Raw genomic sequence first — 71,724 nt, forward strand, 5'->3', positions numbered from 1 at the left:
TGAAGACCATCTGCTACATTAGTCTATTGTTTTGAGATTCCAGGTGTGGAAAATCTGTAGAGACCAAAAGGCCACGAGCAGTAGACTGGGGTGCAAGTATCTCGCTAGTAAAATACGGAGTCCTTTGAGTATGTGCCCAAGGGTGGTAGAGCTGGATCATGTGGTCCATCTATTTCTAGATTTTTGAGGAACCTCCACACTGATTTCCATAGTGGCTGCAGCAGTTTGCACTCCCACCAGCAGTGAGTAAGTGTTCCTCTTTCCCCACATCTGTGCCAGCATTGTCGTCATCTGCTTTCTTGGATCTCAGCCGTTTTGACTTGGGTAAGATGAAATCTCAGAGTAGTCTTAATTTGCACTTCCCTGATTGTAGAGATGTTGAGCATTAAAAACAAAACAAAGCAAAACAACTATTTCTCAGCCATTTGTATTTTGTCCCTTGAAAACTCTGGTTCCATTTTTTAAATTGGTTCTTTTCTTGATATTTAGTTCTTAGTGTATTTTAAGTGGTAACACTCTGTTAGATGTATAGCCAGTGAAGTTTTTTTTTCCCATTCTGTAGGCGGCCTCTACATTCAAATTATTGTATCCTTTGATATACAGAAACTTTTTGCTTCATGGAATTCCATTTATTAATTGTTGGTCTTAATGCCTGAACTGTTGGGGTCCTGTTCAGAAAGTTCTTTTCTGCACCAGTGAGTTCAAGCGTATTCCCCGTTGAGTTCATTGATCAACAAATCCAGTTTTCGTGTCAATAACATGCTGTTTTATTACTGTATCTCTGGAGTGTAACTTGAAATCTGAAATGGTTGTAACTGCTTTTTTATGGTTTAGGATTATTTTGGATATTCCAAATCTTCTGTGTTTCCATATGAAATTTAAGGCTACTTTTCAATTTCTGTGAAAAATTGTGTTGGAATTTTTGGTGGGATGAATATGTAGATCGCTTTTGATTGGATAGCCATTTTCACAATATTTATCCTTCCAGTCTATGAGTAAGGGAGCTATTTTCATATTCTTTAATTTCCTTTTTTGGTGCCTAAAAGTTTTCATTTCTCAAGTCTTTTAGTTCCTTTGTTAGATTTATTCCAAGATATTTTTGAAGCTATTGTGAATGGAATTATTCCTCTGATTTTCTTCTCAGTCTATTTCGTTTATGTATCATCTGCAAATCATGATATTTTGATTTCTTCCTTTCCAATTTGTATCTCCTTCAATTGTCTTATTGTTCTAGCTAAGACTTCGAGTACTACACTGAATAGATATGAAAAGAGTGGACAACCTTGTATTGTTCCTGATTTTAGAGAATTAGTTTGTTTCCATTTAATTTGATGTTAGCTACGGGCTTTCTGTAAATCACCTTTGTTATGTTGAGGTGATTATATCCCTAATCTCTCCAAGACTTTTATCATGAAGAGGTGTTGGATTTTGTTTAAGGTTTTTTCTGCATCTAATGATGGTTTCTGTCCTTAAGTCTTTTCACATGGTGAATTATATTTATTGACTTACACATGTTGAACCATCCTTGCATCTCTGGGATGAAGCTACTTGGATCACAGTGTAAAATACATTTTTAATCAATATAATTGAAGCATTCTCTCCTACTATTTTCTTCCTCCGGTCCCTTCTATGTACTCCTTCACCCGCTCTCAAATTCATGGCCTGTTTTTCTCCAATTATTATTATGACATATGTGTATAGATGTATAAATATATAAATACAATAGAATGAATCTGTTTTATGTTGACTGTATGTATATGACTTCAGGCTTGACCACTTGGTACCGGACAGCCACTTGGTGTGCTCTTCCCTGGGGAAGACTCCTTTTCTCCACTCTCAGCTTTTCTTAGTTGCCCGGAGAGCATTGCCTAGTGGTGAAGTCCTGTGAGAGTTGCCCTTTCCATGATAGCACATTTATTGGTGTTTTCATTGTTTGGTTCCTATTTAAGAGAGCTAATTTTTTAGTCAAACTTTTTTAAAATCTGTTTTTATCATGAAAAGTTTTTATTGATTTTAATAAATAGTTTTGCTGGGATTAATAGCCTGGTTTGACAGTTGTAGTTTTTGGGGGCTTGGAGTATATTTTTTTTTTTTACCCTTCTGGCTTCAAAGATTTCAGTTGAGTAATCAGGTATTATTCTAAGAGGCCCTTTTTCATGCCTGACTTGACCTTTCTACCATGCAGCTTTCAATACCCTTCCTTATTCTGTCTTTTTAACGCTTTAACTATGATAGTTGTGGAGACTTTCTTCTTTCAACTGTTTGAACACAGTCACAATCATTCTTTCGAATTCTTTGCAAGTTCTTTCAGATCATTTTCCTTACAGGTCATTACTATGAGCCTTGTGATTTTTGTAGGCGGCGTTAGTTCGGTTTTTCCCTTCTCTCTCCTTGTGCTGGGTTTCGCCATCTTGAGTTAGTTTGTTACTTGAGCTTTGCTTCCTTTATCAGAGATGTTTACAGTGTTCAGGATGGGGCTAATTCATAAAATCACAGCAGGGTTGTGACCTCAATTTCCTCTGTTTGTCTAGTATGTGGGAATATAGCCTCTTATTCAGGTCTTCTGTTTCTCTGCCACAGTTGAGTGCCTTCAGCAGTTTGATTAAGGAGCCTGGAGCCAGCTTCCCCAGGTGGTGTGTACTCAGGGCCCTGTAGGATAGGGCAACTGGAGTGTCTCAGTCAGGAAGATGCATGGTTCTGAGTCTCGATAATATGTGATGGCCATTGATGGCCGAAAGGTCCCTGGTGAACACTGGGAGTGGGATATGGGGAGTCCTAGAGGTGGGTAGACAGGCTGAGAAGAGGAGAGTTATGCCTGGCAAGCTGATAAGGAACTTGGGTGACACAAATGGTGGGGAACCAAGAGGAAATGTGTGGGTAACCTACTTAGGTTCACATTATGAGTGGTGACTACAAGGCCCCCAGTAACAAGATGAGTCCCAAAGAAAGGGAGATGGGTGGGGAAGATGTGAGTATATTCCTGGCAAGCATCAAAGGACTTGGGAAACCTGAAAGGAGGAGAGTGAGGACAGGGTTCAGGTAATCTACTTGAGTCCACAACGCATACGGTAGCTATAGTTGAAAATAGTTGATTATTTTGTATCTATTTATTTTTTTACTTACTTTGAGACATGTCGTCATATACCTCAGGCCAGACTGAGAGTCACAATCCTGCTTCACTCGTGTCTGGAGAATTCTTGATTTGTATCATTCTTTTTTACTTTACCTGATTGTTTTCATGTAGGAAGGTAGACCAAACCCCTTTTACTCTCTCTTGGCAAGAAGTAGGAGTTTCCCTTAATTTTTAAATTGAAGAAGTTGAGATCAAAGGCAGTCAACTGCTTATAGAAAACTTACACAAGTTGCTGGCAAACTCAGGAAAGTAGTGGAAAATTGCCCCTTTGTAGTTTGAAATTGAAACAAGGGCCTTCTTTTTAAGGGGATGTAAGTTATTACGTTTGTTTGCAAGTGAGCTTGTGCAAGCACACATATGTATGTGCGGGTACTTACATGTCACTGCACAGATGCAGAAGACAGCTGACAGCTGACTGAAGTCAGTTCTTTCCTCTCACTGTGTGGGGTTCTAGGGATTGAAGCTCAGGTCATCAGGCTTGGTGGCAAGTACCTTCACTGGCTAAGCCATCTCTCTGACCCACAAGTTATTTCTTGCCTGTCTAGCATCTTCTACGGGAAATGGACTTCAGAAAGGTAAGTAGTCTGGATTCCACTAAGTAAATATTCGACTTGAGAGTCTCTGAATGGTTCTGATCTGTTCTCTTGTCATCTCAATCTGCTCACTGATGTGGCAGGGCCTTATTCCTGAGGGTAAAGAAGCAAGTGGCACCATCTGACAACCAAACAGGCCTCAGAGTCTGTTTGGGAGAAAACTGCACATGAGACCGTCCCTGACTGGAATGACTCAAGCATATTTGTCTGCAAGATCATGAGTCACTCGGCGGTGCAGCTAAGGGAATCAGAAGGGATCATGGCATGTAGTCTTCTCTCAGGAAGGGCTTCTCAGTGGGGGAAAGCATGTGGGACTTTGAAAGAAAAGCAGTGTTCCATGAGGGAGGAAGTAAGGCAGGCCACCATCTCCGCATGCCCACAGGAAGACCCGCACAGGTCCTCGAAGGGTCTTTGGTTGTAGGAGAAGGATGAAGGTGTTGTCCTGGATAAAAGGCAGAGAATTTTGTGGGAGTTGTGTAGTGATAAATAAAAAAGAGTGAAGAATGGGGAACCTTCTTAACCTGCCACCCAACTGAAGCCTCCTGGGGACCTTGCTTTTTCTAAGAAAACAAACTTCTTTCCAGGTCAGCGAAAGCTTGATTGTCCACTTGAAGCTGTGGGGCAGACATTTCAGACACTAGCAATCCAGTCATGCAGTGAGCATGTGTTGAGCACTTACTGTATGCCTGGAGTTTTGCTGTGGACAGAGAAGGCACTGTTGCCTAAGACTTACATCTTGCCCTTCTTCCCAATCTCCATGATGTGAACTAATGGATATGATACCAGATCTCCTTAGGAAAGGGCATCCTTTCCCATCCCTCTCCCTCTACCACTCACAGAAATGGCCAAATACAGACCTTCAGCTGTGGAGGAGGCAGAGGGAGACTCCAGGGTATACCACCTGAAGGATTTTTTCATATATAGCCAGGAAAGACAGAATGTATCCCTGGAAAAAAATCAATTAAAGCCTCCCCTTTATATCCTGCCTGAAAACAAACAATGTTCGGGAGACTCCTTTTCTGCGTGTGCCCACTCCTCCACGCTATGTTGAATTAAGAAAGAAGTGCTTAGGTTAGTGTTTAGCTTTTCTGGAAAAGCACAACCCTTTGAGAGGTCGTGCCCAAGATTTCATCTAGGTTTTATCACCTGTGGCACCTGCCATGGTATTCTGCACGGGATGAGTATTCGAAAATGTTCCTTGGATAAATCTGGGGCTTTGGAAACCCCATCACCCTGAGCAGTGTTTCTCTTCCACCTACACTGTGCATACAGGCCTTCCCATGCCGCTTCTTTCATTTCTTTAGATGCCTTCAGGGGCATCAAATGAGATCGCTGCCCTTGTGGCTAGTTATGCATGCCTGGGATGCTGACAAAATGAGGTTGTTATACTTGATATGTGACCCTGCCTCCACTTTGCACATGTGGCAGGAAGCCCCTTGGCCTTTCACTGACTTCCTATTTACCGTGCTGCCGAGAGAGGGTACTGTTGGTGTTCCTCAAAAAGAAACACCTACACAGGGTGCCTCCTCCATAGAATGGGAGTAAGGCACCCAGGGTTCTCAAACTCAGCCTATCCTGCTGCTCCTGCAAACCTTGGGAGGGAAGCAGGGCCTAAAAAATGCTGGCCTCTTACAACAAAACCCAACCTTGACTCTCATATTTCAAGGACCTTCACCGCCATAGGCTCTGTGACCGATACAACTCCAGTGCTGGGATTGTAGTTGCATTTGGCTGTTCTGTTCTTTCTGTTGAGTGCGGACTGCTCCCCTAGCAGCTTGCGGCCCCCTGTGCCTTGTATCACCCAAATCTCCTTCTCATTCCCAGCCTTTCGTAGGTGTGAAACAATAATGCTACCATCATCTCCCTCTGCATGGGCAGTGCCTTGCCATTCACTCAGACGATGCTCCATCATCTTGATGCCTCAGGGTAGGCACATTAGGTGGATGTTCTGGAAGCTGTAGCTTCACCTCCTTGTTCATTTTTCTTCTCTCAGTGAATGTTCCATCCTTGCCAAAATAAAATCTTCTTAATACAAGTGTCCCAGATAGAAACATACCTATGGATCTTGGGTTGACAGTTTGGGTTTGATAACACCGTGCTCAGCAATTCCAGGACAGGGACATATTCCCAAGTGAACAAATAGTAGAGTTTTGGAGAAAAGTCCTCTTAACTCCAAGGGCATTGGATCAGAAAACCCATTTGCTGGGCAAACTGATAGGTGAGTATTTACTTAGTTTGAAAGCACATTTATTTTTAAGAGGTAGTCATAAAGTTATTGAATTTGAGTGCATTTTTTTTGTCTATTCTCCCTTGGTTTTCAGATAGGAATTTATAAGACAAATGTGGCTAACTGTGTCTCACAGCTATTTGCAAGTAACACTGAGTTCTTTAATATAAAATTCTCATTATCACTTCTTGACCTTTTGGCTACAATCAAGTGATCTTTTGTGTCGGCGTCTATTTATTGTACATGATGATGGATTTCATAAAGACCTTTTCGTACATCAAGTACTTTGACTATATTCTCCTCTCCCCCTCTTCTTTCCCCCTCCCTCCTATTATTCCTAGTCATTTCCCATAGGCACTCTCATTTCTGTTATACATGAGTGATACTAAAATCCAGAATATACAAATTGGTGAAAATATGTTTGTCTGTGTCCAATTGCACACACTACAATTATTTCTAGTTGTATCCATCTTCCTGTAGATGGCATAATTCTTCTCTTTCTGGCCTTTTCCAGCTTTTTTTATCTGAGCCTCCCTGGGATGGAAAGCTTCCCTTGTAGGCTTCTTACTCACTTAACACTCAGGCAGATGGAAGGGTAAAGATCTGAAGGTTAAGGATTCGAAGCCATAGTGCATTGATGATCAATTGAAAACCGATAAATGAATTCTGAAATGACTTACAATTGCACAGTAGCCACTAGGGAAGCAGGGCTTGGGGACCACAAAGGGATTTATTAATGCAGATATGGAAACTTGTCTCCCAGCTTCATTTATCTCATGAATGAGTGAGATGTCAGTGTGGAATGCCAGAGTCCATACGACAGAAGGACCTTGTACATGCTACTTAGCTGTTCTCAAATCCCACTGCCTAGCTCAAAGGAAACTGTACTAATGCCTAAGTCTCTAACTGGCAAAGTGTTGACCAAGGTTGTCCATTCAGTCCCCATCTCTGCTCTCAAATACTGTGCTTCTTTCTTTTCTCAGCTATATTCTAGTCTCTCCTCTGTGGCCAAAGAGATCTTTCTAGAGGAAATATATATATATTTCTCTAATCCTTTGGCCAGCTGTCTGCTATTTCCAAGATAAAGATTCCAACTCTTATAGTTGAGTGTAGTAGCTCATGTAGGCTCTTGGGGGATTGCCAAGAGTTGGAGGGTCAGCCTGAGCTACTGTTATGTTTGAAAGAAAAAGAAAATATAGCAATCCCTTTCTCTGGTCTAAAAAACTTTCCATGAGTGCTGCACTTTCCAGGGTCTCCCACACGATTCTTTTCTTAAGACTGCAGTCGGAGCAAACTGAAAGTTCTTTCCCAAGGCAGTCTCTTTCACCTCTAGCCTTTGTGCTAGTTTTTTGCTGTACCTAGAACACTCAGTCCTTCCAGCTTGCCCTTCCTTTCTCTTTGCTATTGAATTGTGCAGAATTCTGTGCCCTTATTATCTTCCCAGGAGGTCCTCCCCCAATCTGAATTGCTTTCCCTCCCTGTTTCCTCCCCTTTGTGCTTGTCTTCCTAGCGCTCATCAGCCTGATTGAAACTGCCCTTTCTCTGGTTTAGTTCTCCCACTCGGCTCTGAGGGACTGCATCTCACTAGTGATTATGTTCTCAGCAGGGCCTGTTGAATGAATGATACATGTTTAAGTGTTTTTTTTTTTTGACACTGCAACCGGCTATACTAGTATTAAGTATTGCATAATACTACCATGTTCAACTTGGTTATTTAACATTGTTGGATAAAGCTTTTTGATAGTAACTAATACCACATTTCAGTTATGTCATTCTCATTCTTTCTTCAAGCTGATACTAAAGAAGGCCTTCCAGTTACTGAACGTTTAAAGTGGGCCAGACTGAAGTAACATTTGATGTGATGGTGCCATTTACTCCTCATATCAGTCTTATAAACTAGGTTCTCTTATACATATCATCCTAATTTTTCAGATGAAAAGAAGACAACAAAACAAAAAAAGCTAAGCCCACAAATGTAGGCTCAAAAACATTGAGAATCTTACCCAGGGTCTCATAGCTAGATTTTTATTGTTGTTTTTGAGACAAGATCTGCCCTGTAGGCCAGACTGGTTTTGAACTGGCATTGGTCCTTGTACCCAGTCTCCTGGATTCTGATTGCAAAGGCACCCCACAATGTCTAGCATGCCTAGCTTCATAGCCAGATTTTTGAAGTAGAAATTACAAGTTCAAAATACTAATTCTGACAAACTTCTCAAATAAGAAAACTGATAACAGAGTGAAAAGGTAATTCACAAGATGAGAAAACCATTCGTCAGTTGTGCGTTTTCTGGGTTACTGACAAGCGGCAGAACTACCAGTACTCAGCAATTTGAAACAAGTCCAACATAATGTTAAAAATGAATACAGAAACTTGGCTAGCTATTTCTGTAAAGAAGATATACAAGTGTCCAAAAGGCGTATGGAAATACGTTGAACATCATTGATCATCACAAAATGCTAATTCAAACTACAATGAGATAACACTTCATACCCACTAGGGTGGCTTCTATTTTTAAAATGTGTTGGCAAGGAAGTGGGGAAGTTAGAACCTTGTGCATCGTTAGCGAAATGTAAAATGGTTCAGTTGTGAAAAACTGTATGGGGATTCCGTCAAAAATAGGAGTACCCAGCATATGAGCCAGCATATTTCACTTCTAGGTATATAGTCCTGAGAGGTAATCACAGGATCACCAATGGATATGTGTTTACCTCAGTTCACAGATGTTCGATATACAATTGCTCCAAGGCAATGCAGTCTAAGTATTCATTAATGGAGGAATAGATAAATGTGTAGATAGTCAGTGAGATATTCATCCTTTTAATGTTAGGACATTCTGTCATATACCATGATATGTGTAAAACCAAAAGCACAGTGCTAAACTGAAATAATTCAGCCATAAAAACAGAAAATCATATGCTTCCTCTTCTTTGAGCTACTATCATAGTGCACTAGACAGACTGATAGCAGAATGGCGGTGCCAGCAGCGAGGGGATGGGGGATAGGGCGCTCGCATTGAATGGGCTGTGCAGTCCTTTTTACAGTGGGAAAGAAAAAGCTCTAACTGTTGATAGTGGTCATATTTTCTCAACAGCGTGACTACACTTAATGCCACTGATCTATACCCTTCCAAATGGTTAAAGTATAAAACTTCAAATGTTGATTTGAGTACAAGTGGAAAAGCTAATTCTAATTAATGCATTCTCACCAGTTTTCAGTCTTGTCGCTGTCTGAAAATACACTCCTGATTAATCTTTTAACTTGTATTTTATTTCCTCCATCCTAAGGCCAGAATGCTCCCTGTCAGGGCCTCTAGAGCTTTCACATTGGTCACTGTTCCCCTGAGTCCTAAGGTGGGACCCAGACATACATGTCTAGTTCATTCTCCTCCTGGGAAGAAGTTGCTTTCTCTGAAGGCAGCATATACACATTTTACTCACAAGCACGGGCAGATGGCTTGGATCCCTTCTGTTCCCAGGAATGATATCAGGACTAGTTACTGTGTGCCCTTTCCATCACTGGGAGATAATCCTGTCAGTGACTTTGGACATTATGACTAATAGGTGAAGAACAGACATAAAGAGAAGAGAAAAGCGGCTTGGGCTGAGTCACACCATGGAGTTAAAACGGCATGCTCCCAGCAACAAACATCACCCTGGCTTTCCTATGTGGCTGCCAGCTCCACAACCTTGCTCGATTTTTGTACTTTGGATAACAGATTGACTGGCTTTGGAACCAGGTTTGAATTGTGTTGTTGATAAAGGAAACAAACCTTCCTCAGTTTGGTATTTTATGGTCTTGCTTTGTTTCCTGCTTGGCAGGAGGCCTCATCATTGAAAATCTCTAGATGTTCAATTTGCCCTCCACTCAAATGTAAAAAAGAACTCTCGAGATCCCTGGGGTCCTTTGGGGATACTGAGGATGAAGGAGGGAAAGAAGGACCTGTCTCATCTGTAAACAGAGACTGCTCTTTTGTTCCTGGCCTCCCAGACCCGAATAAACACACAGAAACTATGGCTTAGGTGTATTCCTAGCTAGCTCTTACATCTTGAATTAACCCATTTCTATTAATCTGTGTATCACCATGAGGCTGTGGCCTACCAGTCAGGTTCCAGTGTCTTTCTCTTTGGTCAGCTACATGGCGTCTGCCTGACTCTGCCTTCTTTATCTCAGCATTCAGTTTAGTTTTCCTGTTTAGCTCTACTCTGCCCTGCCATATGCCAAAGCAGCCTCTTTATTAACCAAAGGTTATAAAACATTTTCCCAGAAACAGAGGGAAATCCTATATCACTCATCTTTTCCACAGGTGAACATTAGACCACTTGGAGCATCACAGTCTCGTGAAGACCTTCTAAAACCACAAATGCTTGGGCTAGGAGTGCAGCGCAGTGGTACACCACCTGTTGAACATGTGTAGGGCCCTGGGATCAATCCTCAGTGCCACAAAAAGATATCCTAGGGCTTGGCCAGCTCAACTTGGAATTTTCCCCTTCCCTCCCAGGGAACAAAGCTCCAATACCAAGGGAGACCCCTTGAGTTGAGAAGCAGCTGTTCAAAGCAGCTGTCACCTCGCCGAAAGGCACCTTCTTTGTCAGATAGGAAGTACCGCAGTCTGTATGTAATCTTTGAGCGGTCCCATAAGCACACTGTTCCTGCAGTCTGGGTATTTTTCACATGCTACCTGTTGTCTTCACATCATTGCTTCAAATCTTTGCTTCTCGTATCCTCAGGGATCTCCAAGAGAGTAGGTGGTGTGTTCATCATAGCTTATTATTATTGTACCAAATGTCAGCTTTGTTAACACACAGCGCATGTTCAGTGCACATTAATTGAACTGATGGAAGTCTTGTAGATGGGAAATCTGACATAATTTATTACTTATTTGGACAGATGCTCTGTGTCCTTTGGAAGCAAAATGATCACATGGGAAAATACTCATGGAGACAGAAGCCCCTGGCTTCCGATCCTGTGTCCTAAACTCCCATTCTGACTTGTAATAAGTCACTAGCTTTCTCTGGCATTGAATTTCCTTATATGTGAAGCCAGCGCTGATATGTAGGCTTCATCTTAGTGCTGAACTTGGGCTATTCTGCAGAGCAATGGGAAGTCTTTCTCTCGTGTGAAGGTGTGACTGTCTTTAAAAAGTGCGAACCAGAATTCCAGGTTCTGACATGAGAAACTCGGGCAGAGAGCAAAGTATGTGCTTTGGTCAAGGGTCTATGCCTTGTGTGTGTGGAGAGGAGAATGTTGCTCACTTCTCATTCATGTCCTTGGCTTTGACTGGACTCTTCCATCCCAGGAATGTCAAACATTCACTATCTACATGCCTGTTCTGTTCTTTTTATGAATGAGCTGTTGCATTCCAGCTGGATTTCTGCTTACTCCTCTGGATGTTTCTAGTCTGGACTAAAACGTTCGTTTTTGTTTTTGATAAAGCTGTTCAAGTGATGTGCTCTGAGGAGGACAAGAGCAATGCAAGTTACCAGCCTTTCTTTTTCTTTTTCTTTCCTTCCGAGAGCATCTCGTTTACTCAGAAAGTCAGCACACAGACATGGGGGGGGGGGGGGGGGAAATGTGCTACTGTCGGTAAGGAAACACGTGGGAGCTAAGAGTTGCTTACAAAAATCTCCAATGCCTAGAATGGGATGTGTTACATAGGTGATACTCAATATAAATATCTGAAAGTGAATGAAAATGTCCATAACTCTCCAACTTTTTGTTTTAAAGAGACACCTTTAATGGCATTGTATCTTAAACTCGTGAAATGAATGAGGTAGATATGATACTGTCTTGATTGAGGAAAGCTGGGGTCCAGTCCTGTGTACTCTCTCCTCTAGGATCCAGAAGGTTCCTCCAAGCCTAACTGGAAAACTTTTCTTGTATCCAGTAGAAATGAGAAGAGGTTCAATTCTTGTTCTCTCCCCCAGTTCATTCTGGCCATGGACAATCTTAACAAAATACATAGAATATTATCTTTCAGTGGGGACATGGGTATCTGAAAAGAAAATACTGCAAATTCCCTTCTCCCACCCTCACTCCAGGGGTCCCCCCAAGTTATTACTAAGAACATGGAAGAGGCTACTTTCAGTAGGAAACTTCTGCCTTGATCCACAAATGTATGAGACTAGTGTTTGCTTAACTTAAATAAAAGAAGGAAAGAAAACTACTTGCTAATTTTCCCAGCACTCAGTAGAATGCTTTTTGGATATAGTCTACTACAGTGGATTACAGTGGATTATAGCTCTTCTGTGGAGTCTAGTGTGGGCAGTGACCAACTAGGTGCAGCTGCCCTTTGCCCCAGTGCACCCTGCATTGCCCTGACAATCAGAAATATTCCAAACGCAATTCATGGTCAGCATCGTGTACATGCAGTTGTCCAGAAGACCTTCGTGGAGAGCACATCCTTCTCCATTTGTAGGACTGTGACCCTCTGCCCAGTATGTCTGACATCCTTCTTTCCCCATCACCAACAGATCAAGGAGAGATAAAGTCAAGGAGCTTACTTGACAGAGTGGTCTGAGATTCAAGGCACACCCCCGTCTCTATCTTTGGAAAACAATCTGCAGTAATGTTTTAGAAAGGTCGGAAGGATAATGCTTTTAAATTAAGAGGTTTCATTGTTACTGGTGTCATGGCCCTTTCATATGAATCTCTTTGTGCCCTACAGATTGTCCTTCATTATAGGAGGACACTTATACGTGTAACTTCGTTATATGCCAGAAGTGGTAGGCATAGAATAGTTCTGGGAGTTCCATTTGGCAGTAAACTAAGGGGTTTCGCTCCATTCAGGAGTGCCCCAGTTCAGACAACAAGCCACCAGAAGCAGCAACTTCTTCCCTACTGACTTGGCTCCACCTCCTCCATCTCCTGGTCCGTCTCCTGATGGGCTCCCTGTCTTCGAAATCTAGCTCAGGCTGGACTCTCATAGAGGACAGCATTTGCTGCCGCTGGATCGTCTCCAGTTCCAAGCATCCCCTCTGCCACCTGCCATGGCATATGGAATAGTTATTGGGGATTCAGTAGTTAACACTTGAAATCCGGTTTTAGGATCATGAACACTCAAGGTTAGGGCTGGGGAAAACCTTAGTACAGGGTCTGCTTGACAGCCAATCATGACAAAGCTAAGACTAGATGAAGTTTTCCCATGCTGATCCTGCCTTCCTGGTTGGATGCCGAGCCCACTTTCATTTCTTGCTTCCTTTTAGTCTATAAACTGCCTTCCTTCTCTGCCCTGCACCTACTGTCCTCTCTGCCCAGAGAGAGGGGTTCTGGAGAGTGCTGCCCAGTATCTGTACTTATTCTCGGGCGGGGGGTGGGGGTGGGGGTGGTGTTTGTTAGTTTATGGCTGGATTAAGAACTTTAGTGCTGGAGAGGGTCTGACATCCCATTTCTGACAAGAGATTTCATCTCAGCTAAAAAAAAAGCCATCCCAGACAGTTGTTTGTTTAGAAGCGAAAATAACTGGTTTAGATGGTGTTACCCAAAGTCCCCCAGCTAAATGGTCACAGCAGGAGCCGACTTGGTGGCACTTCTCTGGGACTCTTTGATCACTGTCCAAGGACCTCTAGGCACTGGCGGAGGGGAGGCCATTGGAGAGGAAGCCTGGACTCTGCCTCCCTTTTTGGAGCAGCACAGCTGTCCCTGAAGTGTGATATTCCTCTCTGCATGGAAACCTGTCTGTTCATTTTGTGCATGGCTCTTGTCTGAAATGCAGGGGCTGGCAGTAAACCTCTGGGTGCTGTGTAACCAATCTGGCATTTTTTAAAAGTTTGCCTGGTCGAGATCCCACCCCCATCCGCCCAAGTCAGGCACTACTACTAGTGTCCAACCTAGCCCAATGGTGCAACCCCTATGTTGAGGCTCCTACCTCTGACACAAGTAGGGAAACTGGAGGCTGTTCAGTAGCTGGGCTGTGCCTGAATTCTCTGATTTTCTTCTGGATTTGCTCTGCTTTGGGGCCCTTTATTCTGCCTGGTACTCTCTCACGCCCCCGGGTGTCCGCCGAACTCAATAAGCTCAGTTTGTGCCTATCTGATGTCTGGGTCCTGGGGTTTGCGAAGCACCAGCTGGGTGCCCACTGCTCGCTCCAGCACTGGTTCTGGAGTTAGGAGAGAAGATGAGGAGGGCCGGAGGGGCGCCTCCCCAGGGTCTGAGTCAGCAATCCTGGTCTTCGTGCTCCCACTGCTGCCCAGCACGGTCTGCCCAACTTTTTTTTACCACTGAACCCGTTGGTTGGAATTCGCAGCCTATGTGGGAAACGGAGAGCTCTCCCGAAACTGCTCTAAGTCTCTTTGAGGAGATTCCCCCAGGAAATTCAGGAACTTAGGGCTGTTCTAGGGAACAAGGGGTGAGGGTTTCTTGGGTGCCCCCCAGCTACCCATTGCGTTTGCATAAGGCAGCCATTGCCCCCTGGAGGGGAGCCTGGCATTCCAGCAGATCCTGTGCCTGGAGCCTATTGGGACTGGCCTCTCCGGGGCAGGGGACTCTAGCAAGCGGCTGGCAGAGAGGACCTGTTTGCTGACTACTTTGGAGGTGAGATGGGATAGAGTTTAGAGATGGAAAAACGTGAAAGAAGAGGTTGCATTCTTCTCCCTGGTCCAGAAAAGATCCAGGTCGCGAGTGGGAAATAAAGAGTAAACACAAACAACCTCAAAAAAGAAGCCAAGAAACACGAAGCCAAAAGAAGCAAGCACAACGCTGTTACAAAACTGTCTGGTTTTGTAACAATTTCCCCGCTGCCGGCCAATGAGCAGCGTGGGGGTGGAGTCACGTGGTGACGTTTTATATAACACTTTGCTGAGACAAGACAGTTATTAGGCGGCGCGGGGCAGCCGGCATGGAGCTCCGGGAGGCGAGGCAGAGCCGGGCGCACTGCGATCCCGCGTTCACGCAGCGCAGCTCGCTTCCGTCCGCCGCTCCTTCCTGCTAGTTTCCTGTTCCTAGACGCCTCTCCTCCACCCACCGACCGGCAACCTCCGCAGGTCCCTCTCTCTATGGATTCTTTTCAGACTGCACAGATGTTGAGCTTGCCCGCCGAGCTCGGCAGCAACAACTTAGAACTGGCGGAGCTGGCGGAGCCGGAAGAGCGGGCGGCATCTGTGGCCCGAGGAGACTCCGTGGCCCACCCAGAGGCGTCTCCCGAGGGCTCTGAACCTCCCCCGACGCAAGAGCTGGAGCAAACACCGCCACCGGGGACCTCGACGCCGGCAGAGTGCAAAGTCCTGCTCACACAGGCGGACGCCTTGGCATCCGGAGGGCGCCTTCGGGAAGCCCTCGAGGTATACAGGCAGCTCTTCGAGAGGCAGCAGCTAGTGGCCGAGCAGCTGGAGCAGCTGGTGCGCTGCCTGGCTCAGAGCGTCCCGCAAAAGGAGTCGGTGGCGCCGGCTCCCTCGGATCAGAGCGCCAGGTCGAGCTGCTGCGCGGCGGCCGTGAAAAAGGCAGGGGAGGCTGCGGCCGTGGTCCCCGAGGTATGGGATGGCTTTAAGTGCCGGAAATGTCACGGATTTCTCTCGGACCCCGTGTCTTTGTGGTGCGGCCACACCTTTTGTAAACTGTGCTTGGAACGTGGGCGGGCCGCCGATCGGCGGTGCGCGCTCTGTGGGGCCAAGCTCTCGGCTCTTATGATGGCCGGTGGGAGAGCACGCGGGATGCGGCGGGCTGGACAGCAGGCGCCCCTGCAACTGCGAGTCAACGTGGTGCTCAGCGGCCTTCTGGGCAAGTTGTTCCCGGGCCCGGCACGGGCGTCGCAACTCCGGCACGAGGGCAATCGGCTATACCGCGAGCGCCAGGTGGAGGCGGCTCTGCTCAAATACAACGAGGCAGTTCGGCTGGGTGAGTTCTCCGCGCCGCCACCGGGCCACGAGGGCTTGGTCACGACACGAGGGGGCGGGAGAATGAACCCGGCTGCGAGATGGGGGGGGATGGACCAGGGCAGAGTTGGGCGCGCGCGGGAGAGGTGGGGGGAGGGAGGGAATGGCCCGTGGCCCACGAGGAGGAGGAGGGGCCTTTCTAGGAGTTTGTCTTCCCTACTTTAGCTTTCTTTGGTCTCTCTGGTGCTCTTTTTTTATAGTTGTTGTTCATTTCCGTATCTCCTGTTTGCTTTTGTGCTTCTATGCCTCCCGGCCCCAGTTTCTATATGTTTCGTCCCATTCCTCTCTTTTTGCGCGTTTCTTCTCATCTTTGTCACTATTTTCTGCCTTGCTCCGTGTCACCGTCCCTATTTCTCTATTTTTCCTGGACACTTCAGCGCTCCCTCTTACACCTGCCGGTACCTTCCCTGCCAGGAGAGGAACTTGGCACTGTTTCTCAAACTCCCGCGCGGTCCTCCCGGCTTTTGCCAGCCAGAGGTGGCCCGCCTGCGCCCGAGTCCGCGGCTCCCGTCTCTGGGAGTTGTCCCTTCCGGGGCCGCGGCTCCCCGTGGGGTGGGTCCGGCCTGGAATTAGGTCAGGAGAGCACTGGTTGCATAAGGACCTCAAGCCGCCCGGGCCGGCGGCCCCTCCTCCGCGCGGGCGGGCGGGCGGGCTGGCGGGCAGGCGGGGATTGTGTAACGCTGAGGTAACCGAAGTGGGCCACGCTTGCCTCGGAAACCATCCCGCGAGCGTGTGCGGGGGGCAGAAGGGGGGGCTCGCTCCCCGCTGCCCTGTGACTCATTGTCACCGCTTCCTATCACACGATCCTTGGCTGAAATAGATGCACTTGCCCCACCCCCTCTACCCGCCGCAGTCAGACAGCCTGTGCCCTGACATCGAACTCTTTGACCCCTCTAACCCAACGGGAGGCAGGACTAGGCAACTTCTTGGAATTCCCAAGGAAACAAGGGACTGTCTACAAAGGGGGCATGCCTCTGTTTATCTTCTCCAAAAATTCCCTGTAGAGGAAGGGTAGGCTTTGTAACTTCAAGGGCAACCGGGGCAGCCCCACATCTCTCCTGGAGTGGAGCATGGGAGTTTTCCCAGGGACTTGTTTGCTCCACCAGCCTCCTCCTACTCAGACCCAGGAAGTGGCCTTGGAACCACAAGCTGGTGCCAGCACCTCTGCAGGCAGGCTGGGTGCGGTGTCCAGAGAAGCATACTGGGGAGGAAGTAGTGGGGCTAAGCAGACAGGGCTGTGGGATCCTAGGGACCCCTAGACCATCTCTGATAGGTGGGGGAGGGATGGGATGGAGTCTCCCCACATGTTGAATCCCGCTCAAGCTAGCAACAGGTAATGTTGGCGGAAGCAACACCAGGGCTTACCAGACCCCGTGATTGAAGGACACAGACCTACTCACAAAACACATCCTGTGTGTGTCTGTACAAAACAGGCTGCGAGCTGCCCATGTTCAGAAAAGTGGCAGAGAAGACTGCAAACTCTATGCTAAAGTGAAAAGCAAATAATTAGCACCCAGGTCATCGCTGAGAATACTCCCGAGGGAGGGATGGGTAGAGGTAGATGTCAAAGCCCAGGACTTGAGGAAGAATGCAGCAACATGAATGAGACAGGCTCTGGCCACTTATGAATGGAATTCCAAGGGTGGCTCTGTTTCTTTCATTCATTTCGCAAAGGCTGGCCAGGAAAGTCCCTTCTTAGGGTTCTCTTCTGTCACCACCAACATTTTTCCTGAGAGCATCTTTCCTACACCTTTGTTAATCTCTTCAGAGCAGTCGGGGCAAAAAATGGTATTAGCACCGTCAGCCTGCTAAGAGGAAAAGGGACCTCTTCAACCGACAGTGTGGAATGTATCCTGGAAATGGCTAGTGTTTTATTATTTGAAATGTTGGGCCCACACTCAGAAAAAGGAACTTACCGTCACCCAGGCCTCAAAAGATTAACCAGCCGAGTGACTTCTAGCCCTATCGTGTCATCTCCTTGGCCTTGTTTTTCCTGTCTAAAGAATGGGTGGGTTGAAGACCTGTCCAGTCTTGAGTTCTAGTGACTTGGTGATGGTGAGGGTGAGACTCCTAAAAGCCTTGTCAAGGTGTCTTTTCATTTGGCCATCGATGCGAGGATGGACCTGGTAAATGCATATCTGTTTCCTCCAGGAAAGCTTCATATGCCCTGGCCATATGGTGGTTAATGCCACAGGTAATCCCCGTCTAGAATACTAACATCGACTTGTCTTGTTAGAGGTCTGGCTGCCTCGCTCTCTTCCCTGGCTTCATTCTCATTTGATACTGGCTCACTCAGAAGCCAGATTGCCGGACACTAGCAGCCTGCATCGTTCATCTGGCAGAAGAGTACCAGGGTTTCCTTTAGGTAAAAGTTTTTAATGTATCATGGACACCACACCACGTAGCGCCAGCTTGAGAAAGGAGGGCAACATTACTCCTCTGCGTGGAGAAGCTAGGCTGTAAAAGTCAGGCCAATATTAGGACTGGAAATGACATTTAAACCTTTGGGTCCAGTGGAAAGCCTTAGGATCCATCCTCATACAGGACTTATCATTTGCTTATGCTGGGGGCCATTAATGAGGGCTTTTTTTCTCATTTCGGCAGCTCCAAATGACCATTTGCTTTATAGCAATCGGTCTCAAATTTATTTCACCTTGGAGTCTCATGAGGATGCACTGCATGATGCAGAAATAGCATGTAAACTTCGGCCAATGGGTTTTAAGGTGAGTGTGGGACGGGAGGGATGGGAAAGGGGCTATCTGCAGCCAGGGATGGGCAAGAAGGCTGGCCCTCTGGACCAGGAGGTACTAGAGCTTGAGCAGTACAGGGCATCCATTGGTAAAGGGAAGTCTAAGTCTGCAAGGAATCTTAAGAAGTCCACCTTCAGTTGGTGATGTTAAGGATAGCCTTGTCTTCTTCTTTTTTTTTTTTACAGTATGGAATCAGTAGCCACACAGCCTAACTTCGTGTCTCAGCTCTGCAACTTTTCTTAGCTGTATAGTCTTGGGAATATCACTTAATTTCTCTGTGCCTAATGTCCTCATTTATAACATGCTTATATTCAAGGCAACTACTAAATGGGGTTGTCATGGGGATTATACAAGATCATGTAGAGAAGATGCTCAGAACGATGCATGTAACATTGTATAAGTGTTTGCTATCACCGCCACCATCGTCATCACTCATAATTTTCTAGGGAAAATAGGGAGAGGAATCTGAGGAAGATTTTGTAGCCCTGGTCCTTAAGAATGTCTCCTGATAACCAGGCTTCATGGGAGCTTAAACGGCTTTCTTTAAAAAGATCATCAAATTCACACAATAGTTGTGCCATTTTGAAACATTAATAGTCATTTGACATGTCACCATGTATACCCCCCAAAAATCTAGGGCACAAAGGGGAGGTGAGAAGAAAGACAAGGTAGACTTTAAGACGTACCTGAATCCAAAGTACTACTTTCTGCATCTTTGCCTGGCCTCAGAACCAACCTCTTCCACATGTCTGTATTTTGTTTAGAAGATTAGAACTGGGTCTGGGGCTCAATGTTTGCACAGTGTGACCGTGGGGAAATGACCGCACTCTCTGACACTCAAGTGTTCTCATTTGCTATATGATGCTAGTGCTATCGGCCATGATTGTTTCACAGGTATGTGTAAGGATCAAAGGTGAGAATAGCAAATTCTGCAAGCTGCAAACTTTGCAGGATATTGGTTTAAGGACCTCTGTATGCAGCCTGAGGGTGGAAAAAGCAGTGTCTCCAAGACCAGGGCCACTGTGCCTATCTGAAGGTCACAGGAACAGGTGTCTTCTGAATCCAGAATGTTTCTCTGACCTTGGATTAGACACCACCTTCAATAGTCTCCAGACAGCCTCCCAGTGGGTCTAATTAAACATACTCTCTGCAGCAATTTACATGCAAAATCACACTGAATAGGATAAATACTACAAAATCATTTACATCAGTTTAGTTCAGATGTTGCTGCCTAATGAGTTTTGTTGTTGAACCTATGAAAATATGGGATCATCGAAAGTTTTACAGACCTAGGAACTTCAGAGAAGGCCTTGTAAAGGTGGGCGTGGTGGCATGCACCTATAATCCAAGCAAGATCAGGAGTTTGAGGCTAGCCTGGAGTATGACACGAGTCTGTAATATTAGAGTGAATCTCACTGGTCTTTCACGAGAGAGTTTTCATGGCTGGTAATGGATCATTGTGTTTTCTTTCCCAAGGAACACATTTACAGTTTAATACAAGTCAACAGCGCCTTAAGTTGCCATGGGGACTGACTGTCTAACATGAAAGCCAGGGAGCTGCCTTGGGGTAAGGGGGGCTTCTCCTGCAGCCTTTTCTACTGGAAAACTAAATCTAGATACCACGATGGGAAGAGGCCTGAGAAACATGTTCTAGACATAATGAGAAAAGGTATTTCTACAGTGAAGGAAGAACTGGTATAAGTATTTGGCAGGGGTTTTGTTTCCCCACAACTGGGAGGAAGAGGAAAGGGAAAGTTCAGAGAACTCTATTGTCTTGGGGCTTGAAAGGGTCGAATGCTCTGATTTTTGTATTTCCCACTCTTTCTGGGTGAAATGCCCTAAGTCCAGTAGACAGCCCAATTTCATCCATCCATCCAGGGCTCAGTGTCATTCAGTGCATCTTGCCGGCAGTACAACTGTCAGGGTAAGCTGGCCACCCTGAGAAAGTGGGCTGTGTGAGTTGCTTCTGGGTTGGTTACTAGTCACCCAGAGGTCTCTGTAGGTTCCCAGCACTGAAGCTGCTCTGCAATGACCTGGTAGCCATTCTCCAAAAGGTCACTTTTGGCAGGAGCAAGAAAGGAGTGTGGCAGCCAAGATTAGGATCCAGATAGAGGTCCCCAAGAGGTTTGTAGCTGTGGCCACTGCTCAAGAAAGTAGATTATAGCCAGGCCCTGACACCATACAGCCACACGTTAGAAGGCAGAGGGATGCCTGACAAGGGACATTCATATTAGGCACTAAGAGGAGGCAACCCCTTTACTCTGTTTTTTTTTTCCTTGCTTGCCCTTCTCAGGATTGCTGCTCAGGTCCTTATACAGAATTTAGTCTGGAGCACTTTGGTTTAAATCCTGAGGCCATGAAACATCCTTATATCTATAAAGTGTGCAGCAACAGAGGAAAAGACAGCTATGTTTCTAGAAACAAAAGCATTGGCTCAGTGACTGGTCTTCTGGAAGGTGGTCTGTCTTTGAGAGGAAAGAGCACTCTGGAAGTTCTCAGGCCTCTGTAAAAGTGATGGGCTCACGTGAGCCACCACTGCCTTACAGACCAGTTCAGATAGAGGCACGTCATCTCTGGATGAACATCGAAAACTGAGCTATTATAGTCTGTGGTTAAATGGAGGCTCTGACATGTTTGTGATGCTCAGGTGTGGGAGATGAGAGGAGGTAGTAAGCCTAGGAGCTAAGAATCTTGGCTTTGTATATAGTCAGTCTCAGGTTTAAACTTGAACTCTACAGCTTTCTAACTGTTGTACTTTGGTTAAGTGATTTCTCTGGATCCCCCTTTCGTTGCCTTTAAAATGGGATTCAGAATAGTTTGCCATTGTTCCTGGTATGAAAATCAAAGTCTTTTGACAACACTCCACCCGATAGGGGCTACTCGGTAAGCACTCAGCAATCGCTGTTGACAGTAGCTACATTAAGATGGTAATGAAGATGAGATTGACGGCTAACGTTTTCTTCCAGGCACACTTCAGAAAAGCACAAGCTTTAGCCACCCTAGGCAAAGTGGAGGAAGCACTCAGAGAATTTCTCTACTGTGTATCCCTTGATGGAAAGAACAAGAAAGCCAGAGCTGAAGCTCAGAGGGTGAGTTGAATAACTCAGGGTCAGCTGCCTAGTGGACCCCCACCACTTTGTCTTCCTAGGGAGAAGGATGAAGATGTGACCCTCCTCAGTATCTGTGATCCTGAGTGGGTAGTTCTCTGGGTTTAAGGGTCGTGAGAGAGATGCCAACTGATTGCCCAGAAGCACTGCCATTCTGGTATGTACTATCAAATTGGCAGGTCCTACTGTTTTTGTAGGAGCCAGTGTTGATTGCTTAGCCTTGGAGTCAGTGGGATATAAACCACACTGAACCAAGTAATCTAGCCTGGGGGTAAAGGGTCACTGAGGATAGTCTGCTTGTCGAAGAGAGATCAGGAGTCAGGGGGTGGGGACTGCTTGCAGCTGTATGACTTTGCTTTGCCTGAATCCCACGTTTCACCAGTCACACATGCAGGCCAGCTCCCGGGAAAGGACACTGATGATCTCCACATTGCTTGCCACATACAGAACTCAAAACGTCACTTATTCTGTGAGAAAACTCAACCCAGTATCTCAGAAATGCAAGTCAGAGTCCATTATGAAACAATCCGATTAGTCCTTCCAATTCTTGGGCCCAGGAGATTGTGGCTGTAAAACAAATACCATGAGAAATACCAAGAACTTGGCTGAAGGGTCAAGCATCCTCATTTGATGGACTTTGTCATTTATCCTAATATATTCTTCTGGTGTCTGGAAGTGAGATGCTGACATTCAGTGATTGTATTTGGTTTCCTGTCCCCATACACCATTCAACACCAGACCACAAGCACTCCTATCCGTGTATAATGGTTTGACAGAGAAATGGAAGAAGAAAGTGAGCAAGAGACAGAACTGGTTTCTGAAGACTCTAGAACAGAATGTTTAGCAAAACTGATAAAGTTTGCAGAGACTAGACTCTGGATTTTCTGACTCTGGCATAGAATTCCCTGTCTAGAAAAAAAAATGACCTGGTTTGTGTATGTAGACGAGGTTTAATTGAAAGGGGCATGGCTCAGGAAGAATTATTCAGCAATCTATGGGACTTTCCTTAAACTTAAGTGTAGCCCATTCATGGTATAACATGACCTGAGCATTGCCTATGTGGCAGCCACTTGGTTGGTACTCTCTGTAAAAGGTTCCATTTAGTCCCCATAGCCTCACTGTTATTTCTCACCATGTTATAGATGAGACAAATGGGTGAGGACTCTAAGGCTCAGTGACTTTCTTTTGTTCATTCCTTGGGTGGCCCAAGAGGTTCTGGTATCATCAGTTGTACTAACTTCTCTCTTCAGTTTGCTTTTAAGGATGGCCTGTTGTCATTTCTATACATGCCCGACGAAAGACAAGGCATTGTGGGAAACTCTAGAGACACAAGAAGGCCTAAGTTCCTCGTGGAACTTGTAATGTTTTGTTGGTGAATATGACTGCCAGACAATATAAGTGAATGTGTGCTTAAATTAAGTGTTATAAAATTCTGAAATTAATGTACGAATTTGGAGGCAATTTTCTGCTGAGTATCATGGCGCTCCAACAGCCATTTAAACACAGTGAGCGGCTTCAACTGTGTGTGTTCACTGGATTATTCCAGTTTTAGGGCTAAACATTTGCAAATGGTCCAGATGCACCAGACATCAATAAGCCTCCTTAGAACCCACAGTCCTGTGCTTTATTTTAAACTACAGATTCTTAACCCAGTCGGGTCTTTGGCTGAAATGATACCGGAATTGACTTTCATTCATGTGGAACGATTATTCTCACTGAAAGCTGACGCTAACTTGTGTTTTCCAGAACCATTGAGAAGCTCTGTTCGGAGATCTTAGGTAGTAATGCTAACAAGGGCATGGTAGTATTATTCCCACCTTGTTTCTTTTGATTCTGACTCCTGGTCTCCTTTTTCTCATGCTACCTTCTTGTCTTTTCAACTTTGTACCTGGGGCCTATATGGCCCCCTTCAGGGAGACTGTCTCAGAAGTGGATATACCCTTTTGGGTCCCTGAGTAGGATTTCTGTGAGCTAACATTGATTTCTAGGGATGAGTTAGCTCTGAGAGATTACATTTATGACCCTGGGTATTGTGTGCCTTTCCACCATTGTCAGCTTATGCCTGGAAAGTAGGGGTTTTAACAGTGGAGGGAAACAGAAACATCTCTCTGAAGATCTGAGGCACCTGAGTGCTAAATTTCATCCTTGGATGTATAAGCACCTTCCTCGTTTCCATGAGGGTGATGTGGGTTTATTAGGCATATTATCTCTGGCTGGAGAGAAAGACTTATTTCGTGACAGACTTCCAGTGCTGAATGAGAGGATGCAGCCTAAGGTTCAGTACCGTGGTCTGTAGAGAGTGGGAAAGGGCGGGTGGGATCAGAGAGATGTGAGCATTGAGGCGAGGCAGCTCTCAAGCTCAACTTTAAAGGCTGAGGAGGGAGGGCTTCTGTGCAGGGAAAGCGCTGATGCAGAAAGGAGCATCAGGAAGAAACTGCGAAGGACAGGCAAAAGAACAAACCAAACTTGGTGTTTAGTGTTCTTTCAAGTTCTCTTGGCAAATTAATGCTCCTGACTATGTAGACTGAACTACAGTGTCAGGCATTCTCTAGTGAGTCTCCAAACATGGCAGGGTCAACTGGGTGATAAACATTGGAGTGCATTTGAGAAGCCCATTGACATGCCCCCCCCTCTGTCTCTCACGCGCACACACTCCTGCACGCATGCATGCACACACACTCATGCACAGGTAGATAGTTAGATGCATACATACTTACATACAGTCCATGACCCCTGATTGGCACAGGGGAAAACTGAAACAAGAATGTGAACAACTAATGGTGCAGCCTGCACTCAAATGCATACCTTTGTCTCCTAGACCCTTTCCTTCTACTCCCTTCTCCCTCATCGGTGTATCGGTATATCCGTATATCCAATGGGAGGCGAACCTTCCTGCCCCTAGGTACTTGAATGTAACCTGACACTTTATACAGAAATGACCAGGAAAAGGAAGAGGCTGAAAAGAGAGAGGAAGTCTGAGCTCTGCTTTCCTAACATTTAATTCCTCAGGTCCCCAGCTCTGAAGGGATTTAAAAAATCCAGGTGTGAAGATAGGGGAATCGAAACAGATAGACGGAGAAAAACAGCAACAAGGAACCCAGTATAGATCTGTGGACTTCTCTGCCCACGAAGCTGCTGCGGGCTTGACTCTGTATTCTTCAGCTAAGGTGTTCTAGTTTGCTTTGCTATTGCTGTGGTAAACTTCATGACCCAAAGGAGCCCAGGAAAGAGAGGGTTTGCTTTCTTTACACATCCTGGGTTACAGTCTGTCACTGAGGAAAGTCAGGGCAGGAACTCACGACAGGAACTCAGAGGCAGGAACTCATGCAGAAGCTGTGGAGGAATATGCTTCCTGGCTTGTGTCTCCGGGTCACATTCAGCTACCTTTCTCATGCATACTGGGAGCACCTGCCCAGGGGTGGCACTCCCCACAGTGTGCTTGTCCTCCTACATTAACCATTAAACAAGAAAAAAAACCACACAAACTTGCCTACAGGCCAATGTGATGTAGGCATTTTCTCAATTTAATCATCCTCTTCCCGGGATGATCTAGTTTTTATCAACTTAACAAAAAAAACAAAACAAAACAACAACAACAACAAAAAACCCCCACTAATCAGTACAGGCATCTCTTCTGACTTAACTCCTCTGTTTCCTTTGGTTCAGATAGATTTTCAAGCTCCATTGCAGGTATTTCTGCAAGATGGTGGCACCATAGAGGTGGCTCTTAACCTTGGTTAAGTAACAAAGGCATCTGTCTTGCCTTCTCTGGGTCATATTTCAGACCTTGGGAGACTGGAGCTGGACCCAGGAACCAACATTTTCATAAGTTCCTAGGTGACTCTTTTGAAAAAAATATGTGTATTTTACTTTTTAATATGTGTATGTGTTTGAATCTGTGTGTGGGTATTTGCACATGAGTCCTGATGCCTCTGGGTGTCAGAGGTGTCAGCCATCCCTGGAGCTGGACTTACAGGTGATCGTGAGCCACCTTACATATGTGCTGGGAATTGGACTCGGATCTTCATGCAAAAACAGTATGTGCTCTTAATAACTAAGTGATTTTTCTATCCCTGTCCCCCGCTCCTAGATGATTCTGATGTGTGTTGATGCAACGACCTCTCCTTAGTGTGTCTAGGGACACCGCTCCAAGGCTTCCTCAATGGAGTTTTGCCTTGCAAGCTGTGCTCTCTGGTCCCCCATCCCTCCCCCTTCACCTTAGTCTAGCACCTGTAGAAACTTGAGTAGTGAAGTCTTCTGTTTTATGTCACAGCTTCTCTTTAGTTTCTTTTCACCATCAGTCCCGGGGGAGTCTCAGGAACATTCTCCCGATATCCTGAAGCTGTTGGCACCTCACCCTAGATTAAAGGAACACGTAGAGTCAATGGCTACTGAAGGCACCAGCCATAATCTACCAAAGTTGTCACAGGTAAAACTCAACTCACCCAGCTCGCTCATGATGCTTCGTTTGGCTCTTTTGTGGGCACACGAGAGTGAGCCCTACCTCTCTTACTTTGGTTCCTGAGGGAAAAAGAAAGATGGAGTTGATAATGGCTGTGTCCTTTGCTTAAAGCTACAACTGGGAATTTCAGGCATGATCCAAAAGTTTATTTATTGGCTAATTTATTCATAGTCTTGGTCAGATCTGGAAATAGAAAGATTTGATAGAAGTATAAAGAGATTGGCCCACTTCCCTTGGAACCCTGTAATTGGGGTGTGCTTATTGGTTTCAGCTTTGGGGGCACATTCAAGCTGATGGCCTTTGAGTACCAGTGAGAGCTTTGTGCAAGAGTGACTCCATTTGGGGAGCAAATGGAGGGAATTTCTTGTTCTTGCACTATGCCTTCCACATAAGTAGGCTTCTCATGCACATATCTAGCAAAGTAGAGGTGCGAGAGTTGACTTGAGAGTGAAGACAAGTATTTGTGGTTTTCTTTGAAAACAAGGGAACAAAACGCAGAGGGATGGGGCGTCAGGAGCTGGCCTTTCTAGCACAGGGTAAGTGGGCAGAAGTTGGGGCTCAAAAGGATCAGATTTTAAGCAAGGTTTAACATTGAATTGCTGGGCACCTTTGGGGAGCAGTTTCTTCTCCATTTGTGCCTGAAGTTCCTCACTTGTATATAAGCCCTGGATGCTCACGTCTTCCCAGTTTTTGTCCCTGCTCTAGAGAAGGAATAAAATGCAAGACGGCTGGTTTTTCTTGGTAAAGGCAGAATTTAGAATATCTCCTGAAATCAGAGAGTCCCCAGTGGTCATTAGTACATGACTAAGACAGCTAACACTAGGACCCAGGGTCTGCAGTGGGGAATTCTACTTGTCACTCAGTCTTAAATGAAGGAAACAGAGCTTCTGGCTTTCCAATGTGAGCAGACTGGGGAGCAGCAAGTGTATTTCCACCCAAATGTTGTTTTTCAAGGCCTTGGATTCTTATGTGGACAGTGCTCTGGGCTCATGGAAAGTCAAGACTGTAGTGTTATTTAATTTAGCACTTGAGAACCCCTGAACATCCAGGGATGTGGGATGAGAAAAGCCACTCCTCTCCTTTCCTCTCCACTTCTTTGTTTCTTCCCGCCTGTGTCCACTAGAATTGCTGGCAAGGGTTGAGGAGAAACAAGGAAAGTGAGCCTTTTGCTGTCAAATATTGATTTAGATTACAGAAGAGAGCTTCTCCAGAGCACCGTACATAAGCACATCTTCAGAATTACTTCGAGTTCCGCTTCCCAATACCCTCCTAGTGGACAAAATTCTCTAAAAGGCTAGAGACCAGCTAATATGCCAAACTATTGTGTCTCTTTTTCAAACTTTTCACCCAAAATTGAGGAAAAGGGATGGCTTGTCCCCTGCTCCTTTGATGAAACTAGCATACAGCTCTGGAGAACGGGCTGCTTTGGAAGGCCTGTATGGAGCTGGCCCCAAAGCCTTTTCTAAAGTCCTTTGAAGAATGGCTATGAATGAGAGAGAGGGTGAGAGGAAGTATCCAGTAACAGGATACCCCTCACAGAATGCTTTGCTTTCCTTACCACTGGGGAGTGGTTTGGATAGGAGGGAGAGTGGTGCTCCCCTTACAGTCCCCCTTCACCCCTGCCCAGGGAGCTTTTCCTCCCATGTGCCTTTTGGCCGTGCCTAGAGAAGTCCCCTAACCCTATTTAAGCAAGGCAAGTCTTTGACATAGATTGGGTGTAAGCAATAAGCCCCAAGACTGGCCCTCCGTTGAGTTATGTATCCACTGAGTGCTCAGGAGTGAAGAGCAGGTTTATGTTGCTTCCTTTTTGTCCCCTCGGGAGACAATATTGGAGGACGATATTGTTCTCTAGTCGATTCTGATATCTGGCTTTTGCTTCATCTAGGAAAGTCCAGAGCTTCCACATTGTTCAAGTCAGGAGGAAGCAGCAGCTCAGGGAGACAGCAGCAGCCTGGAGAACTCAGGTCAAGTAAAGGTGGGTAGTCAAGAGGACAGTGGGAAAGATCAGGAAGAAGAGGAGCACGATACTGCCTCCATCAGGACCGGCAAATGCCAGGAAAAGAAAAGGAAGCATTGCCAAATTGATGAAATCCAAGAAGACGCAGAAGTGCCTAATAAAGTCTCCAAACAAGGTACTAATTCCACCCAGGGAGAAAGTAGCTGAATGCAGATGACTGGGCTCACTGACATATGTAGTTACCCTCTGTTTTGGGGGAGGGGGGTCCTCTGGCTCTGAGTTTGTGACCTAGCTCTGGCACTCACCAGCTGTTAAATCCCAGGGGTTGCTGTGAAGCTTCTCTGTGTGTGCAGGGTAGCTACCACACAGGAAAGTGCCGGATGGTAATTAGCATCCCTAGTCAAGACAATTGGGGTAGGTAACCCATCAAGTCACACCACCCCATGCTTTTCATCCTGTCGCTTTCTTCCAGGCCAACCATTTCCTGCCCTCATCCCTTTTCTGGGAATGTAGCATGGGAGAGGTGTGGTCATGTCTCACTTAGTTGTGTTCTGAGAAGCAGGCCCCCTATCTTTCCAAGGGAAGTTGGCAACATCAAGATTAAGTGTGAGCTTTGACGACCTGGCTCACTCCATGGAGCTGCCACTGATGCTAATGAATTTGAATGCTCCCCAGGAGTTCTAGCCTTGGCCTTCTGTCTATGGAGACTGCTCAAACACCCCTGGAATCCCACTTTAGGGAATGCCATTGGCAATTGCTCAGGCAGTCACCAAATTAAACTCTGGGGGAAGTTTTAAAACTTTTTTTTCACTCAGAAGTACTTGTTTGTAAAATCAAGTTGGTCCAGCTCTGACATGCTGTTTTTTAAATCACAGATCATCCTGCTGATAAGGTGGCCAAACCAGATCTCAGTATTCCGCTTGCATCTTTTGATGCATCTGACCTTGAATGCTCACTGTGTATGAGGTATGTGATGTGGAGCATCACTTACTGCCTGCTAGTTCCTTCTTATTGGTGTCTGGACCTTTCCTCTAGTAACTACTGAGTTAGTTAGTATGTAAAATCATGCCACAGATGAAATGGAAATCACATTGTCACGAGACCGCTGGTGTCCCCAGCTTACAAATGGTGTTCTTTACATCCTTAAATCATGATTTCAAAAGATCTGGGGAGTGGCAAATCAAAAAAGGTCAAAAAGCTGATGGGCCGCAAGTGGAATATGTTTATTTGGTCCTCATTTGATCTGATGTTGTTATGTATGACTGTACAGAAACAGGGCATACACTTTCCAGCTGCTCACGATCCCATTAACTTATCCCAGCCTGTCTCACATTATTGCTCGAGCCTTAGAGGTATTTGAACTTGTGACCCTGAATCCAAACTACTGCATTAAGGACTCAAGGCTCAAGGGTTAATATCAAGGCCATAAGCATTTTCTTGGAAACCAAATAGAAGCCTACATTGGTGTGTGTTTTATGCGGTCTAAAGAACAGTACATATGATTCTTGGTCAAGCATTTTCCTTCCAACTAGTATGTTATCTATACTTCCCCAGGTCTCTAAAGAGCAGATTATCCATATGACACAGTTCAAGGACAAATAGAAAGATTCTGTGATTGTGGTCTGGTGACCACCTTGAAATGTAATAATAGTTTATTTCATTTCATAGTGGTGATATAGTAGCTGAGAGAAAGGGCTCTGAAGCCACTGTTGGGACCCTAGCTCTTCCCACCTACAGACTCTGTCCTAGAGCAAGTGACATTTGCTGCCACTCTTTTTTCTTTAGTAAAGTAGAAAACAGGGCAATGAACTCCAGGGTTGTGATGATTGATTAAGAAAAAGTACTTAATGCCTAGAGTAGTGCCTTCCTGGAATACAGGAAGTACTCAAAAAAGTTAACTGTTTTTTCTTCTTACCCAGAGGTCTTTCATGTTAGATCCATAGACCTCTGAGGAAGCTCTTTGTGTATATTCACATAGATCCATAAATTTACCTAATAAGCATAAGTGTGTGTGTGTGTGTGTGTGTGTGTGTGTGTGTGTGTGTGTGTGGCTGTGCATATTTCTAAGAGAAAAGCAAAGAGCATTCATTAGATTCTCAAATGTGACTTTCTCCAAAAGTATTAAGAAGGAACTGATACACTTGAACAAATGTTTGCCTGTCCTTTGCGAGCTTATTCCTCTCCTATTGGTCATGTGAGTTTATGTTCTGAATGACTTTTCTTTAATCATCTGATTAAGAATAAGGCAACTATTACCTGAAACATAGACTTTTCTTAGAGAAAATATACTTGGGTCTAGGGGAGTAGCTCAGTGGCAGAGCACTTGGCTATCATTCATGAGATCCTAGATTTAATAATCAGTGTCACACCAATAATAGTAAAATAATAATACTCAAAAAAATCTGTAGTAGCAAGATTTGTTCATAAGCATAGTCAGGTCTTAGCCAGTCATCAAACTAAGCTTCAAACAGACTGTCAGGAGTCCGTTTAGGTGGTGTAGACAAGAGTGTGATAAACTGTAGAAGTGGATCCTTTACACCGCTTCATCCCGTCCCTCACAACAGAGTGGCAAGTGCATTGTGCTAAACCAAGGTAGGAGACAGCAAAAACCTGCTTTCCAGCCGAGAAGGAGCTCAGTAACCACCACATCAGCGACTCTAAAGCCCATGATAGACACTGTGAAGTAGACTGAATTTAGCTTCCTCAGAAAGAGCAGGTCTTTGTTCTGCTTAACCCTCCTTAACACTCCTGCCAAAACCCGGGCGACCCACAATCAAACATACAGACTCATCCTGTTTGTGTTTTCCCTGTGGAATAAAAATCCTGAAGTTGAAATTCTTTTGTTCGTCTTCCTTTTCTTTTCCTCTTTCATCTTCTTTGTCCCTAATCACAAGGGACTTTGTAGAAGAGCTAGGAATTTGGTTCAAGAAATAAACACACGGAGGATAAGCACCCCGTCTAGTTCACACCCCCTAAGCTTAAAAGCCACTGTGTCCCTCTTCGTGACCCCTTGTTCCGTCTTTGCCCAGAGTAGCTAGCTGTTATGTAGGCTACTAAATTATAGTTAGACTCACGCTGTCTTATGGTGTAAGAAACCTGGCTAGCCTAGAGGGCTTTTTGATTTGAAGCTCTTAACACTTCAGCAGTTGGGAAGAAACATGCAGCTTCCCTTCCAACAGGCTCGGCCTGGAAGTTCCACATCAGATGCCGACGGAATTTCTTTAGTGTGGATGCCCTCACCTGTATTTTTCTAGGCTTCAAAAGTTCCTTTTCCCACTTGTAACCATTGGTATTTTTGTCACGATTGTTGGTGGGTTTTGTTTTGTCCCTGGTATGTCTTTGGAGGAGAGGCTTTGTATTTGGTTACTTTTCTTGTTGCTCTGACTAAATATTTGACCAGAAGCAATTTAAGGGAGGAAGTGTTTATTCTGGCTTACCGTTGGCGGGATGGTTCTCTCATGGTGAGGCAGGCATAACAGCAGGCGGGCAAAGTGTGGTTGTAAGATCAAGAGCCTTGCCTCTTGCTCACATTGAGTTCCCAATACACAGGAAACAGGTGGTGAGGAATGTTAATGCTTAGCTCAATGGCTCCTTTTCAGTCAAGATCCCAGCCCATGCTATGGCACTGCCCACAGTTAAGATGGGTCTTTCCACCTCAGACTAACCTAGATGGTCTCTCACAAGTGTCCTGGAAGGTTCTCCCTTTGGTGAATCTAGATCTGTCAGGTTGGCAATGGGTATTAACCGTCACAGGTCTAAAATCACAGGTATTTTCAAGCCGCTCAGGTGTGAATTAGACGTTTGTAACACCTGTACAAGATTCTAGACTGAAATCTAAGCCCTGGCTGAAAAAAGTTAGACAAAGCATGAACTTATACATTTTGTTTTGAGAGAGGAAATAGATTGGGTTGTAGGTTTCACAGGGAAAGGGTGGAAAGTGTGACTGGAAGGCAGGGGTAGCAGCCTGCACACACACTGCAATCCCAGCACTTGGGACATCCATGTAGGAAGGTGAAGAGTTCAAGGTGATTTTTGACTACATAGTGAGTTCAAGGCCATTCTGGGCTACAGGAGGCCCTATTTGTCTAAAAAGTGGAAGAGTAATTGGAGAGTACATAAATGAAATCCTTTTTCTGTCTTCAAGTCTCCACTGCTGAATTGGAAGGACTCCATTAAGGGAAGTCTCCCCCTAATGACCCCAACATCTCAGAACCCTGCCCTGCAATCACTAGAGGCATGAGATTCTCCTGGAGGCTTACCTGGCATGCATCACTCTGGCCATTGGGGCTCATCTCTGGGTTTCTGTAAAGCAACACCTTTGGGATAATACTGTATTTTGAGATATGAAATGAGACTATTTGATATCTGAACTAGTTCTCTGGTGGCACAGTGACAGTGGCGATAAGCAAGAGGCTCAGTTTTATATATAATCTTGTTATAGCTCCCTAAGTCACTGGGTATTAAGGTAGTTGCCTTTCCTTTCCTTCTCTCTTTCCCTCCCGCTTCTTTTTCTCTCTTTACTGTAACCTGATAGCAAAAGAACACAGCTAAAGGCTGTCACTGCTGGGGAAAGATAGCTCTTTCCAGATAAGCCAGACGTTTTATCTGGACTGACATATAAGGGAAGGCATTTTTTTCTTACTATTGTTTACCACATCACTCTGATAATGTGAAATGCCTTCTTGTGAGACAGGCCAGCCCTGCTCTGATTTAAAGCTGTCTCCCTGAAGTGTTTTCAAAATCCTTATCTAAAGTGGAAAAGGGACAGGCGTCCCAGTATATACCTCTCTCTTCGTAGGTAAGACGCTTTGTGTGTCTTTCTCTGGAGAGCAGAGAGAGGAGGGAGAGTGACGGAAAGGGAAGGAGCAAAGTGTTTGTGGAAGTGTACTTGTGCGGGCAGATGTCAGCTGAATGGCTGGAATGCAGTAGAATATGAGTTTTGTATATTAGCAGTAGATAAAATTTATCAATCATCCTCATGCGTATAATCAATAATATCTAAAAGTATTCAGATATGATGAGTCTGGTAGTATATGCTTATAATACCAATACTCGGAAGTTTGAAGCAGGTGAATTATGAGTTACAGGCCAGTCTGAGCTACAGAATGAGAACCTGCCCTTGAGAAACATCAAGGGTGGAATCTAAAGGAGGCAGCACATATTTCTAATCCCGGCGAGCAAGAAACTGAGGCGAGAGGCTTGCCAGTGCTCTTAGGCTAACTGGGGCTATAGAACAAGACCTTATCTTAAAAGAAAAAAAACACAACAAAGAATGGGTAGTTGTGGCACACATCTTTAATCCCAGCACTTGGGAGGCAGAGGCAGGTAGATCTCTGTGAGTTCAACACCAGCCTGATCTACAAAGTGAGTTAAGGACAGCAAGGGCTACAAAGAGAAATCCTGTCTCAAAAATAAAAAAAAAGCAATGCAAACAAACAAAAAATAAAGAAGCCCAAACTAACAAAGATTTGGAGATGTGGTTCAATGATAGAACAATCCCCTTACTTGTATAAGGCCTTGGATTTTATTTACACTTACACACACACACACACACACACACACACACACACACACACTCCAAAACAGTCAGATTCACAGAATTCAAGTATTCAAGAAATAATTGTTCTATTTTGGCAGTTGTGGTGGTTTGATCAACTCGGTGGTTCCTGAATCAGCCCTGAAATCATACTTCAGAAACCCATCTTGTATTGCAAAATATATATGCTCTGAAGAAAACATTGTAAAGACTCATGTAACCACTTGGTGTAAGAAGAGTAAAACCTCAGCAGGACCGCAGAAACGGTCCATATGCCTTTTCTCAAAGGACCATACTTAACCACAACTCCTACGGTGGTTTGGATGAGATGTCCCCCATAGTTTCAGGCATTTGTATGGTCTACAGTCGGTGGTCCTGTTTGGAGAGGCTTACTACGTGTGTCCTTGCTGGAGGAGGTACATCCCTGGGGGTAGGCATTGAGTTTTCCAAACCTACCATCCCCAGATCACCCTCTCTGTCGCCTGTTGGAGGTTTGAGGGATGAGCTACCCGGTTCCAGCTTCCAGCTCCAGCCACTCTGTCTGTCACCTGCTGTCCTGGCAGGACCCTAACCTCCTGGAACCATAAGCCTCATACGGTTTATGAACTGTCTCTTCTATAAAGGTTGCCTTTCTCATGGCGTTCTCTCGCGACAATATAAAAGTACCTACCGCAACCTTCAAGCTACTCCCTTGAGTTCGAGTTTGTTCCTTCTTAGAATTTCATCATGTGTATTTGCAGCTGTATATGGTATAATCTGATTTGGCCTAAATTGTAAAACTTAGATTGAATTCTAGTGTATGTCTTCAGTCTGGTTGCTTCTTTTAAAGTCCGTATCAACATGTAAGTGGTTTGTTAGTTTTCATCAGCACATGGCATCTCAATTGTGTGAGTGGACCACCATCTCCTCGTTCTATTCTAGATGGGTACTTGGCTGGGCTGGCTCTAGTTTGGAAATATCCCGGATGGCCACTGTTTTTGCGTGTGCCAGTGTTTACCCGATTTTCTACTAGGTTATTGGTTTTCCCTACTGCTTTGGGTGTGCTTTTCTTACAAGTTCTAGGTATATTTTAGATACAAGCTTTTTCTCACCTGGGCATGGCAAGCACTCTCTCCCCTACTAGGTGCCTTGCTGCTTGCCCCTTTAGTTATGCTTTTAGATGAACTTAAAACTTCCTAATCTTAGTGCAGTTGAAATTAGCAATCTTCTCACTTATATTTAGTGTTTCTTTGAGTTTTCTCTACTTTCATTTCGGTTTCATCAAGATGTTCTCCGATTTTACGTTCTGAAAGTTATGTTTCTTTTCAGATTTATTTTCTTCGGATCACCTGGAACTGATTTTTGTGTATGGTATAATAGATGGTCCCCTTTATTGTCCCTGTCCAGATATACTCTAGCATGTATAGAGACTGTTTGTGCTTTCAAACCCTCCCATGGCCCTGTTTGAAAATGTCACATTTGTCATAAGTCAAGAATCCATGCCTGGTTCTATTCCTGAGCTTTCTATTCTGTTCCATGGATCTATTTGTTCTTGTGCTGGTATACACTGTTTTAACCATCGTAGCTTTATAATAAGTTCTGATGCTCCCACATCCTTGTTCTTCAGATGGGTCTTGGCTCTCAGCCCTTTGCATTTCCTTATTGCATTTAGAAAGCTGCTTGCCAAGTTTTTCCTCAAACAAATCAACCAATAAAATAACTCATAGGGATGTATTGAGGTGCACCAAATGTTTACAGTTCTTTTTTAATTGATTTTTTGAGACTATCATATCTGAGTCCTGTATTTACATTATTTTCTCCTCTCCCTTTCCCCCTCCAACTTCTTCTGTGTCCCCTTCCTCCTTCTCAAATCATTGACCTCTTCTATTGACCTCTAATTAAATATGTGTGATACCATATACCATGAGGCTCACAACCTCTTGCTCTAAATTGAACACTCCTGGGAAGTCTAAGGAAGCTGGCCAAGATTTGTCTCTCTTCTTTCTGTGCTCCTCATCTTGTTCAATGTGAAGGCCACTTCTTCTTCTTCTTCTTCTTCTTCTTCTTCTTCTTCTTCTTCTTCTTCTTCTTCTTCTTCTTCTTCTTCTTCTCCTTCTCCTTCTCCTTCTCCTTCTCCTTCTCCTTCTCCTTCTCCTTCTCCTTCTTCTCCTCTTCCTCCTCCTCCTCCTCCTCCTCCTCCTCCTCCTCCTTCTTCTCCACCTTCTCCTCCTCCTCCTCTTCCTCCTCCTCCTCCTCCTCCTCCTTCTTTTTTGTTTGTTTTTTGAGACAGGGTTTCTCTGTGTAACAGCTCTAGCTGTCCTGGAACTCGTTCTATAGACCAGCCTGGCCTCGAACTCACAGAGCTCTGCCTTCCTCTGCCTTCTGAGTACTGGGATTAAAGGTGTGTGCCATCATCGTCCGGCTGAGCCCCACTTCTTAATAGTCATCACCAGCTGGCCCATAACTCTTGGTCCTGCTTCAGATGAACCTCTCTTTACACAAAGTAAATCTATGCATCTCTAAATGTGTAGAATACTTTTTATTAAGGGTCCCCAGTTTCTCCAGATTATTTTAAAAACATCCTCCTGCTGGGTGTTGGTGGTGCAGGCCTTTAATCCCAGCACTGGGGAAACAGAGGCAGGCGGATCTCTGTGAGTTCAAGGCCAGCCTGGTCTATAAGGGCTAGTTCCAGGACAGGCTCTAAAGATACAGATACAAAAAAAAATCCTCCCTCCTGAAAACAATTAAAATAAGACCTATTGGAAATATGGTACATGTAAACATACTTTTATTTGTAAGAATGTAAACAGATATATGCACATATTTTACATACCTATTGATAGGAGTGAATGTGTTAGCATATTACTTGCTACTGCTAGGAAAATTGTCTATCCACACAAAAGGCAGGTGCATGTTTGTTGCAGTTGTAAGAGCCTTCAGGCACGAAATGTCACTTAAATAAAGAAAAGATTAAATGTCAGCAAACAAATTGAGTTTTCCCCCATAGTAATATGATATACAGGGTCTATGTGTGTATGCATGTAGCTATCTCTCCGTGCGTGTCTGTGTGCTTACAGTATACTCGGGTAAGCAGGTTGGCCAAATACTTTCTTAATAATGGAATCTGTTCAGACACTCTGAGCACTAATCCGAATTTTTCTTAGACCAGACAGGAAAAGACTAGAACTAATGTTACAAATGATTTGGTTATGCCCTAAATATGAAGCGCTGCATCTTTCTACATGTAGTTCAGGAATGAAAAGGAAAATGCTTTCCTGAGATATGACCGTGCTGATGATGAGACACACAGAGTCTGCCGCAGATTTGGATGATGAGTTCTGTGGACCCTTAACCATGAATGCCCCTGTCTTTTTTTTTTTTTTTTGAAATCTCATTAAACTTTCTCCTATTTCATTTCCTAAATTTCAGATTATTCTACGAGCCAGTCACAACACCTTGTGGGCATACCTTTTGCTTGAAATGTCTTGAGAGATGCCTAGATCATAATGCAAAGTGCCCACTGTGCAAAGACACTCTTTTACAGGTAAGCCGCTCTTTCTTCCTTGGTTGTGTTAGCTTATTTTGTACTAACTCCGTGCTCAACTGGATCCTAAGCCACTGTACTGTGTGTGCTTGGCCAAAATACTTTCCCCCAACCCTCCCCCCACTTACCATCTGTTTATTTCTACTGTCTCCTAGACATCCTTCCTCTCTCCACAAAGTCCTTCAGGAAAATGAGGCAGCATCTAGCTTTTCAATAATTGTCAGTAATGAAGTTCATTTGTGTTCGAAGCAAAAACATGAAATAGACAATAAACACAAATCTTGGTTCTGGTCCCTTTGTGGTACTGCATAAACAATAATCTTGAGTGGATTTTGCTTCCACTATCCTTGAACTAGATAGCTCTGACTTCAGCATACAATGATGTTTATTTATGCTTAAAGAGGTCAGCTGCTTAAGGCCCCAGCTCAAAGAACCATCTCAGATGCCTATGAGGTCTTTCTACAACTTCTCAGGAGCCACCACTCCTATCAGCAGATACTTGGATGCTTGTAAAGCTTCGAAGACTTCAGATTCATCAAAATTAACGATACAAGCTTGTATCTTCATGTGGGCCTTATGGGCCTTCCTATAGCGAGAGGGGGGGGGTATCTTGCTTTCCTTCCTTCAGAGACTCGAGGAGCTCAGCTTACAAACAGTATTACTATTGCTTTCCCCTTATCATCCCTGAAAAGAGGCCACAGATGCTGGGCTGTCTCTAGAGAATGGCGATGCAGGCTGGTAGTTCCGGGATTTGGGAAGTTGAGACAGTGGCATTGTGAGTTCGATGTCTACCTGAGTCACACGGGATAGACCTTGTCTCAGGAAGAAAAGTGACTATTTATAGGTTCTTATAGGCCCACAGAAGTGCATGCTGAGCCTCTCTTACCTCTGACATTGACAAAAAAGGAGCTAGAGTGAAGCCATCTTCCAGGGTAGCCTTGAGAATGAGAATGGGAAATGCTAACGGAATAGCTTCACTTAGATAAAGACGTGGGATTTGCAACCTGATTGTAGATAAGATTCCCATGGTTCTTCTATTTAAATAAGATATCCATGCTGTGTTAGTTAACACCACAAAGTTCACACCAACAGAAGGAGAAACATCTACCATATGCTCAGCCTCTAGAGAAAAGCGCTGTTACCATTTTAGGGTGTCCGCTTCCTGGAGTTTTGTTTTAGCATCAGCAGAGGGATCACTTCCCCACTTAGACTGCCTCCCTCTTGAGGCACTGCTTTCCCCGAAAACCTGGGACTGGACATTATGGGTTTTTTTCCTGTTGCCAAGTAATGGCCGTACCTGATAAGGTATCCAGAAGGCAGAAGCCGTGGGATCTCAGACTCAGAGGCTAGAAGATATTCTCAGCTAACTCTGTATTCATACAGGGTCATACTTAGACCATTTAACAAAGTAATACATATTCCAACCATGTTAGTTGTAGAGTAGAGACGCCTGGGGAGGAAACAAAATTAATTGTCTGAAGCCACCAATTCGGTACTCAGGAGCTCCCTCTGCTGAGTCCCACAGTAATCAATTTTCTGCAGATATTGAGTTTTTATTTATTATTATTTGAGAATTTCACGAGTGCTGTATTTGCTTCCTTTTTTCCCTCTATCCTTCCGTCCAATCCTGCCTATGTTTCCCCCCACTTCCTCTCAATTTTGTGACTTCTTATTCTTTAACTAGTGTTTCATATATGTGTGCAGATAAATATATAACTACGACTTTCCGAGTCCAGTTAGTGTGCTCTTAGGGCTGACCACTGATATTAAATGACCAGTTAGGGGCCTTCTCCCTGGGGAAGACTGATCCTTCCTCTCCCAGCAGCCTTTAGTTGCCTGGAGCTCCCATCTAGGAGCAGCTTCATGAGAGTTCCTCATTACACAAATAATAGGTTTTCTGGTGATGCCATTTGCTCAGGTCTTGTGTAGAGAATTGTATTGTTCAGATTTTATGGGTACAACTTTCCAGGCATATAGAGAAGAAAGCACACATCCTGGTCCTCTGGCTCTTACCACCTTTCTGTCGCCTCTTTTGTGATGTCCTGACCCTTACATGTAAGGATTGTGTTGTAGTTGTTCAATTGGGGATAAGCACCCCACAGTGGATTGTTATGTACATTTTGACCAGTTGTGACTTTCTGTACTCGTCTTTGTCTGCTACAAAAAAAAAAAAAAGGCTTTTTCGGTGAGGGGTGAGAGCTGCACTTACCTATGAGTGTAAGGATCAGTATTTAAAATACAATTACAAATATATTGTATTGCTTTAGGAAAGTGGAAGTAATAGGTTCTCCCTAAGGTTCCATTGCTTTATGAGAAGATATTTTACCATTCATTGTTTGGGCCATATTATTAAATACATACTGCATTTAGATCTCTTGGTAGACATATGGTAGGGATGTTTGGGAAGAGCAAGCTAGTGACATTCTAACCTAAGTCTGATTCTGAGTTTCAGTGATACCTAAGATAGTGACATAAACTGGCAACTAGACAGCCACCTGTATTTGGCCATTAGTGTATGTGTGGCTTCTATTTTAAATAAAGTTAAGACATGGAGACTTGGCAATATCTAGGAGCCAGGCATTCGATTGGAGGGGAGGTGGGCAGGGCAGCAAAGGGTACATGAACATAGCCTTCTGATTCTCTGAATTCTTTGTGTTTCAGCACTTCCAAGATAGAGTTTATAAACACAAAAATACAGTGAAAAGGAAGTATGGTCCACCCTCTTTAGTTCAGACATGAACCTCTCAAATTCAAAGCTTTACAGCATCTGTGAGATTTTTCAAAAGCTTAATACAACATTTTTCTTTGTTAAAACATTTTTAATTATAAATGTTCAACTGAATATTTTTTTTAGGAAAATCAGAACTCTAACATCCAAAAGATACATATATTGTGGCTGGATTAGCTTCCAAATTATGGGTCCAAATTACAACACATGCACGATTTGACTACTGTCTGGGCTACATCAGACTACATCTGGGCTACAAACGATCCTCTGTGGTCCCCCCCCACCGTGGACTGTATAATATCTCATTACCTTGTCCCATTTCTAGTGCTTGCCATCAAGAAAGTATAGCAAGAACGTAATAATGGAAGAACTAATAGCTAAATTCCTGCCAGAAGAACTCAAGGAACGAAGGCGGCTTTATGAAGAGGAAATGGAAGAACTTTCTAAGTATGTTCTTGCATGTTTCTGGCTTCCGTTTTGTGCACATCTGCTCACAAAACTGATACATTTTTTAGTAGCTTCTTGTTCAATGATATCGTGTCGTCACTAGCTTGACATGGCTATGGGGAGAATATTTGCATCAAGGAAATCAACAAATGCTACAAATGGCCCCCCATCCCTCTCAGAAGCAGTTGTTAAACACTTACCAGTAGGTCTCCTAAGAAGCTCATCAGGCAAAGCATAGAGCACTAGGAAGTGCGTGTTATGGGCTGGACTGAGTTAAGGAGCAGCTTGATAGCAGACCTCATGAGACAACTGGAAGATGCTTTCAAGTCCTTAAGCGGGTGATGGGTGGGTGAACAGTGGTGTGAGGCACACCTGGGGTTAAGGCCCAGTTCTATCAGTGAGTGTGTTTCGTGGTCATGGACATGCCGTTTAACCTTTCTGGGATTCAGTTCCCTTGCCAGTGACTTGAAGCTGATACCTCTTGTATTATGGAATTATTCTGAAGACCCACCTGAGTTGCTGCACAGCGAGCGCTTAATAAAAGGCAATAGTGTCTATACTCGCTGTGTATTTCCTCTGCCACCCAGTGTGAGAGGGAAAGGCTTGGGATGGAGACATAATTGGATCTTCAAGGGCTCTGAGTGCCATTCACTTAGCAAAAAAGCAGGAAATAACAGCTAAGTCCTGCACCTCTGGCTGCTGCCCTCCTCCCAGCCCTCCCTAAGAGTTCTCACAGCGTTCTGATGGTAAACAGCCTCCTGAGGGAAAAATCGCTGCTGTTTTTATGCCCTCTGGGAAGAGACCATTTCCGAACTGTGCATCCCATTTGTCTGGATGTGCCTTCACTTCACATGTTTTTCTCAGAGACTAAAATGCTTTTATATTGAAACTGCTCTGTACAGTTTTATCTCTTTCCTGATTCTTCACTTAGTCTTTAACCCAGTGGTTCTCAACCTTCCTAACACTGTGACCTTTTAATACAGTTCCTCATGACATGGTGAGCCCCAACCATAAAAATATTTTCATTGCTACTTCATAACTGCAGTTTTGCTGCTGTTATGAATCATAATGCAAATACCTGCTATGCAAAATATCTGATATGCAACCACGGTGAAAGGGTTATTTGACCCCCAAAGGGGTCTTGACCCACAGGTTGAGAATGGTTGTTTTAACATCTCTGAGTCCTTTTCTCAACTATCACTCAAGGTTGTCAGTGGTACATACTGAGGGGCTTTATGTTTAAAGGCATCTCAGACTGGACCCCTTTTAGGATTTATATGGATGGTCTTCCATTTCTTGGCCCATTTAGATGTAGTGTCCCTGTACTGGTTTTGCTAGATGACTCAGGGGACCAGGATCTATGAAGAACTGGCCCAGTTGGGGATTCCCCATAGAGCCATGTGTCTGAATTTTCAAGGGTATTTATTGAAAGGCAGATTTGTGCATCACAATTCCAGAAGGAATGCATCAGTACCTCTGAAAGTGTATTGGCCCAGTCATCTAGACTTAAGGGTCCCCAATTATTCTTATGTTCATGAGCATTTGAGCATCACTGGGCTACATTTGTCTTGGTGGTCTCTTGCTGGCCACTCCTCCTAGCTGGGTCTGCTCTCAGTGGTCTCTGAGAGACTTGGCAAACTTGAGATGCATGTAAGGACTTTGCAGTACTGCCCCTCTGGAGAGCTGGGTGCGTTTATAACGTTCGTGTTCTTCTTCATGCCTCAAACAAAATGCCTGAAGTGGTCCAAATGAGAGAGAGGGAGGGAAGGAGGGAGGCAGGGAGGGAGGGGAGAAAGGTAGGAGCAACATAGTATTATGGTATTAGTATTATAATACATTATTATGTATTATATTAGTATTATATTATGTATCAGTATTATACTGTATTACTGTAATAGTATTATAATACAGTATCATGATAATAGAGACCTAATCAACAAAGTTAGAATGTGTACAATGCCAGTTTAGGCTTTCAGACTTGGATCATGGAACTTGGCTTACAGAATCAAGTACACTTCAATGTTTCTCTATCAGCCATTAAATTTTGATGACTCCTTGTCTTACTCCAAGGAAACATACTGTGACATTGACCAACCTGTTTGTGCTCTGCTCCATTGGTTGAAGATCCATCTCATCTTCTCTTCCTGACAGCTTAAATAAGAATGTGCCTATTTTTGTTTGCACCATGGCCTATCCCACTGTCCCTTGTCCCCTGCACATCTTTGAGCCTTGTTATCGCCTGATGATTCGGAGATGTATTGAGACAGGCACGAAACAGTTTGGCATGTGCCTTGGAGATCCTGTCAAAGGGTAAGTGAGGAGACCTAGGGAACAGGGAAGTTAGGTAGAAAGGGATTTCTGTTTTACCTTGGAGGGCTTCTTGTGGTGGGATCAACCAAGTTCGTGAGGTTAGCCAGCTCAGAACATCCAAACATCTGTGAGGATCATGGTCCCTCTGATGCCTACTTTATAGTATGAGTTCTATTTTAAGTAACCCTAGAGGTAATCTTTCATTAAGCAGGTTCCATACATTGCAAAACTGTCTTGTGGGCTAGGGCTGTAACTCAGCTTGCCTATTAGTCACAAAACCTGGGAATCGATCCTCCGCATTACATAAACCTGGAGTGGTTCACACCCACAATCCCAATAGTAGTGAGTTGGAGACAAGATAATACCAAGTCATCCTTGACCACATGTGAAATCCAGGAACAACCCACAATACGTGAGAGCCTGTCTCAAAAACAAGTGAAATCCAGAAACACACAAACAAAATTGTCTTGTTCAGAGTGTTAGCTCCAGAGCTAAACCACCCCCTTTAATATTTGAGTGCTGGCCTTGGAGCACCTTTGATGCTGGGCAAATCATTTAGCCTTTCTGTCTCCAGTTTCCTTGTGTGTTAAGTGGGCATGATGGTATGCCTACCTTGCTGGTCTTGCTTATTGGGAGAGCTGAAGGGCTCCAAGCATTAAACAAGGTTCCGATCCAAATAAGTCCACTGGGGATACTGTAATATAATGTTGGACAGTAAGTAATTTATAAGCAGTAAGGTTTTTTGAGACAGGGTTTCATACTGTAACCTAAGGTGACCTGGAACTCACTGTATAGCCCAGACTTGGCAATCCTGCTTCAGCCTCCCCAGTGTTAGGATTAGTGGTGTGAGCCACCTCAGGCTGTAGACATTTATGCCTACAGCTATCAAGACTGTGATGTCTATAGCCGACATGCCAGCATCTGATAACAGTAATACTTTTTTTCTGAATTCAGAGCCTAGGAATGTGTCTTAGTTAGGGTTTCTGTTGCTGTGAAGAGACACCATGGCCATGGCAATCCTTATAAAGGAAAACATTTAACTGGGGTGGCTCACTTACAGTTCAGAGGGTCAGTCCATTATCATCATGAAAGGCATGACAACAAACAGGCAGACATCTTGATCAGAAGGCAACAGGAAGTAGACTCAGACACTGGGTAATATCCTCAGCATAGGAGACCTCAAAGCCCACCTCCACATTGCTACACTTCCTCCAAGAAGGCCATACCTATTCCAACAAAGCCACACTTCCCAATAGTGCCATTCAATATGAGCTTGGGGGGGGCATCATTGTGTTCAAACTACCAGAGAAGGTATTCTACCATTGAACTATATCCTAAGCCTATTTTCTTTCATTTAAGGCCAGGTAGGACTAAGTTGCCAAGCCAGGCTCAAATTTGTGATTCACCTGTCAACAGCCTCTTTTGTGGCTAGGACTATCAATATATGCTCTCATGTCCAGGATGTGATAAGATCTTGGTAGAAAGGCAAAGAGAAAGGGAGAGAATGGAAGTCCAACCCTCCTCTTGCTAATGAACACACTCTTGCAGTAATTAATCCACTCATGTGGGCAATGCCTTCAAGGCCTGATCACTTCTGAAAGGTCCTGCCTCTTAATAGTGTTAACATGGCAATTAAGTTTCAACACAAGTTGAGAGGGACGAACACCGAACACTGAAAGCAAAGCACTGCACGTAGTATGCGCTCAACAAATGAGAACCAGTTTACCATTCTGTTCAGATCGTTTCTCCTCACAGATGCTGTCTGACATATAGCTGCCGTTGTAGATCAGGGCAAAGACGTCCCCTAGCAAACAGCCCAGGGTGCTAGGCAAGGTGGTCTAGGTCAAGGACAGCAGAACTCATCAACAATCTACTCTCTTGACTTGATTCTCAATAAACAGGTTTGCAGAATATGGCTGCATCTTAGAAATCAGAAATGTCCAATTCTTTGCTGATGGCCGATCGGTGGTTGACAGCATAGGCAAGAGGCGCTTCAAGGTGCTTCATCAGGGCCAGCGGGATGGCTACAACACAGCTGATATCGAATACATTGAAGATCAAAAGGTAAGGGTGGCCAGTGCCAAGAAACCTAAAAGCCAAATTATTGTGGTAGCTTGGTGTCCAAAGATGATTGTGAAGGGGTTTCTCAGAATTGGATTGGGGCCTTCGGATGTCTCACCAAATTGCTGCTAGGTGGATGCTACTGGACAGCTGCCCACCTACATCCAAAGCCCTTCCTCCCCTTTTCCCTCACTCTGGGGGCTCAGTTTAGAATGGGGTGTACACACAAGCATTTTTAACTACGGATTGATTTATATTTTCCAGTGCATTTCTTTTGAGATTATTGTAGACTCAAATAGAAATTCAGTTTTTAAATGTGCAACCTGCCTAAGAACTGTGTTCCTACCTCAGAGTCATTCAGCGTCCCCAAAAGTAAAAGCAAAATGTCACATATACCCTGAGCTAAGGGGTAGATGAAGAGGTCAGTAATCCCATACTCATTTATATAACTTACGTTGATGATTGATGCATGATGAATGGATAAATTTCATTTGGCCTTGAAGATGTAGTGAGGCACAGATACAGTCGTATCTACCTTCCCAGTGAGTAGGGAAGAAAAGAACATAAAGACGGAAGGGGCAGAGGCATAAACCAGCACAGTGCACTTTACTCACGTGCCTTCACCTGGGCTAGCTCAAGTTTCCTGCTGCTGTCCCTCTGCCTGCTGTTTTGGGCATTTTTCTCAGTTAAACCTGCTCTCTCTGCCATATTCGTACCCCATCCAGCACCGGCTGCTGGGTGTTCCACATCTGACCCAGGAGAGAGCCAGAAGGGGAAAGGAAAGGCAGGTCAGAATCTCAAAAGAGGGTCGGGTGTCGAAAACAACTGTGAGGTGAGTGGAACAGGCAGAGACTGCCTCACTTGCATTTTGATATTTGCAGGTTCAGGGAGAAGACCGTGCCGAACTCATGGGGCTGCATAACTGTGTGTATGAGCAAGCTTCCTCGTGGTTTCATTCGCTCAAAACATCGCTCAAGAATCGGATACTAAATCATTTTGGGCCAATGCCAGAGAAAGATGAAGATCCCCAGGTACACAAGAATATCTGCTCAGAACAGGTTGCCCCACCAGGTGGGACATTTCAGGCTTTGTAACTAGATGGGTGTGAGGTTGGCAAGTCACGTGCGGAGAAGAGGAGATCCAATATAGTCTTGTGTGGCTAGGTAGTAAGTATCACAGGTAGGACCAAAAGGATCCCACGACAGAACTGGCTTAATAGAGGTAAGTAGTAGGAACTTGGAGCTAAGACAAAGATTGAGACATAGGTGAGGTGAGAGGAAGGGAGCAGCGACACCACCAACAGGAGAACTTTCGATGGGAGTCCAGACCCACAGCCATGGTAATGTTAGGTGACAGGGACACATACAACAGCCAGGGAGTAAGAGAGATGAAAACTAAGGTTGTACCTTCAGCTGGCTTCACGTCTCCTTTTCCAGTCCTGCAAGAGCTAGGAGGTAGGATCCCCTATGCTACAAGAGTCCAGCTGCAGAAACCTTCATAGCCAGCCCATCGATATGTAACCCTGCGAGTCTAGACCCTTGCCATTGTTCCTAGCTTGAGCAGGTCCTGAGAAAGCTGGTCCCCAGGACATAGTTTATTAGGTTCTACTGGATTGCTTTTCTTCCTTGAGGTCCGGGTCTCTACAAGCTCAGGCGGCAGATCCAGACTTCCCTAGGAATGTGATTCTGGAACCTCTGATTTCTTTTCTAACGTATGCTTCCTGATTCTATCACGATAGAAAAATCTGAATATATGTACACACTCTGACCTTTCTGCCTACCTCTCTGACAGTGTGACCTTGGGCAAATCTCTTTCCCCTTTCTCAACTTTTCTCTAAAATCAGAGAGGATCATTAAGAGTCTGACGTTCCTCCTCTTCCTTCATTCTGAGACCTCAAAACACATGTCTGTTCCCTAACGGGCTGAAGTGGCTTGCTTCCTGCAGCCCACAAAGTGGCTCTTCTCCCTCCGTACAAAGGCATCCCTCACATGTTGTAAAGAGAGCAAGGGCAGCAAGTGCTTTCTGGTGACCCAGCTCTTGGCTATGGTGATTCAAGAAGTCAGCGTAACTTGGAACAAGGTCATGTTTGAGCTTAATGTTCCTCTTCACCTGCTGAGGAACATTCTCTGCCAGTCAGGCAAAAGATACGGAACAACAGTGCTAAGCACATCCTCCACAGGAGAAAGCACAGGTGCCTCGGTGTGATTCATAAGGCCATAATGACATGGCAAGTCCGAATCATTTCCTTTTTTATTAGCTTTGTTATCATGTTGCCTTGGTGGTGGCGGCGGCAGCAAAAACTCATCCAGTTTGCTGTATCTAATCCTGCAACCCCAAGCGGTTCCACGAATAAGAATTTCTTGCCTCAGTGGGAGGTTTCTTAGAAACAGCCATGGTATTAACATCAGCTTAAGTCTCTGCTGGTGATCCTGGGAAAGAAAGCTCAGAATAGCAATCTGGTATCCAAAAATGATTGTAAGAGAAAATACATTGCATACTACAGTGAGTTATACACATACACACACACACACACACAGAGAGAGAGAGAGAGAGAGAGAGAGAGGAGAGACAGATGGCAGTGTCCTGATGAAGCTAGAGGTACAGAAGAACCAAGCGTTCAGGGACATTCAGGGAGAAACCCACAAAGCATTTTGGAGTCAAATAACCTCATACGGAGGGAGCGAGAGCAGTATGCGCTTCTCTACAAGCCGAAAGCTGACTCGTTCTGAAAGTTGTGGGAAGAAAAATCATTTGAGGCTTAGTAATAAATGTTTAAAATGTGTGCTCAGGAAGCTGATGACGAAGAGAATGTCGGTGAAGGATTGTTAGGGAACGAGACATGTCTTTAGTAGAGGAAACCCCAAAGGTTAACTGGAATGTACTTTTTAATTGAAATGTTTGCTTGCTGGTCTTTGAAACTGGAAATCATAGCTCTTGGTTTCAGGGGAGAAGGTAGCTACAGTTCTGTTTGTGACATGGTATATTTAGACTACAGCCTTCCACCAAAGTAAGAAAATGATGGGTGTTAAGCCATCATGCCAAGCCTAAAGAGCCCTAGAATTAAAGGCCTGAATTTTAAATGGATCCGTCCAAAGAACCTAACCAGGGTCTTCGAAGTGAAAGAGAGAAAATAGTTGGTACTCCAGAGCTTGTAAAACCACGCTGCTTAGGGAGCACAGTGTATGTGGTAAGATGCTGATTTGCTTGGTTTAACAAGTACTAAAGGAGACTGCAGCTCCAATGAGAGAGAAGGCCCCAGTCCTGGAGGACAGTTCTATTTCAAGAGAGCATCCAGGACCAGGCTCTTTCATCACAGGGCTCTGCCATCTCTAGAGAGTTCTTTTTTCTTGACTGAAGAAGACCGGTCACCACCATGTCTTCAGTCTTGCTAGAGAAAGGGGGAGGGGCTGGAGAGATGCCTCAGAGGTTAAGAGCACAGGCTGTTCTTCTTGATGACCCAGGTTTAATTCCTAGCACCCACACAGGCTCACAACCACCAGCCCAAGGGAATCAGGTGCCCTCTTCCGGCCTCTGTGGTACACAGACATACATGCAGACAAAACCCCATACACATAAAATAGCAAAAATTTAAAAAGGAAAAGGAAAAAGGAAAGAAATGGGGAGACAAAGGTAGTCAGAGGCCGCATGCTCTTTTCCCAGAGGACGACCCAGAACTTATACTTACCACTTCTCTTTAGCCACAGTTTTGTCTATGGCCTCACCTAGCCACAAGGGAGACCAGAAAACAATAGTGTCCCCTAGCCGCTGCCACCATGTGACTGTGTGCTCAGCTGAAATGAACGAGGAGCAAATGAAGTGACGGAAGCTCTCAGCAGTCTCGGTCACACTCATAAGTGGGTCCATGTGGGGTGTTTACTTTATGCATGAGGACTTGTGTATGTGGACTGCACGGTAGTAGGATCAATGAACTGTCTTTCTTTGTTGCAGGTTAATCCGAATGGTCCAGCCTGGTGCTGGTGGACATTAGCGGTTCTTCCCCTGGAAAGCAGAGCTCAGCTCCCGTTCTTAGCAATGAGGTCCCTAAAGGATAGACTGAATGGTATTCGGCGAATCCTGGCCTTTATATCCAGAAACCAAAATTAGGGGGAGCAGACTGGGGAGGAAGCATTTCCACCCTCTCCACTGCCCCGGGGTGATGGTCTTGTAAAAATATCTAATTGCAATAACATGTTAACAGAAGAGAGTATCCTAGAGAGATGTTGCTCTGCTTTTTGATCACACAGAAGTTGAGTAGGAAGACCGAAAGGATGTGACCTGTTTGACTTTCTGTCTTCAGATGCTTTTTGACACTAACAGCCAGAGGTGTGGAAGAGCCCAGCAAAAGTCGCTGTTTAGTGTCAGTTTTTCTGAAAGTGGGACGGGACTTGTCTTTTGTAGCTGAGTGACTGTGTGGTTGAAATGTGAAGCAGATGCGGGCATCACTGTATTCTTTCACTGACTTGAGGTCTCATTTCAAATGGTTCAGGTTTTATAGAGCATTGTGTAAAATAATGTTCAGACTTCTTTCTGTTTTAATAATTTATTTTTTTGCACTACTGCATCCTTTTTCTACATGTACGTTTGTAACTATTTAAGTGTACGTTACTGAGAAGTCCATTGCTTTATTTATTGAAGTGGTTGGCTGTGTGTAGGGGAGTAACAGTACTAAACATGTGCAATGTTTTCTTTACTTTTTGTTGAATTAGTGCCAATTCTTAGGCCATTTTTTATATAGTTCTTGTCTATTGTAGTGGACTAAGTTTCGAAAAATTTCAGAAGGATTCTGAGGTGGTTCATCTTCGCAGATTCCACTCTTTCAGTTAGAGTTAAGTGATAGAAAATACTTACTTGATTTGGCATAAGTTGCAGCGTGTGTTACTGTGAAGTAAAAGGATACAATTTGTGGGTGTAATGCAGAACAAGGCTGAAAGAATTCTTCAAGAACAGAGAGGTACATTAGAAGTGTCTTTTACTACAATCTTTTAGAGGTATTCGTTTCAGGCAATCGGATGACAGGTGTATTAATTTCTCCCCAGTTCAGTTAAGGATAAGCTTGATATTTACCAGGTGTTTCAGAGAGAATGGCACCAAGACCCGTACCAGCACCTGCTGGAATACTCGAGGGGCTATTCCATCTTCAAATCGTAAAAAAATCAGATTGGTTAGAGCCCACTTTTAAATCTCTATGAAAGAACCAGAGAATGAATCTACGATTTTATGTAAACACTGCCTTCCCTCTTGGTAACAATGGGCCAAAGATTTCAGTGGGAAAAAAGATTTTCATTGGGAGAAAAGAAGGGGAAAGGGTAGGAGTGGCATTGCTTAGCTTGCTTAGTGCTAGTTTGAGTCCTTTGGTGTTAGAGAAACCTGAAAAACAGTGTGGAAGTGTTTTAACGGCAGAGAAGAAAATTAGAGCCAGGAAAAGGAAATTGTCACATTTGTTTCTTGTGCAAACTACTCCCAGGTGATTTTGGACAGCTATGGTGTGTTATTCACGTGTAGCCCCTCCATTCTGTTAGCAGCACGCGGGGGGGGGGGGGGGCGGGGAGAGAAAGAGAGACAGAGAGAGAGATTGATTCAAGGATCAGTTCTTCTGTAACCACCAGTGGGGTTTGAGTGTGTGAGAGAGGTGCTGTACATATGCTGTAAAGAGACTCCTGTAAGCAAAAGGTACATGAGTGATCATCTACACTTGCTTATCTAGGCTGTATTGGCAGAGCATCATCAGCTCAGCTTTGATGTTTGGAATAATCTGGGCGAGTGGAGAATGCAAGTGTATGAAATGAAAATACAGGAGTGGACACGATCTGAGTTAAGTCTAGAGGGCTCCGAGAGCAGGAAATGACGATGCTTTCCCCTCCCTCCTTATGGCGAAGTCCTAGTATGATTGTTTCCTATACTGCAGTGCAAACACAGCAGAGAAAAAGGTCAAAAGCTTCCCAGGTACTACACGTGGTACTTTTGCATTAATTTAACTGGCATTGAGCTCCAGTTTCCTCATATATGAAATGGTACTGGCGCTCACTTCAGCAGCACATATACTAAAATTGGAACGGCACAGAGAAGATTATCATAGCCCCTTTGTAAGGATAGCACACAAATGTGGATAGTATTCTATATTTTGTATTAAAAGATGGAATGGTGGTGATGTTAATAGCATTTAGGTTTCTTGGGAACATTAAATTGGACTTGTCAGAAATTACTTAACACAGTGCCTTGATGATGAGAGAGACAAGCTATAACTGTCACCAGCCATGTCGTACCCTGTTATCAGCAGTCTACAGTTAGGTGAAGCCCTGCCTTTACTGGCACTACTCACTTACAGCCACTTTAACCTTGGTGGGTTAAAGGTTCTTGGACCACAACTCGATGGTTTGCAAGTAACTCCTACTGGGGGGTGAAGCTAGGAAAGTTGAGCTGGTGCTATGGCTCAGTTGCTTGTGTTTGCCTTACCTGCGTGGGTCACTGGGTTCTAGCTCCAGGACTGTAGAAATAGAAGAAACGTAGATAAAACGAAAGGACTGGAGAACAAGCGAGTGTTAGCAGTAGGGACTAATTCTATGTCAAGAAAATAGCTCCCATATTAATAAGGCCTAAAAAGCAATGCTGTATTTGGGGGATCTAAAATTCCTGATAGAATGGAAGCCTTAAGTTGTAGCTCCATGAGTATGACCACATCATCCTTCCCTGTTTTCAAAATGTGTTGATAATTTCAGCTATAAATAATTAGATTTCACCATCTATAGGTTTTGCACATAGCTAATGGTATTTCATTATGCTATCCCAAATAACAGGCTCTCCAATAGTGTGTTGAGAACTTGCCATGTACCAGGTACTAAACTGAGTGATCTCATTCACCTGAACACATGGAATAACCTTTAGACAGCATTGTTAACCAACATATATGGAGAAGGAAACAGAGGCTCAGCAATTTTAAAGAATATGCCTAGGTAGCATGTTCATTCAATGAGTGGCCGAGCTTGATTCTTTGCCATCACATTACACATTTTATTCAATAGACATGGCAGTCAAATCACAAAACACCTTGCGAGCTCAAAGTGAGAAGTGCCAAACACATCTCTTGTTAGTCTAAGGGAAAGAGGAAGTTTGGCTTCTTAATAAAACCCCATTGGTAAGAGCGTACCCAATCTGAGCACATGGAAATCTTGGCCGGGCTGAATAGCATGTTCCTCTGAGCAGTCTGAATCCACATTGGGTTCGTTCTCCAGCCAGCTTTTGTTTCAGTGATGGCGGGAAGCAGGAGAGTAGGCTTTAACTTTCTTCGAGATGTGCATGAGTGGGATAATCAGTTGAACTTGACCATCTTTAGCACTTGCAGATTGGTTCTGCTTCTTAGTCTCGGCTGGAAGGACAAGAGTCCCCCCTTGTAGACAGTGCCACTTTCTTGGGTTAGTCTTCCTTTCTAGCGTGACTGACCCAGTCCTTTCCCTATAGATTATTTTCTTTGTGTGTATGTGTATGTGTACGTTTGTGTGTGTGTGTGTGTGTGAATGTGTGCGTATACACACGCATACACTAGGTAGCAAGCAGACCGTATGCCTTTCTGCTTTGTACCGTACCACTGCTGCTAGCTAAAAACCAGCAAAATGTAGAAAGTGAAACATGAAGAAACTACTTTTCCGTGGATAATTTGAAGAAAAGGGTGTTTACTCCTCACTTTTGGGGACAGAGAACTATTCCAATAGCTTGCCTTCCTGAAGGTCAGCTGCTTCAAGTTCAATGCTGCCTCAATAGCAGAGTTGAGTTACGGCACATGTGGCGCTGCCATCTCTGCCTATGGAGCTGACCTGGGTTCAGAGAATCCCCTGTGACTAGCCACAGAAGCCTCAGAACTCCCATGCCTGGGTCACTGTACCCAGAGGTCTCTTACAGCCAACAGGTCATGTCCTGTTGATGGACTGCAACCCACCGGGGCCTGCATTTCCTGTGCCAACTCCATTTCCGCCTTGTGAATTTTAACGGTCGAGTCATTCCTTGGGTTGTAAGCTTGTTGACTGTGTGTCCATTTCTACTCATCAAAGTAGACGTGGGCAGGCGGGAAGCCCATTCTAGGGCCTAAAGAATAAGATTTTGATTCTGGATGGAAGACAGCTCTGAAAAGCAAACAGGACATGGGCTTTGCTTTCTGGCATTTCTCATGTAACAGAGAGCAGGAAGGGAAAGGAGCCATGCACAGTGTACACATCCAGTTGCTTTTAGAATGGTAGAACCCGCCCACTCCACTGCTTAACTACTCGATGCTATGGACACTCATCCACAAGTGAAACGAAGAACTTTTCACTTAGAAGTGGGTGTGCCCAACCATATTAAGTTAACCTCCGGAGAGAAGTGCCTGGAACCGCTGTTCCTGGTGTCTCTTTCAAGCTTTGGCTTCACGACCTTGTAGCATTTTATAACTGTTCGCAGCCACAAATGTGATTAACAGAAGTTTACACGGCAAACACTGTACCTTGTGCATTATCTGAAAAGTCCGCTGACTTTCATCCGTTGTTCAAGTGACGAAGACAACCCGTGAGATACAAAGAAGAGCTAATAGCTCAGTGTGCCACCATCGGCCGGTGTTAGATAAACAAGTGTCATTTTTGTATGCAGTTCTCTTTGATGCCGGGATTAAAACATCAGGCCACTTAAATGGTGGCAAGTGTGTGTGTGTGTGTTTGGTTTCCATTTGTTTGTTAACCAACCGTTTTACTTTTGCACAGAGTTGAAGGGAAATTAAGATAACGCTCCCTCCCCACCAATGCTATTCAACTACCTCTATATGCCTGGTTTTGTTTTAGGGGTTCCCTTCTTCTAAATCCGCACATAGTTTCAGCTCATCTATGTTGTAATCGCAATGTGATGTAGCCAGTCTCTGTGAAAATTGTTTGTTCATTAAACAAAAGTTTCCTGTTGTCTCTGTGTCAAAGTGTATTTTCTCCTAGAAAAATAGTTAATTGGCCCGAATGAGCCTGGGGGTACAGGAGTGCAGTCCCAGCTACGTGGAAAGCTGAGGCGAGGGGATTGCAAACTCATCGCTGACCTAGGTAATGTAGACCCTGTCGCGAGAACTAAAAATTAACCTTAGTTGTGCAGGCCTGTAATTCCAGCTGCATTGGAGGGCAGGGCAGAATGGTTACAAGGCCAAGGCCTGCGTGGGTTACAGAGTGAGTTCGAGGCCAACCTGAACAATTCCATGAGATCTTGTTTCATAAATAAATAAATAATATATAAATAAATACCATAAGAAAGGATTGGAGATACAGCTGAGGCAGAACACTTGCCTAGCATACAGAAGGCCCTAGTTTCCATTCCCATTCCCACAGAAATATGGATTTTTGGGATCCAGTCTGTTTGGATGCTCACCTTCCTGGACCTGGAGGGAGGGGGGAGGAACTTGGACTTCCCACAGGGCAGGAGACCCTGACTGCCCTTGGGGACAAAGAGGGAGGAGGAGAGGGAGGGGGGGAGTGGGAGGGCATTGGGAGGAGGGGCGTAAATGGAAACTTTTTATAATTTAATAAAATTACTTTAAAAAAAAAAGAGGAAGCAGTAGCCGGCTGCTTTCAGTAGCACTGGAAAAGGGGCATGTACCCTGTCCTCCTATTGGTGCTAAGATAATTTGATGACAAGACCCTTTAAAGAACTGGGTGTGTGGCTCCGTGGTAGTTCACTTGCCTAGCATGAGCCAGGTCCTTAATTCAATCCACAGCACTGCAAAGATTAAGCTGATACAGATGAAAACATTTCTTCATGGCACCAAGACTGCGCCCCAGCAGCAAACACTAACATATATGGCAATGAGGCAGGTGTGAACAGATGGTCATGACTAATATGTTCTGAAACACTGGCTATAAATTGAGTGTCTTTTAAATACAAAACAAAAACACTGGGAAGGTCTGCTTATATTTAACAACCTATTTTTGAAGCATTTTCTTTCTCCCTTTCCAGCCATCCCTGCTTCTGCATTTACCGAAGGGGATCTTTTGAGCATCCCTTTTACTCTTTAATAAGTCCGTAGATGAATCCAGTGTATTTGGCCCTATCCATCCCATACACCCCACCCCTCCTCTAACTCCTCCTGTACCTCCCCTACCATGTTTCCTTTCCACCTGCGAACCTGGCCCCCTTGTTTTCTCGAACCCGCTGAGTGGAATGAGTGCTACCTGGATGTGTATAGGTGTGGGCCCATCCCCTGAGGCATGGGGAACATTCCAGGGGCCACACATCCAAAGAAAAAGGCATCTTCCTCCTCTAGAGTCAGTAGCCCCTCAGCTAAGGGTTTAAGCATTTTCCAATTATCTGTCCAGCTTCCTTGTAAATAAAACATTCCTGTATCGTGGTTGAGTTAAGCGATGCTATTTCATCACTAGAGCTGCCATGGGAGAAGGCTAGACTTTTTGTTACCTTATCATCCAATGTGTAATATGTTTGATGAACTCTTTTATCCTTTTATTTTTTTTATGTTTAAGCTTTTTAAATTTTCATTGAGTGGTTTATCGAGAAGAGCTTAAAGGGAGCTGAGGAGATGGCTGAAGGAGTAAAGGCACTTTGCTGCTGAGTCTGATGATCTGAGTTCAATCCCTAGAATGCACATGGAAAACACGCACACACACACACACACACACACACACGCATGCACTAGCTAAATAGAAACAAAGATGATTTTTTTTTTAAAAATAATAGCTTAGGGAGGGGTGGGAGGGTGTGTGGAAGGAGTGGGAGGAGGGGAGGGGGAATTTGGATTGATATTTTTTGAAGTAATAAAACAATAATGGTAATTTAAAAAAGAATAACTTAAACCTGGGGGTAGTAGCGTCCACCTTTAATCCCAGCACTCAAGTGGCAGAGGCAGGTAGAGTTTGAGGCCAATCTGTTCCACAGAGCAAGTTTCAGGACAGCCAGGGTTGTTACACAGAGAAAACCTGTCTCAGGGAGAGGGGAGAATAGCTTAAAGGTGAAGCTAAATCATGAGGCAGTTTTATGGCACTGAGGATAAAACCTGAGTCTCACAAACCCCAAACGAGTGCTGTGCCACTGAGCTCCAGCCTCAGCCCAGCACCAACTGAATGATAGGAAAACTGATAAAACTCACTGGGCCCTTGTGTGATATTAACCAAACTGGCCCCAGCAAGGGAGCTCCAGCAATGCATCCCATCTTCTCTGCGGTGCTGATTTGTGTGCTGTGCAAGAACAGCATTTGTGAAGCTTTTATTTTACCATTGGTAAAAGGACACGAGTAAAACAGTTTAAAAACGGACAGAAGCCAGGGGTGTAGCTCAGTTGGTAGAGTGCTTGCCTAACCTGTACGAAGGCCTAGGTTTGGTGAGCAGGACTACATAACTTCGGCATGGCGCACCTGGGAGCTGGTAGCAGGAGGATTAGAAGTTTAAAGTCATTTCCCTTATGTAACTATTTCAAGACAAGCCTGGTATTCTCAAGTCTTTAAAAAAGAAAGAAAGAGAGGGAGGGAGGGAGGGAGAGAGAGAGGGAGGGGAGGAGAGGGGAGGGGAGGGGAGGGGAGGGGAGGGGAAGGGAAGGGAAAACTGAACTGAAAGACTGGGATATAGTTTAGTGACAGGTTGTTTGCTTAGCATGTACAAGGCCATGGGTTCAATTACAGTTACCAGTAAAGAAAAAAAGAATTAATAATCCAGGTTCACTGTCACACCCCTGTAATGCCCACTAGAAAGGCCCAAAAAGGATGATTTTGAGTTCAAGGCCACTTTGGACAATATGAGAACCCTTCTCTCAAAACAATAAATATGAAGTAGAGAATGGCATAACATAAAAAGCCAAGCATGATGGCACACACCTATAACATCACTTAATCAGGAGGCCTGAAATATGGGGATCATGGGTTCAAGGATAGCCAGGGCAACATAGGTCCAATCTTACAAATGATGAAATAAAATGATGGGAAAACTCTGTCTACTTGAGCCCAAGCTTGTTTGTTCTAACAAAGTAATCAAGAAAAATCAGAATTCTTGGCCAGTTAAGACCCAGAAGGAATGGTTGTCTGTGGGGAGCTGTGCTATTCTGTGTCCAATCTGACAGTCTCTATTCACAGGAGACACACTACTCTTAAGCCAAAGGCACAAGCTCCCTTTCCAGGTCAGTTCTTGCCCCCAGCGTGGCTGCATAGCTTGCTCTCTAGAGAACTGGATTGGGCCGTCTTTAAAGAAAACCAGTCCCTATCTGGAGTTGCTCCAGAGCCTCAAGTAAACCCAAAGCTGTCAGTTTCTGCTTCCTCCCGTCTGGGATCCATTCTGGCTCCTTTGAGTTTTCCAGTGCCAAGTATGGTTCCCTAGAAAGTTCTTCCAGTGACAAAATGAAGGTCGAGGAAATGAAGAAATGTGCCTTTTAAGCTCATGGGCTCCCCAAATCCATGACACCACCTTCTTATGTTTTGATTTCTTCATACCCAGGAAAGATTGAGGGAGGTTAGGAGGAGAGACTTGGCCATGGTAATCTCAAGGTGGATGTGTATAGTAGTCGAGAAGTCTTGGCATTTTCACACTTCCTTCTACCACTCTCCAGAGTTTTGCTTACCAATTGTCCCATCCCGACCTATAGTCATACCAATTGGCCACCTTCGTTTCCTTTCCACGTATACACATGTATGTCCTAGCACATGCCACTGGTGCATTGAAGAGCACTGGAAAAAAATTCCTACATCTACTGAAGCACAGTCCCCCCACCCCAAATTGTACCTCATTGCAAATAGTCCTTCATGGAAGTAAGTATCAACAATGTATGAATGCTTAAAGTTCAGCAAAATTAAGTCTTCAAAATCGCTCATTTGCTCTAAATCCAATGATTCTATAAATATCTGGCTTCTTTTGGATGCTAGAGGTTTAGTATAGTTCTATTCAATAATCACAGGAAGAGGCAAGGTCACTGCCCTTTTGGGCCACTAGGATGTCTATTGACACGTTGAAGCATGTGAGACAGGACAGACAGAGAAAATAAACTAGATTTAATATTTAATATTTATGCATGTATACAGATATACCTCTATGACATGAGGGTAGGAAAACTATGAGGAGGGAAGAAGGGGTATAAAAGGGGCAGTGAACAAGAGACGGTAATGATAGGTTGCTGGCTAGTTAGTTTCATGTCAACTTGACACAAGCTAGAGTCATCAGAGAGGAAGGAGCCTCAGTTGAGAAAACGCCTCCATAAGATCAGGCTGTAGGCAGACCTGCAGGGTATTTTCTTAGTTAGTGATTGATGTAGAGGGCCCCAGTCTATTGTGAGTTCAATAAGAAAAAGCAGGTCAGTAAGCAGCACCCTTTCTTGGCCTCTGCATCAGCTCCTGCTCCAGGTTCCCGCCCTGCTTGAGCTCCTGCCCTCGGCAATTTGATGATGAACAATCATATGAAACTGGGAGTGAAAGAAACCCTGTTCTCCCCAGGTTGCTTTTGGTCATGGTGTTTCATCACAGCAGTGATCCTACAGCAACTGTCTCACTGAGACAGGAAGGAGGAAATAGGTATCACGTTTTCATGAAATGTGGAATCAATCTCTAACACAAAAGGAGACTATGTGGCTGGAGCAAAGGGGACTGGTAGATGTGGTAGAAAGGCTAGAGATGGTAATGAGTGAACATGAGCCAGGTACAACAGTCCATACGAAGATATATTAATGAAGTCCACTATCAAAGAGTTAACTACAAAAGTCAGTTGAAAATGGAAAATGGAAAAAACAAGGAGGCTTGAGAAGACAAAGTCCCACCCCTGTAGGATCTAGGTTGTGCTTCTTAGGTGCTTCAACACAACTGACTAGATTAACACTGCTATAAAGATTGCTTGCAGACATGACACTCCTTTTTCTGGGCCATATCACAAACAAGAGGATCAAAACACTAAGCAAGCCCTGCCAAAGCAAAACACATGTGACCTTTGAGTTTTGACCTGAACAGCACTTCTCTAGCTTCCATAAATCTTAATAATGTAATTGCACCTAATAAACCAACTCAGGATTTTATCTACAAAAGGACATTTTTATTGAAGAAATAAATACACTAAAAATTTTTACTTAATTTCAAAACTTTGCCTAATTTTTAAGCTTTTAGTCTTTGAGCCTGGTTGTAATGGCATCCTTTGACCAATGTACCTTCTGAAGCCCAAACCAAAAGTCTATATAGCTATTATTTAAGCCAATTAGGCATGACCATCTGTCTCTCCTAAGAAGCCTGCCTGGGTATGTACTAACTCACCATTACTTAATGGACCCTAACTTCATATTAGCTCATATTAACCCCTCCTGAACTTTTTTTCTGCTGCATAAGTCATGGTCCCAGCCTTGTCTGAATGGAGCTGACTAAGAGTGAAACCACCTGGACTAGTTAAAGTTAAATCTCAGAGGTAGAGCACTCACGTAGCATGTGCAAAATCTTGGGTTCCATTTCTACTCTGCAAAACAAAACAAAATATAATGAACAAGACTCCCCCCAATCCAAGATCCTTCCAGGAGATGGCAGTCTCCTCTTAAGTGCTTTTTTGTCGTCTCAGTAGATGGCTTAACTTTCTTCCATCATCCTGACCTGTTGGTATCTAAGCAGATCGCACCACACACTTGTGGAACACATGTATCTGTTCTCTCTCTCTCTTTTTTTTTCAAAACAGAATTTCTCTGTATCTTTGGAGCCTGTCTTGGAACTAGCTCTCGTAGCCCAGGGTGGTCTCGATCTCACAGAGGTCTGCCTGCCTCTGCCTCCCGAGTGCTGGGATTAAAGGCGTGTGTCACCACTGCCCTGCTGTATTTTTTTCTCTTAAAAGACACACACACCAGACTCTGTGTGTATCTTACCTGAAGTTCACATAACTTTCAATCAATGATCCCATTCATATATTCTATTTAAGTTTTTTTGCACATGTAATAAGTCTCTAAGGCACAATTGTTTGAGTCAGTTCAGGTTGTATTCATCTAAGATTGCCATAATATTTCAGAAATCTTCTGGAGGTCTTTCATATCAAGATTTTATGCTAAATCTGGATTTGTCTTTAGATGATCACCTATTCCAGTCTGACAAGTTTGAGACTGACCCTCCCCGCTTTCTGGTTTAGTCTACTAAGCATGCTGACTATTTGGTGACATCATAGAATCCTAGCAACAATTAAATTATAAAATATTCATTGAATTTTTCTGGGGCCATTCTATATGAAAACATTAATTGTAGATGTTCTACCTTTGGGAAACAAAGCCCTATAAATGAGCAGAGTGTTCTTTCCCCTGCCATACATTCACTCAGCAACCTGCTCCATTTGTTCTCTGGCTTCTGATCTGTGTCCCTTGGAGAAGTCTTTCTCTCCTTCTCAAGAGCCTGGAATAAAGTGATTGGATATTCTTTCCCTATCCCTCTTCTCTCTCTCTCTCTCTCTCTCTCTCTCTCTCTCTCTCTCTCTCTCCCTCTCTTTGTCTGGAGTTTGCTATCCTTGCCTTTCCACAGTTGGACTCACCCGTTTGGGTTCACAGTCATAGACTACTTCTTCTGTCCCACTTCCTCCTTCAGCATGACACTTTGCCCCTGTTCTCTACCCCTTCTCCCACAGACAATCTCTGAATGTGACACACCCACTTACTCTCTGAATGTTGTTGATTGGGGATCCCCACATCTCCCTTGAACGGCCTTTGTCTTCTAATCTGAAAGTTTCCTATGAGGTCACAATGTGCATTTGTATTACCGACATGATTCTCAAAGATTTCGGCTCTGTAAAACTACTTCAAATCTAAGATACTCTAAAAAAACACCCCCACAACTCAGGAACTCACATGTTACAAATCCAATTGATGCCTCTGTCTTCCAGTGGCTCCCTTCTTCAGGGGTAGCGTTACGTCTCTTCCCTACTCGCCAGTCTCTTAGCTGCAGGGCTAAAGGGGAGAATATTCTATTTGACTAAGGTCGGAATAAATACGTAAATATATACATATACATATGTGTGTAGGGGTACATAAACAAAACTATCTTAATATATTGTTAGAAGAGCCCCTTCTACCAATGGCCATCTACTGGGAAAAGTTAGTATCAGTTAACCAAAAAAAAAAAAAATAGGAAATTCGCAAAATAGGAGCTGTTGAGTTAACATTCCTTAGTAACCTAGAAGGATATTGAAAAATGCATTTCTGATCTTTAAAACATGGCACCTATATACAGCTTGGCCTCCCTAGATCAACAGTGGTGAATATACACAGTAAACTTTTCAAAGGCAGTGGAATCTGGGACCACATTCTCGATCATTTCATCCAAAACTTGTTTTGAGGAGCAAGATAGTCACTTGGTCCTTGGGTCTTGAGTTGACACTTACACGGGAAAGAACCACCATTTGATGGATCAATCTGAAGTTTAGAAGGTCATCTAAAAAACTATCATATCTAGATGTTTAAGAATTCTACATGTTTTAATCTTGTTAAATGCAGGCACAACATATTCTGGGTAAATGTGACTGGTTGTGAATACGATGTAGGAGAGTGGATAGCTTAGTTTGCTTTTCGCAGACTTGGAGAGAATGAAGTAGTGAGCCATTTCAAACCAGCATGCCCAAGGCAGGGCAGCAATCTCAAGGAACTAAACATTGGTCCATGTTATAGGCTGAATTGCATCACCATCCTCAGATTCAATATTGAAGTCATTAACCCCTAGTATGTTAGAATGTGACAGTTTGAAGATAAATTCTTAGAATATATTAAGTTAAAATAAAGCCATTAGGATGTGTCTTAATTCAATCCAACTAATGCCCCTCTGTGAAGACAAGGGGCAGCGTAAGTACACAGTGGGGGAGTGGGGAGAGAGACCCCAATGAGAATCAAATCTTCTAGCGTCATGATGTTATACTTCTTTCAGAACTGTGAGAACATAAATTTTTGTTATTAAACCCATTCTGTTATGACAAGGCTAGCGCAATATCCTTCTCTGAATTTGAAGCCTCTTTCAAAATTTGGGGAAGTTTCCACAGATGTATAATTGTGGAGGGCAGAGCCTCTTTAGCAGCAGCAACAGCAGCAGCAGCAGCACCTGCCCAGATGTGTCAAGATGAAGCTTGGGGTTCAACCTTGAGAGTAGTGACGAGGTGGCCTCTCATGGGTAGTGTCCAGTGGTGGATACTGCAGTAGTGTCACGAATGGACTAGGGCTCAGTTAGGATTTCACCTTTCCAGCAAAAGGCCTTACAGAAATAGCTTACTGGAGGAAGGGCTTATTCTGTCTTACGGTTTCAGAGGTCTCAGTCCATCAGACTGGGGAAGGCATAGCCAAACACTTCAATTTGTATCATGTTGAGTCAGAAGGCAAATAAATAGGAATGCCTTTCCCCTTTTAGACCTTTATACCATCCAGACCCCCCACCCCAGTCCATAGCATAGTGCCACCAACAATACTCACAGTGCACTAAACCCCCTCACTTAATCTTTGATGGAAACTTTAACATGCACAGCGGTTCCTCTGTCTCCCAGGCGATTCTAAATCGAGACAAGCTGACAGTGGAAACAGTGAACACAAGCAGTTTTTGTAGTGGGTTGGTCCTTTTCTTACATGAACTTGATATTGGTTTCAAGCTCTCCTAGGGACTCTTGAGCTACTGAGAAACTTTAAATGGATTCGTTTTCTCCCTAAATCCCCTAGTGCTAGGGTCCAGCCCCATCTGTTTTGCTGCAGGTCGACATCCACATCTTAGCAGTGACCACATTAGAAATAAAGGTCGGGGCATCCAGAGCAGGATGAGTGATGACCTCAGGGTTCCCACGACTTGGGTTACTTTGAGCAGTGCTGCACACATCAGAGATGCTGGTGACGGTGACAGGTGAATAAGGCTGATACTTTTTAAAAGTTTTACATCCCACATTCCTTTTGTTCTCTTTTTTCCGACCCCTTGGCTAACATTTTGGCTAAGGCAAAGGTGACATATTTGGCTTTACATCGGGCCCTTAGAACTAAGTAAGCTATGATTGCGCTTGGGGTGAGCTCTGTTGGGAATGAAAGCTGCTTAAAATGGGTCCCTCTTGACCCATCTTAGCCACCTTAGTCTCACGTTTAACCATAGAGACTAGAAGATAATAATAACTCCACTTTATTTCTTTGTAAACTATGATTCTCTATTACTTGAAATGGAAGGCCAGCTTCGGACCCAGTGGAAGCTCTAGAGTATACGGGAAGAATGTTGAGAGGAGCAAAGGGGCATGTGGTTACCAGTGAGGAGCGAAGAAAGTGTTGAATAGGAGACAGGCGCTGGCGTGGTCAGGGGACTATTTTGAGGCTGAGTTTCCACAAAGGATACACGATTTCTATTTAGATGGTATTTAACAGAGGAACAGAAGTAGAAGTCTGTGGTACACACAGTGGTATGTGTCAGAGGGGGCTGGAGATTGAACCTAGGGCCTCCTGCATGCTAAACAAGCATTTCTACCACAAATTATGTGCCTAGCCCTCTTTTGACTTCTTTTTGTTGCTTTGAGGCAGGGACTCATTACGTAGTCTAGAGTAGCTTTGAACTGACTTTGTAGCTTAGGCAAACTGTGAACTTGTGATTTTATCTTAACTTCCAGAACTGCTGACATTATACTTCTGTGCCATTAAACCTGGCAAGACAGGTTTATTAACTTCTGTTTACAGATTATGTTCAGAGACATAGGGAAATAATAATATCTATATATTCCCCCAAACAACTCCTCAATATTACCACACCTGGAGTTGCTGTGCAATCTTATCTCAGAAGAGATTTGTGCTGTTCCTTGGTTACTTACTTGGGGTCTTACATTCAGTTGCCTAGCAACCACATTGTGCAGGATTTTTGAGTCCTCCTCTCTTGGGCCTGGACTCTAGCTCTTAGCTGATTTGTTTGGATGCATGTATGTATGCATGCGTGTTTGCATTTTGGTTTTGTTTATTTATTTGTCTGTGCTTAGCTAAGGTCTCTCCTTTTAGCACAGGCAGACATTGGACTTGTGATCACACGGCATCTCAACCTCCAGAGGGCTGAGGTTACAGGCATGTACCATACCCAGGGGCTATTCTTGTTAACATGTGACTTCAGACCTGCCAACTTCCAACTCTCCTCTGTATGCATTGTCAATTATTTCTAGTGTCTTCTGTTGGCTAGGAAATGTAGGCACAACAATTAAGAAAGTCCTTTAGTAATGCCACATACTAACACAGGAGAAAGCCAAGTTTTCACTTTTCCTTTTGGAGAACTCAATTAAAATATTTGGCTGGATATCAGACAGAGATCTGCTCTCTGAAATATACAAAAACTCAAGAAATTGGTGATCAAAATAACAAATAATCCATTAAAAAATGGAGTACAGACCTAAACAGAGAAATCTCAACAGAGGAATCTAAAATGGCTGAAAGACACTTACGGAAATGCTCAACATCCTTAGTCATCAGAGAAATGCAAACCAAAACAACTCTGAGATTCCATCTTACACCTGTAAGAATGGCCAAGATCAAAAACACTGATGACAACTTATGCTGGAGAGAATGTGGGGAAAAGGGAACACTTCTGCATTGCTGGTGGGAGTACAAACTGGTACAGCCGCATTGGATATCAGTCTGGCAATTTCTCAGAAAATTAGCAAACAACCTATCTCAAGATTCAGCAATACCACTTTTGTGCCACAAGGGCATGTGTTCAACTATGTTCATAGCAGCATTGCTTGTCATAGCCAGAGCCTGGAAACAACCTAAATGCCCCTCAACCGAAGAATGGATAAAGAAGATATGGTACATTTACACAATGGAGTACTACACAGCAGAAAAAAATAATGACATCTTGAAATTTGCAGGCAAATGGATGAAGCTAGAAAACATCATTTTGAGTGAGGTAACCCAGACCCAGAAAGACAATTATCACATGTACTCATTCATAAGTGGTTTTCAAACATAAAGCAAAGAAAAACAGCTTACAAATCACAATCCCAGAGAACCTAGACAACAATGAGGACCCTAAGAGAGACTTACATAGATCTAATCTACATGGGTAGTAGAAAAAGACAAGATCTCCTGAGTAAATTGGGAGCATGGGGACCTTGGGAAAGGGTTGAAGAAGAGGGGAGAGGCAGGGAGGTGAGCAGAGAAAAATGTAGAGCTCAATAAAAAAAAATATTTAGCTGGAAGTATAAAATACAAAACATAGCTAAAAGCTCAAGAAAACAAATTGAATTGAAAGTACAGGCTTTCAAATACTCCCCAGAGTGAAAAAGAACATTGCACTTAAAAGATGCTCAAGTCCTAGTTGAATTGCTGGTTTAAGTTTTTTTTAATATATTTTACTTTTCATTAGAGGGAGAAAAGAGTCAATAAAGCAAAGGTTTCCATAGCAACCTAGCAGCCACACCTCTTGTAACCTATGAAATCATTAAGTTGAGAGGTACAGCTAGGACAGAGAAGGGCTTGATGGGAACTGGCTGGCCAATGGTTACATAATCAAGACCAAAGAAGGTCACATAGCCCACCCCTCCAGGAAGACAGAAGTAAGACTGGCAAAGGTCCAAGGCTACATCACGGTGCCGTACTGTCAAGAGGACCTTCACCTCAGTGTTCCCAGGATGAGGGCTAGTGGATGCCTCAAGAAGTCAGAGGACCAAACAAGAGAAAACAGAAAGGAATATTGGAGCTAGAAAACTGTGGTACTACCGAGACCTGGCAATCCTCTGCTGCTCTGCTACCTTGACAAGAGCACATAGGCCTCTTTGTTGGGGAACGGGGGAGTCCATTCTTATGCCTTCAAAGCCAACTAAACTTTTGGAGTAAGTGATGTATGAGTATTAAAAAAAAAGCAGATAAACCAGGTGAGGCATGGTACCTGAAGCCAAAATCTCATGCTTGTGTTACAATGTAGAATGTCCCCGTGGGCTCATGGATTTGACCATCTGGTCTCTAGCTGGTAGTGCTGTTTAGGAGGCTGTGGGACCCCCGAGGCAGAGGTTATAGAGGGTGGAGGTGGATCACCAAAGGCAGGTCTTTGAGGGTTATAGCCTGGTCCCACCCCACTTCTGTACAGGGTACTCTGACTCTTGCTCTACCAAGATGAGTCAAAAGCTCCCGCTGTGCTAGACGCAGTGGCTCACATCTTAAAAATGATCCCAGCACTTGGGAGGCAGATCCCTGTGAGTTTGAGGCCAGCCTGGCCTCAGAGTGAGTTCTAGACCAGACAGGGCCACATAGTGAGACTCAACAACAACAACAAAAACTAACACAAAAACAAATCCTGTTTCCATGGAGCCACCCCAGCTGCTTCCTGGCCTTGATAGACTGATGCTCCAAACTCTATGGTCCAAAAGAAATCCTCCAGAGCTTAAGTTGTTTGTCTTGGCTATTCTGCCTCAGTGATGAGGAAAGGGAGGAATAGAGTTTAGGGACTCCATCCCTTCAGGACCTCATTCTTCCCGTCCCATAATCCACTGTGGCTACTAGAGATTCTCATTATTCCTACAAGAGAACTGGCAGCTTTTCTTCAACAACACCTGTGCAAACCAAATGGATTAATCAGCCCCGTTATCCCCACTATGGGGATTTCAGAGCATGCTATAAAGGAACTATTTTATTTTGTACCTTCTTTGGACACAGGGTCTGACTTAGGAAACTTGGTTTCCAGGCTGGCTCAGACAGTAGAGGAGAGACAGAGATGTGTTCTATTTTCTCAGCATCCCATGGGAGGAAAATTTGTCTTCTACTTAACATCAGCCCTATCACAGGGACCAGAGTCCCTACCCTCATAAATTATGCAAATGCTACGAGACACATCTAGGATGATGCTCAATTCTTGGATGCTGGAAATGACATATTCTGTAAACTCCTTGGTGTCTTCGAACCCATCTCTTTCCTCCACAGTCTCCAAACAGTACACTGAAGGTCCTTGCTTCCCCCTTTTGAACACATGTGAGAAAGGGCGGTAGGAGCGAAGGACTGAAGAATTCACAATCTTAGGAGACTGGTGAGGAAAGGGGTTAGTTGGGGACAGCCGCCAAGCTGCAGTGCTCACTCGCATGCTCTAATACTAAAGTTCAGGGTGAGTCTAACTTGCTGGGTGACCTTCAGTGCTCCATGATTCACAGCTTCAGCTGAGTCACAAGCAGTAGACGAGGCTGCTTTCCGCTCAAGGGACTCCGTCCCATATTCTTCCTAGTTGATTGAGGAAGGAACGAGATTTCTATTATTATTATTATCATAATCATTATTATTATTGCCTTCTTTAGATTTAGAGTCATGGATTTGCCACTTACCATATGTAGATTGCTTCTGTCTGAGGCTGAATTTCCTCATCTACAAGTGAGATAAAATAGTACTTCAGAGCATCTCACAAGAACACTGGGGCATTTGGGTGGAATAAGTCATACGAGAACTTTCCACAGACTGCAAGATGGTTCAGTGGGCAAGCACTTGCTTGTGTAAGCTTGAGGATCTGACTTCAGATCTCCACCACCTGTGCAAATGCCAGGTTGACGTGATGTCCCACCTGTAAATCAAATATTTGGTAGGCAGAGACTAGGCATCCCTGGGCCAAGATTCCTAGACAGACCATCCAATTCAGTGGGCTCTGGGGCAGAGTGAGAGGCCATAACTCAATATATAAAGTGGAAAACAATTGAGAAAGACATGCAACATCAACCTTTGGCACACACACACACACTTTTACACATACACATGTGTGCCTACACACACGAACATGCATATGTAATCCATACACTCACAAGCGCAAAGAAAAAGAATATCTTACTTGTTTTCATGTAGTAAAGGCGCAAAGAATATGAATCATTAATAAATTATTCCAGAAATGTGATTGCTTGGTGAAATCTCGACATCTGGACATAATTGCTGAATAGGAACCAGTGGAAGATTATCCTCCATTATAAATTACCAACTTAGACTTTAGGTCTTAAAAATTCATTTACCAGGAATTTGGTTAGTGAGAAGGTTTATTCCTGGATCTCATCAACCTACAGGAAGAGGCAGGCCTCGAACTAACTTCTGAATTTTCCAAGGTAAAGGCCAAGGTCTCAGTCCACATGGAAGCACATGGATGATACAGGCTCTGCAGGAGACAGCATATGGGTTCTCAAGATCCCTTCTGGTTGTGGGTATACACTACATGATGAATGCATGAACATTTCAGCTTGCTGGCCTTCCTCGAGGGGTTGGAAGTATCTTGGGATTCCCGTTTTACTGCTGATGGAATGGCTTGTTTGCCCAAGGTAAAAAGATGAAGTTGCTTGTCACTACCAGTAGAACCTGACCTTCGGACACTGAGTGTCTCCCGGGTGCCCGATGTACTTGATCCTGTAGCTTTCAAAATAAAGACTAATTTGCTATCTTCTTTTCCTCTAGAAACAGCACATTCATCAAGATTTCTCTATTGCTTTATGTTTAACTTTTTTCTTTTTCTTTCCAAGACTGGAAAGTCTGTAGTAGGCCTCTATGTCATGTTCCAAAGTTTCCCACAATAGATTCAGAGAACTGCTTTCAGCACCGAGCATGCTTTCAGTATCTCTGGGAGTTGATAAGGGCTGTTGTGCCACATAGTCGTTTCTTTCCAGATTGTAGTTCTAAGAAATGGGAAGGCTGCCAGACTCCAGAGCATGTACATACACGTGCATGCACACACGCACACACATGCGTGTGCACGCGCACACACAAACACCCACTGCTAGAATCAAAGCCTTGGTAGTGGTTTGTATGCCCAAAGCCAAAGGCAAGATTAGTGAAAATGTCATAATTGTTCCCAACACAGTGGTCAAAGGATGATCACATGAATGCAGAGTAGGCTAACATCATCTAGCATAGGGTGCGTCTTCAGTGGGTCTCATGGAGCTCACCGGTGACATACTCAGGTCTGTGTTACCTTTTCCCCCAGCTTTTTGCAGAACTTCTGCTGGGCTGCATGCCAACAACAGATTACAGATGTGGGCCAGACTAGGCTGCCTTGCGGTTAAGAAGTCTGCGTGTTCTGTAGCCTAAGTTATTGAATTTGTAAAATCCAATGAACACATTTGTTTTCTCACCTTGAAAGTGGACTTTTCTGCAATAAGGGATTTACAGAATTGTTTGGGGGTGCTAGTTAAACTTGGAAGGGCTCTTAGAAATTCCGCAGTCCAATGTTTTTATTTACATACAGGAATAGACTGCTGTTCAGAAAGATTCTGTTACTTAGCCAAGTCCATGATATCTATTTAATGCCCCAAATTCAAACTAGAACCTAAGAATCCCGACACCAATGTCCTTGCATCTTCAAGGACAGCACGCTACTTTCCACTATCATGACATTTGCGTTATCTTAAATAATGACAGCTAACATACTAAGTGATCACTTCCTCTCTACTGAGCAATTAAACACATTACCATACCTGGTCCATAAGACAAGGATAAGTGGTAGTAGATTTTCTTTTCTCTGCTTAGACACGAAGAGATGGCAGCTCAGAGAGGTCAAGTAAATGAACCAAGGTCGTCCACTGTGCCACAGAACTCATCCAGATTTAATTGATCTAACTAATTCGATCCAAGAAGAAGACTGTTTAGACTAAGGGGGATATTTATATACAGCGGAGCGCACAAAGCAGAACGTCAGGATGTACATTTGTTTATTTTTGTCCCGACAAGATAATTGCATTAGCACTTACACATCTATTTCTGGGAGACTCCTCCAGTTTCTGAATGCTCTCGTCGATATTTGCCCCTATGTTTAGGCGCGGTAATGAATGTGGCTTTATAGGGACTGGAGACTAAATTAGTAATAGATTAAAAACCTCTGGTCTCACAGAAGTTCAGGGAAGAGTGGGAGTTTGAGGATGGGAGAGGCATAGGAATCATGCCCCGCATGCCCCGCGTACTCTTCAGATCAGAATTAGCAGGTTTTCACACACTTGTGGTTGATTCTATGCATTTCTTGGCAGAGGAAAATGTATATCTGAAGTTACTACAGTTGGTTGCTTGGCAATGTTCTTGTCAGGGGGGGGAGGGGGTTGAGCCTGCAGTCAGATGTGACAGTTTCAAGCACTGTTCTGGGGCAATCACCTTTGTGGAGCTCCAGTGGTCTCAAAATTATCTACCACTCCCAATCCATTTCTAAGGAAAGAAAAGCTACGCTCCGAAATGCCCTTAGTACAGAGGAAACATCTTTGACCTAAATTTTATTTAATTCTACCCTTCTTTCTGAATCTCAAGGCTTTCCTGGTCTCGCCTGATGAATGCGGACCTCTTCCTGTGAGAACGCCCCTGAATTTAGGAGTGCAGGTGACCTTTCCAAAGACCTTGGACTTTAGTGCGTTCTTCTGGGTTTGCGTTCTTCTGGGTTGGCCAGTCTTCTGCTGTCTCTCCATCAAGCCGTTCATTTCTCGACAATAAGGTTTTCTGCACTCAAATGAGTGTTCCGAAATACAACTGAGCATGTTCTGAGGGAAGATGTTATCAAATCCATGTCTTTATTAAGCATTTAAGAAATGACCAGAAGTAAGGGATGGCAAGACAGCTAAGTGGGCGCAAGTGATTGCTGCCAAGACTGAGGCCCAGAGCTTGATCCCTGGCACCCAACCAGTGGAAAGAGAGAACCAACTGTGCAGATTGTCCACTGACCTCCACACAGACACGGTAGCATGTACCCACATACATTTGCACAAATAAATAACCGTTAAGCAGAAAAGACGAAAAAGGAAATAACGAAGCAGCCAGAAGGGAGTTCCTTCCACACGCGTCAGCTGTGGCTTTTCTGCAGGCGCTAAGACCGTAAGTAAATTACACTGAGCTCCATATTTAACTAGACTCCAATCTGGACCTTTTTCCCTGGGCACTTTGCCATTGTCACAGAGAAAACCCAGCCTTGGATGAATGTCTGTTGGGAGGCAGAAAGACGCATCCCAAGTGTTGGTGTGGGAACAGCAGTGGCGGATAGCTGAGTCATCTCCCTCACTGGAGGGTGACCAGGAAAATAGGAAATTACTATGCACAGTGGATGGTGGGACTGTGCGCTGTTGGCAGCTGGTGAGTGGCAGAGCTAGAATAAGAAGCCCGGCAGCTGGTTCTACAAGCTGTGCTCTCAACTCCCAGGCTAGACAACCTCTCGGGAGGAGCGCAGGCATTCTGTCTCTGTGCCTGTCTGTCTTTGTTTCATCCCCAGTGCCTAACAGACAATAACTGTTTCTTTTTAAAGTGTGCAAAGAAGTTCTTGTGTTCCTACTGTGTCCGATGATTGCCTCTGTCATTTTAGGAGCTGTTGCTTCGGGGAATGGTTCAAATGAACCTGTGTAAGAGGATTGTCTCTGGAGCCCCCAGGCACGTGGTGACACTGGCACCACACACATCCCATCAAAATAAGTTTCTTGCTTATTGCAGTGAGGGAGAACAAACAGCACGAACCGTGAGGCAGCTCCACCCCAGGATGTTGTGGGATTTGGACTTTGGTTGGGTGGTTTGGAGGAAGGGGCCGTGGTTTCCTTTAGGTTGGGCGTGTCACGAGGCACAGCCATTCTGCAATGGAGAATCTTGATAAACCCCTATCCAGCAGAAGGGGAGACCAGAGTGGAGCTAAGGGTCTAGCTGGACAAGAAGCAGCAGGAACTCATGGCATCTGGGAGAAGGATTCTTTAAGTCACTGCTGTGGTTTGGGCCGTGTTCACGGTCTGTCTGAATCCAGACATTACGGAGTGGTCTTGCCTTTGTCTGGGTCCATCACAGTCACAGAGCTGCCTTGTCTGGGGCTGGCATCCCGTGGCATTATGTTCAGCAGAACACCAAGACCTACTTTAGTGTTGCAGCCATTGCCAGAACAGCTCCTAGCAACACCATGGCCTAGCTGATAGCTCTGCCGCTCTGCCTCCACTCCTGAATGGTAAAAAAAAAAAAATGCTTCTCTCCTACTCAGACCAGCATTTTCCCTAAGGGCCATTTGCAGGGGATTTTCTCAAGTGTGCCATCTGAGTGGACTCCTTGCTGCTCTCGCCACCTAGGCATGTCTACTTCCAAGCCTTATATTCTCTTGTCCTGACCAAACTGATGTATCGCCATCTACCCAGCCTCTGGAATACTTCTGAGCTAAC

At 44.3% G+C, this 71,724-nt stretch overlaps 1 protein-coding gene and 1 non-coding gene across 3 annotated transcripts; both read left to right on the forward strand.

Annotated features, from left to right (window-relative positions):
- Positions 1 to 14,777: 14,777 nt before the first annotated feature.
- Lonrf3 (LON peptidase N-terminal domain and ring finger 3) lies at positions 14,778 to 53,617 on the forward strand. Of its 2 annotated transcripts, XM_048450391.3 has the most exons (12): positions 14,778 to 15,782; positions 18,425 to 18,543; positions 21,537 to 21,659; positions 25,951 to 26,106; positions 28,025 to 28,271; positions 28,972 to 29,062; positions 37,041 to 37,155; positions 40,209 to 40,330; positions 42,482 to 42,640; positions 44,542 to 44,704; positions 45,583 to 45,732; positions 48,650 to 53,617. In XM_048450391.3, the coding sequence occupies exons 1-12, from the start codon at positions 14,945 to 14,947 to the stop codon at positions 48,803 to 48,805; spliced, it is 2,439 nt and encodes an 812-aa protein (XP_048306348.1). In that variant the 5' UTR covers positions 14,778 to 14,944; the 3' UTR covers positions 48,806 to 53,617. The 2 variants fall into 2 exon arrangements, with proteins under 2 accessions (XP_048306348.1, XP_048306349.1); XM_048450392.3 differs by lacking the exon at positions 25,951 to 26,106.
- LOC125410750 (U6 spliceosomal RNA) lies at positions 50,719 to 50,825 on the forward strand. The gene has a single exon (XR_007235177.3). It is a non-coding gene; the product is annotated as a U6 spliceosomal RNA (small nuclear RNA).
- Positions 53,618 to 71,724: the final 18,107 nt, after the last annotated feature.

Source organism: Myodes glareolus, chromosome X (genome assembly GCF_982192425.1).
Source record: "Myodes glareolus chromosome X, mMyoGla1.1, whole genome shotgun sequence".
Classification (NCBI taxonomy): domain Eukaryota; kingdom Metazoa; phylum Chordata; class Mammalia; order Rodentia; family Cricetidae; genus Myodes; species Myodes glareolus.

Bases quoted from the DNA above. Each gene is read 5' to 3' on its own strand.
- Lonrf3 (XM_048450391.3), top strand. From the start codon at position 14,945: ATGGATTCTTTTCAGACTGCACAGATGTTGAGCTTGCCCGCCGAGCTC. The intron at 18,544-21,536 runs GTGAGTGTGGGA...GTTTTCTTCCAG, and splicing joins TTCGGCCAATGGGTTTTAAG to GCACACTTCAGAAAAGCACA. The intron at 40,331-42,481 runs GTATGTTCTTGC...TCTTCCTGACAG, and splicing joins GAAATGGAAGAACTTTCTAA to CTTAAATAAGAATGTGCCTA.